The sequence below is a fragment of the Ornithorhynchus anatinus genome, chromosome 14 (assembly GCF_004115215.2).
Source record: "Ornithorhynchus anatinus isolate Pmale09 chromosome 14, mOrnAna1.pri.v4, whole genome shotgun sequence".
Taxonomy (NCBI): Eukaryota; Metazoa; Chordata; class Mammalia; order Monotremata; family Ornithorhynchidae; genus Ornithorhynchus; species Ornithorhynchus anatinus.
Genome location: NC_041741.1, coordinates 43,019,986 through 43,090,594, shown reverse-complemented (window position 1 = coordinate 43,090,594; position 70,609 = coordinate 43,019,986). Strand labels below are relative to the sequence as shown.

Genomic DNA, 70,609 nt, shown 5'->3' with positions numbered 1-70,609 from the left:
GCTTTTCGCAGTCTTTCACAGCTCCCTGCCCACTTCAGATTGGTTTCAATGAGAGAAGCGGCAAGGTCTAGTCGGCCTGAAGAGAGAAGACCTGGGTCCTAATCCTGGCTCCGCCTCATTCTCATCTCTCCGGCCTCCGACCCCTTGCCGGCGCCCTTTCTCCCGGACCAGAAATCCCTGTCCCCCAAACTCCAACTCCTCCAGGAGTCCTTCCCAAATTAATTTTCTCCTTCTTTTAATGGCATTTGTTAAGTGCTTACTATGTGCCAGGCATTAGCACTGGGATAGATAAAAGCTCATCTGGTTGGACACAGTCCCTGTCCCACGTGGGGCTCACAATCTAATCTCCATTTTATAGATGAGGTAACTGACGCACAGAGAAGTGAAGGGACTTGTCCAAAGTCACCCGGCAGGCACATGGTGGAGCCGCATTAGAACCCAGGTCTTTCTGACTCGCAGCCTGTACTCTATCCACTAGGCCATGCTGCTTCTCCTCGGGTTACAGCCTGCCAAGAGTCACCACGGCGTTTCGCATTCCTGGCCATCCAAGGGACTTTGGTCCCCAACGATCTATTTGCTTCACTACTTAAAGGACTTATTTATTTAACAATCCACCATTCTCTTCTTCCTCCTGTAGGTAATCCAATTTGGGTCTCTCTCTCTTTTTAGATTGTAAATTCCTTAAGGGCGGGGATTTTATCTTTTACCTCTACTGGATTCTCCCAAGCACATGTAACAGTGCCCTATGCATTTCAGGCACTCGACAAATCCTAGTGCTTGATCTTGCTTGATAGAGAAGCTTGATAGAGAAGCAGCGTGGCTCAGTGGAAAGAGCGCGGGCTTTGGAATCAGAGGCCATGGGTTCGAATCCGGGATCTGCCACTTGTCAGCTGGGTGACTGTGGGCAAGTCACTTCACTTCTCTGGGCCTCAGTTCCCTCATCTGTAAAATGGGGATTAAGACTGTGAACCCCACGTGGGACAACCTGATTCCCCTGTGTCTACCCCAGCGCTTAGAACAGTGCTCTGCACATAGTAAGCGCTTAACAAATACCAACATTATTATTATTATCTTGAGGGTGGGCTTTGGGATACAGGCAGGAAATGGAGGAGCAGCCACATTAACTGATGCAAACTACCCAGAAGGCAGTGGAAGTGGGGTCAAAGAGCGAGAAACCTGAATAACAATAGTAATAATAATTATTATGCCCTTATTCTGGGCCAAGCACTGTTTTAAGCACTGGGTTAGACATGAGGTTATGAGTTTGGACACAGTCTTTGTCTGACATTGGACTCACAGTCCAGGTAGGACGGAGTAAGATTTAATCTCCATTTTCCAGATGAGGAAACTGAGGCCCAGAGAAATGAAGTGACTTGCCCAGGGTCACACAGCAGACGAGTGGCAGACTCGGGACTAGAACCCAGGCCCTCTGACTCCCAGGCCCACGTTCTCTCCTCTAGGCCCCGCTGCTTGCCCTCAGATGAAGCTAGCCCTGTTGCTAGAGAGCGGGCCACCCCTCGCTTCTAATACTTCCCAATATTCTCGCCCCCTTAACACCACGACCAGGAAGTCTGGCAACCTCCATTTGATGGGAGTAAGAAACCGAGGTACCAGGAGGGAAGCAGAACTTCTCGGTGTCGCAGGGTCACGGTAGCAGTCGATCCTTGGGCCTCTCTGCTGTGAACAGCAGCCCCGAGACCACTGCGCTCCCCTCGCTGAAACCCCCAGCTCCCCTCCCCGGCTTCCCCGGGGAAGCGAGGGCCAGCCCGGGCCCCGGTTACCGAAAAAGGCTCAGTGGGTGTTGTTGGATCAGGCGGGTCTAGATCCCGCTCACCTGCTCCGGGGTTGGCAGGATGGGCGTGTCGTCCTGAGGCACAGGCATCGGTGGCAGAGGGGCAACGGGGAGCAGCTGGGAATCGCCCCTCTGAGGAGCGTCACTCACTGGAGAGTTCTGCCCGGTCTGCGAATCGGAGCTGTAAACAGTCTACAACACAGAGAAGGGGACGTCGGGAGGCAGACGAGACAGAAGTTAAGGATTAAGGTCATCAGCTAATTGTTTGCGGGGCGGGGAGGAGAAATGCGACGGTAGCCACATTGCTTGTGTTGTCTCACTTTACCCTCTCTGCTGCTGCTTTTTTTAAAAATGGTATTTGTTAAGCCCTTACTATGTGCCAAGCACCATATTAAGCACTGCGGAAAAATCAATCGGGTTGGACCCAGTCCCTGTCCCCTATGGGGCTCACACAGTCTACGGAAGAGGGACAACATGAATCCCTATTTTATGGGTGAGGAAACTGAGGCCCACAGAAGTGAAGTGACTTGTAAATCCAGCAGGTAAGAAGCGGAGCTGGGATTAGAGCCCACGTTCTTTGTCTCCCAGGCCTGTGCTCTTTCCACTAGGCCACACTATTTCTCCTTTTTGCCCTCTGAGCAAGGGGTGCGGAGAAGGGGGTTAATGGGAAGGGGCAAAGATGACCTCTCTGGTTCCGCTGGCACAAGGCTGACGTCCCTTACCCTCTGCGGCGTGTGGATGGGGGAGAGCATGTCCAGGTCGGTCATGGGGAACTCCAGGCCTTTCCTCCTAAGGTCTTCGTAGACAGCGACGACTCCCGTCAAGTCTGGGGAGCTGCGAAATGCATCTGCCCAGGACTGAAGCGGGGGAATGAGACAGACCCAACCAATAACCACTGGGCACCCCTCTCCCCTGCGGCCCACCCTAAGCGGGGTTCCTGAGGCTTGGGGGGATCCCACTTATTCCTCCCTCCAATGGTCTTTCGAGCAGCAGAGCACCCGGCCCAGTAAGGAAGGAAAAGCCTCCTGAAGGAGGTAGCCCCTAGAATGGAGAGGGAAGTTGGTAGACGACGAAAGACGGGGCGATCCCAAAGGATGGGATTTCCTTTGCCTTTAAATAATAATAATAATGACGATGGTAAAAATAACATGCATTTTGAATCCCTAGATGAAGGAACTAAGGCACTGAGAAGTTGAGTGACTTTTCTAAGGTCACAAAGCAGATATGCAGCAGACGTGGAATTAGAACCCAGATCCTCTAACTTCCAGGCCCTTGCTCTTAACATTACGCCATGCTGCTTCGCAACTTTAAAGGCCGTGAATCCCGAACCAGCTCGAGAGCTGCTCCAGTGACCCCCTTCTACCGTCTCCCGCCCCTCATTTTTTTTATTATGAGCCCCTTGGGGCCCAGAGGCAGTGTCTACACCTCATACTTGTATTTCTTCCTGGTGAAAACACTAAATATATACCACTACTCTTACAGCGGCCCTTGGCCCAGCCAGGGTTGGGTGCCGGGCCTGAGAACGTGATGCCTGTCCTGCTTCCTTGTCCCCCGACACTTTCTGGAAGGCAATATCCACTGGTCCCGGGACACTTGCGGCCTCTCCAGAAGCTCCTCCCTCACTAACGGCCATCACTCACCTGGATCAGATTCAACACCTTGTCGTGCACTACGGCGGGTGGGTTGTTCTTAGGTAGGATGGTCCTCACCAGGACGCCCTCGACGAAGTCTTGACTGGCCACCAGGACGTGGAAGCGGTGACCACAGTTTTTGACGCACGTCTCCAAGACCTGCAGCCGGGATGGTATCAGTGAAGGCTCGAGGAGGAAGGGGGCCTCTCCCCCACCCCAGTCCCTGCCTGTTTATTTTTATTCCTCTCACTTGGCGGGGGGAAGGGAGGGGAGGGCGACTGCCCAGCTAATTCGGGGCTAATTATCCAAGACCACGCAGCCGGTCAACCCGGTGGACGTCCTCATTTCCACCTCCAGTTATGAGGGAAGACTTCCGGCCCACAGTTAGCTAGGGGGTCTGCCAACTCCCTTTCCTTCCCTCTCACAGATGCCGCAGGCGATCAAAGAGGAAGGTTCTCTGGCCTCCTAAAGGCAGATCCCTCACGTTCTCCGGTGTCAGGAGAAGGCTCCTTGGTGGTTCTGTGGGTCCTGAGAAATGTGGGCCACCTCACCATATGATCTCGTCTGAGCTCCTCGGAAGAAGCCTTCTCCAACCGCCCTCCTCAGTCCCATCAAAACTTGCGTCTCCCATTCCGCTCTTTGTCGTCTATCTCGCCGCCGACCCCTCGCCCACATCCTGCCTCTGCCACGCTCCCTCACCACCCACACTTACACTTCACATCCGACGGACGTTCCTTCTCCCCATCTCCGAAGCCTCATCATCAGGACGTCTCCTCCAAGAGGCCTTCTCCAACTTAGCCCTCATTTCCCTTTCCTCCCACTCCCTTCTGCGTTGCCCTTGTAGGTGGATTTGCATCCTTTATTCACCCCTCCCTCAGCCCCACAGCACTTAAGTACATATCTAGAATTTATTTATATTTATGCCTGTCTCCCCCATATCCATAGTTTATATTAATGTCTGCCTCCCCCTTTAGACTGTAAGCTCACGGTGGGCAGGGAATGTTATATTACATATTATATTAGACTCTCCCATGCCCTCAGAAGAGTGCCCTGCACTAAGTGCTCAATAAATACGATTGATTAATTACTTGAGAAAGGGCCTTCCCGGGTTGAGAAAATCAGTCGTACTGACTGAGCCCTTACTGTGTGCAGAGCACTGTACTAAGCGCTTGAGAGAATACAACAATAAACAGACCCATTCCCTGCCCACAGGGAGCTTACAGTCTAAAGGGGAAGTTACATTCTAGAGAAAAAAGGCCTTTCTCTCTTGTCCCTTTGGCTCCACAGTGACCCAAGGGAAAGGACCCCCCCCACCCCAGTAAGGCCCGCTGCAACGCTCACCGTGAGGGCCAGCATCACTTCGTGGAAATTTTTATTCCCCACGATCCTCTTCTTCACTGCTCGGAAGGCATCTTTGGGACTGCGGAAAAGAAAGAAAAGGACTAAGGAGGCTCCGGGGAAACAGAAAATAAGACATAAGAAAACTTGGTTTCCTCAAATGATTAGTATTGGGGAAAAAAAGAGTTTCATTTATTTGTTTTTGTTTAAAGACCACTGGGGCTACATGCCCTAGCCGAAGGGAATGCCCCCTCGGTTTATCAGCCAACCTGATAACTGATAACAGCCAACCCGGGGATGACTATTTTGTTGGAAGATATCGGAGGTTGCCCGGCAACCAGAACCTTTTATCTGCCGGGTCCTGGCACGAGTCACCTTTCATCAGGCATCTCATCTGGGGACTGCCGGGGGCGGGAGCGACTCGCCTCCCCTCCGAGCTCTTCAGTCTGTGACAGGAAAGATGGGAAAACACCCAACGACCGCAAATCCTTGGAAGGAAACTCCGACACCGAGATGGGGTAGGTTCACATCTTCCCTTAGGGAGGCCTGGTCTCCACGGTGCCTCCCTCAAACGGGGGTCACACAGCGGGTAGATGACGGAATGAGGATTAGAACCCAGATCTTTCGACCCCCGGGCCCAGGCTCTTTCCACTGAGGCCATGCTGCTCCTCGGCCAACCGTCACAGCGGCCAGGCGATCGATAACCTAGGGCTCCCAACCCCGACAGAGAGGCAGGTACCTCCGCCGCCATTTTCAGAGCCAGGAGAGATGGCGGTGCTTTGTCGGTTTCAGTTCCCCTGGCCCTAGGGGAGAGAGTTGAGTGTCCAGGGGCGGTGTCCGGCTCCCCCTTCCGAGTGGGCGAGCGGTTTCGTTGGTGCCGGCCCGTGTGCGGGCAGGCAGGCCGCCCGCCCTTTTCCGGGCGCCGGGCTCCTTACCCTTCCTCCGTCTCGTTGATGATGTCGCAGATCTCCATGTTGAGGGCCCAGTCTTCGGCCTGGAGGGCTCCATCGGTAGCTTTTTCTACCGGAAACAAACGAAAGTTCAAAAATCCCTAAATGAGTCGGCCTGGAGGTAGTTCAACCATGCCATCCTACCACCTCTACTATGACTACTGATAATAATGTTATTTGTTGAGCGCTTACCATATGCCAAGCTCTTTTGATGACGTTGGTATTTGTTAAGCGCTTACTATGTGCCGAGCACTGGGGTAGATACCAGGTCTTCAGGTTGTCCCACGTGAGGCTCACAGTCTTCATCCCCATTTTACAGATGAGGGAACTGAGGGACCGAGAAGTGACTTGCCCAAAGTCACACAGCTGACAAGCGGCGGAGCCGGGATTAGAACCCATGACCGCTGACTCCTAAACCCGTGCTCTTGCCACTGAGCCACGCAGCTCTTTTCTAAGCCCTGGGATAGAAACACGATAATCACGTCCCACATAGAGCTCACAATCTAAATAAGAGATGGAATAGGAATCGAATCCCCATTTTACAGAAGAGAGAACCAAGGCACAGAGAATTTAAGCGACTAAGTAAAGGTCACACAGCAGACAACTGTCAGAGCCCAGGTTAATCAATCATATTTATCGAGCGCTTACTTGTATGCACCGTACTATGCGCTTGGAGGGGTAATAATAATAATAATAATAATGATGGCATTTAAGCGCTTACTATGTGCAAAGCACTGTTCTAAGTGCGGGGGGGGGGCAGTGGATAAAAGGTGATCAGGTTGTCCCACGTGGGGCTCACCGTCTTCATCCCCATTTTACAGATGAGGTCACTGAGGCCCAGAGAAGTGAAGCGACTTGCCCAAGATCACACGGCTGACAAGTGACGGAGCCAGGATTAGAACCCACGACCTCTGACTCCCAAGCCCGGGCTCCTTCCACTGAGCCACGCCGAACAATACAACAGAGTCGGTCGACACGTTCCCTACGCACTGTGAGCCTAAAGTCTACAGGGGAGACGGACGTGAATAGAAATAAATAAATTACAGATGTGGACATAGGTGCTGTGGGGCTGAGGGGGGAGGTGAATAAAGGGAGCAAAAGAGGGTGACCTGACCCGTACTCTTTCTGCTAGGTTACGCCGCTTCACTAACTGGGAAGAGGAAAATGACAGATGACTTTAAGGGGAAGAGGGATGGAGTTGGATGGACGTGAAATTTTTCTCAGGGTCTCACGGGGATTGAGTGTTCCTGGAAAACATGAGCCCCGAGCAGAGGTTGGAGCCCCGAGAGCCGAAGGCCAGCCAGGAACACGAGCCCCGCAAATTAAGCCGTCGCCGGCATGGCAGCGGTTTGCCCGGCCTGCTGGGAATGAGATAGTAATAATAATAATAATGGTGGTGTTTGTTAAGCGCTTACTATGTGCAAAGCACTGTTCTAAGCGCTGGGGAGGGATACAAGGTGATCAGGTTGTCCCACCTGGGGCTCACAGTTTTAATTCCCATTTTACAGATGAGGGAACTGAGGCACAGACAAGTGAAGTGACTTGCCCAAATTCACACAGCTGGCAAGCGGCGGAGCCGGGATTAGAACCCATGACCTCTGACTCCCAAGCCCCAGCTCTTTCCACTGAGCCACGCTGCTTCTCTGATGAGGCAACAGAAGGGCGCCAGGGATTATTATTCCTCACTCAAGTGGCAGGGTGACTTCATCGCAGCCCGGCCTAGTGACTAGAGTATGGGCCCTGGGAGTCAGAAGGGCCTGGGTTCTAATCCCGGTTCTGCCACTTGTCTGCTGGGGAGTCACTTCACTTCTCTGGGCCTCAGTTCCCTCATCTGTAAAATGGGGATGAAGACTGTGAGCCCCACGTGGTGCTACTGATGCCTCTCTACTTGTTTTGTTGTCCGTCTTCCCCCTTCTACACCGTGAGCCCGTTGTGGGCAGGGATCGTCTCTATTTCTTGCTGAATTGGACTTTCCAAGTGCTTGGTACAGTGCTCTGCACACAGTAAGCACTCAAAAAATACGATTGAATGAATGAATGAATGACTGGGACTGTGTCCAACCCTTGTATCTCTCCTAGTGCTTAGTACAGTGCCTGGCACATAGTAAGCATTGACAAAGACCACACATTATTATTATTAGATGGTGAGCTAAGAGCGCTCATCGCTTAGCCCTACTGGGACTCCCTGCTGAAGAAAAGCAAAATTCCCATTCATTCAGTAGTATTTATTGAGTGCTTACTATGTGCAGAGCACTGTACTTCCCATTGTCGGACACATCAATTTGAACAAATTAAGCAATACAGACTGAGGCAAGATGATGGTCCCAGAAAGAAGGGAGAAAGAGAATAATGATAATACTAATTGTGGGATCAGTCAATCAGATTTATTGAGCACTTACTGTGTGAAGAACACTGTATTAAGCACTTGGGAGAGTACTATATAACAATAAACAGACACATTCCCTACCCTTGAGTTTAGAGCCTAGAGGGGGAGACAGACACTAATACAAGTATAAATATATTAATATCAACATAAATACTATAATAATAATATTGGTATTTGTTAAGCACTTAGTATGTGCAGAGCACTGTTCTAAGCGCTGGGGGGGATGCAGGGTAATCAGGTTGTCCCACGTGGGGCTCACAGTCTTAATCCCCACTTTACAGATTTTGAGGCACAGAGAAGCGCCCACAGTCACACAGCTGACAAGTGGCAGATCCGGAATTCGAACCCATGACCCGTGACTCCCAAGCCCGGGCTCTTTCCACTGAGCCACGCTGCTTCTCATGAGACTGAGATATGCACCACAGTTAAGCACCGGGGTAAATACGAAACAATGAGGTCAGACGCAGTTCCTGTCCCCTAAGGGGCTCCCATCCAAAGGGGGAGGAAAAGCAGATATTTAATCCCCATCACTCAATCAATGGTATGTATTGAGCACTTACTGCGCGCAGAGCACTGTACTGAGAGCACAGTACAGCAGATTTGGAAGACACGTTCCCTGCCCTCGAGGAGCTACAGAGGAGGACTCGGGGCCCCAGAGAAGCTGTGACTCGTCCAAGGTCTCAAGGCCGACAAGTGGCAGGACGGGGATTAGAATCCAGGTCTCCTGACTCCCGGTCCTGGGTTCAGTCCTCCAGGCCTCAACTGCTTCTCGAGCGACATAACCTGAGGCAAAATGACGGCGCCCACAGAGGAGACACGTTCACTGTTTACGTAGCCCCTACCAAAATGGTTAAACCACAGAGTAATTGTGTTGCAAATAGGAAAAATGAACAAAACAATCTGGATCTGTTCAACCTGGATCACTCAGAATATTCGGGCATATTACGAGGAGAGCGATTTCCAGCCTAATTATAAGGAGGTGCCCTTTAATTTGGAAATTTCTGACGTCCCCGTGTGGACCGCTCAATATCGGACGATTGCATATTTTGAGGAGAGCAATTTCCGGCCTCGTAACGAGATGCCCTTTAACTTGGAAATCTCCGCCTTTGCTGTGTGGTTTGCTGCTGGTGACTGATTTGAGTAGAGTAGCCTGTCATTAACCTAGGTTTAGCTCTGACTGTGCTCCCCCGTGCTGGGCAGCAGCTGCATGGGAGAGAGGCAAGGGAGGAGACTCGGGTTTATTGCGCGGAAGGCGGCAGTGCGTAAACCATTTCCATGTTTTTAACCAAGGAACGTCTCCGGATCCACGACCAGAACGATTGCAGGCGGAGAGCGGGGCGTCCTGGAAGAGATGCGTCCGTGGCGTCGTGGCTACGGGTCGGCGACGACTCGACAAGACCGGTCTCGCTCCCGCATCGCCACCCGGGGATACTCCCTGTCTGCTGAGAACTTGAAGGGCCTAACGTTTGGAATGAAACCTGCTTCACTCTCTCTAGGGCAGGGATTGGGGAGGTAAAGAGTGAGGGGAGAGAAAAGCAGCAGCCTGGCCTAGTGGATAGAGCACGGGCGGAGGAGTCAGAAGGACCTGAGTTCCAATCCCGGCTCCGCCACTTATCTGCTCTCCGACCTCGGGGGAAATCACTTCTCTGTGCCTCGGTGGCCTCATCGGTAAAATGGGGATTAAGCCGGTGAGCCCCAGGAGGGACAGGGAGTGGGTGCAGTGTTATCAGTGTTGAAGCAGCGTGGCTCAGTGGGAAGAGCACGGGCTTTGGAGTCAGAGGTTATGGGTTCGAAACCCCGCTCTGCCACTTGTCAGCTGTGTGACTTTGGGCAAGTCACTTAACTTCTCTGTGCCTCAGTTACCACATCTGTAAAAAGGGGATTAAGACTGTGAGCCCCACATGGGACAACCTGATTCCCCTGTGTCTACCCCAGCGCTTAGAAGAGTGCTCTGCACATAGTAAGCGCTTTACAAATACCATTATTATTATTATTAATATCAGCTTGTATCAATCCCAGTGCTAAGAAGTAGAGTGCCCGGCACGTAATAAGCACTTCAATTCCATTATTAAAATTAAATAAAAAAAGAATAACACAGCCCAAATACTGAATAGAAATGGTCAATAGACATGTGACCTCCTTTCTGCCAATTTGCTTTGGGATTCTTCCTTTGTTTTTTTAAAATAGTATTTATCGCTGTATTGTCCTCTCCCAAGTGCTCAGTATGGGGCTCTACAACCTGTGAGCGCTCAATAAATACAATTGAACGATTGGGCCTGTTTACTTGTTTTGATGTCTGTCCCCCTACCCCTTCTAGACTGTAAGCCTGGTGTGGGCAGGGACTGTCTTTATTACTGAATTGTACTTTCCAAACGCTTAGTACATTACTCTGCACACAGTAAGCGCACAATAAATACGACTGAATGAACGCTAAGCACTTATTACATGCCAGGCACCATCCTAAGCGCGGGGGTAGATAGATACAAGCTATTCAGGTTGGACACAGCCCATGCCCCACAAAGGGCGCACAGTCTTAATCTCCATTTTCCAGATGAGGTAGCTGAGGTCCACAGACACCAAGTGACTTGCCAAAGGTCACAAGGCGGCCAAGTGGTGGGACTGGCATTAGAACCCAGGTCCTCTGACTCCCGGGTCTGGGCTCTTTCCACTAAACCATACTGCTTCTCTAGGATTTAATCCCCATTTTGCAGAGGAGGAAACTGAGGCTCTAAGCCACCCTTCATTAGCCTACGGGTCATCAAGAAGGTCGCCTTTTCTGAGCCAGTGCTGTTTCTGAACCCTTCAGACTGCAAGCTCGTTGTGGACGGGGAACGTGTCTTTATTGTTATATTGTACTCTCCTAAGCACTTACTACAGTGCTCTGCACACAGTAAGTGTTCAATAAATACGATTGACTGTCTGATCCATTCCCCCTCCCCCTACTCTTCCCATTTTACAGATGAGGTAACTGAGGGTCGAAACCATGCTTTGTTAGCCTAGGGGTCATCAAGAGGCTCCTCTTTTCCGAAACAGTGCTCTTTCAGAACGATCTTTGAGAAGTGAGCTCGTTGCGGGCAGGGAATGCGTCTGTTTATCGGTACCCTCCCAGGCGCTCAGTACAGTGCTCTGCAAGCGTTCAATAAATATAACTGACTGACCGAATGACACGCCTCTCGTCATTGTGGGGGCGGCAAGACAGGCTTCAGGGAGGGGAAGTGAAATGGTTCGAACTTCTGGAGCCACAGTTTACCACTTCTCCAATCCAACTGCCAACTGACAAAGGGGTCAAGCTGAAGGGTTCAAAGGGAAATCAACTTGTTTTCCTAGGAGAGGGGGTCAAACTCCAACCAGTTGTATTTTTTTGACCGCTTACTGCGTGCAGAGCACTGTACTAAGCACTCGAGAGTCTCGATACATTCCCTGGCCACAGGGAGCTTACAGTCGAGAGGGCGAGACAGACACTAATATACGTAAATATGTTACGGATATGTACGTAAAGTGCTGTGGGACTGAGGGTGGGGTGAATATCTTGTGCCCAAAGGGTACAGATCCAATTCCATAGGGGACATGAGAGAGAGAGGGAATTGGGGAAAAAGAGGGCTTCATCGGGGAAGGCTTCTTGGAGAGATTTTTTTTTTTTAAATGGTATTTGTTAAGCACTTATTATGTGCCAGTCACCATACTAAGCACCAGGGAAATTACAAGCTAATCAGGTTGGACACAGTCCATTTCCCACGTGGGACTCACAGCTTTAATCCTCATTTAACAGATGAGATAACTGAGGCACAGAGAAGTCAAATGACTTGCCCGAGGTGAGCTTTGAGTAAGGCTTTGAAGTGTGGTGGTCTGGTGTATGTGGAGGGGGAGGAGGTTCCAGGCCAGAGGGAGGTGGGACAGTGGCTTTGTCCATATCGGCTTATGAATGCAATCATATTTATCGGTGCTTACCGTGTGCAAAGCATTGCACTGAGTGCTTGGGAGAGTACAGTACAACAACCAACACCGACCCTGCCCACGACGAGCTCACAGTCGAGAGGGGGAGGCAGACGTTAATATACGTAAATAAATGAATGTGCAGATATACACATATGTGCTGCGGGGCTGGCAAGGAGGAGGAATGAAGGGAGCAAGTCAGGGAGATGAGGAGAGGAGGGCAGAGTCAGGGAAGGCTGCTCGGAGGAGACGTGCCTTCAATAAGGCTTTGAAGTGTGGGAGAGCAATTATCTGTCTGATATGAGGAGGAAGGGTGTTCCAGGCCAGAGGCAGGATGTGGGCGAGAGAGATGAGACTGAGGTACAGTGAGAAGGTTAGCATTAGAGAAGCCAAATGTGAGGGCTGGGTTGGCGTAGGAGAGGAGCGAGGAGCGAGGAGAGGAAGGAGACGGCAGAGTGATTAGTGCTTTAAAGCCAATGGTGGGGAGGTTTTTTATATTACATTTTATCTACCCCAGCACTTAGGGCGGTGTCTGGCACAGAATAAGCACGTAACAAATACCCCTATTATCTCATTAGCTAACTCTGCCACATTCACGAAATGTGTGACACCACACAGAGGCCTGTGCAGGTTTTTTTTTTTTTTCCCCCAAGACTGGACCCAGCTTTCCAATTTCAAAACGGCACTTTTTAGTGAGGACTAGCCATTTGAAAACTTTCAGTTCTCTTCTGAGTTGCCTCGTGTTCAAAAGGATTATTGAAATGCTTTCCCATCAGAAAGCATTGCTTCCTTTACCTGCCCAGCCTAGCATGGAGTCGGCTGCGGAAAATGTACAGAGCTTAAGCTCCCAGCCTGGGGCCCGAAAAGCTTTCAGCCGGAAAAGGGAAAGTTTTCAAAATCTACGCAATGAGCTAATGAGAGCAGGCGGAGCTATTAAAATGGAAGGCTGCATGTGGAAAGGATGAACTGCTGAGAACATCTCCTCCCTCCTCCTATCCGACAATTACTCCCCTTCCTTTAAAAGTCTTATTGAAGGCACATCTCCTCCAAGAGGCCTTCCCTGACTACATCCTCTTCTCCCTTTATTCGTCTCCCCCCCTTCCCAGCCCCATAGCACTTAGGTACATATTTGCCACTTATTATTTATAAGCCCCTCTAGACTCATCGTGGGCAGCAAATGTGTCTGTTATATTTGCACTCTCTCAAGTGCTTAGAACAGTGCTCTGCACACAGTAGGCACTCAATAAATACCACTGACTGACTGAGTGCCCTCTGTAATTCGACCAAGGGCTGTGTAAAGCTTCTTTATTTGAATGGGCCTCTTCAAGCCTTTAATCCTTCCTGCTCTTGCGTGGTAATGAGCTAAGCATAATCACAAAGGCTTAAGGTCATTCCAAGAGGAGGGAGGAAATCTTGGACTTATCTTCCTTCTCAGGGCCTTAGAGAAAACAAAGCTCATTCACCAAACAAATGAAAGTCGCCCTGCCTCACCCCAGGGAGATTTTAATATCTCTCTGAACATAAAATCTGATCTATATATTGGAGTCTCACAGCAGGCCTGGCCCCTGTAGAGTAAAAGGCAGGTCTGGGCTCCATCCAGCGCCTGGTCATCGGCCTGAATCCTGCTTGACAGTTCATTCGTTCCTTCAATCGCATTTATTAAACGCTTACTATGTGCAGAGCACTGTACTAAGCCCGTGGGAGAGTACGGTAAAGCAACCAACAGTGACAATCCCTGCCCAAAACGAGCTCCAATTAATCAATCACCTATGTGACCCCGGGCAAGTCACTTCGCTTCTCGATGCCTCAGTTACCTCATCTGTAAAATGGGGATTAAGACCGGGAGCTCTATGTGGGACAGCGCTTAGTATGGTGCCCAGCACATAGTAAGCGCTTAACAAATAGCTCAATTATTAGTAGTCATAGTTTTTATTGAGCACTTACTGGGTGCCGAGCATTCTATTAAGAGCTGAACTAAGCCCTCGGGTCGCTCTTCATTTAATACCCCTCATAGAGATATGGCTGAGTGGACCAAGAAAGCAGTAGAGAAGCGGCGTGGCTCAGTGGAAAGAGGCTGGGCTTGGGAGTCAGAAGTCATGGGTTTGAATCCCGGCTGGGCCACTTGTCAGCTGTGTGACTGTGGGCAAGTCACTTCACTTCTCTGGGCCTCAGTTTCCCTATCTGTAAAATGGGGATTAACTGTGAGCCTCATGTGGGACAACCTGATTACCCTGCGTCTACCCCAGTGCTTAGAACAGTGCTCTGAACATCGTAAGCGCTTAATGAAAAACAACATTATTATTATTACTGCCATTGGCCTTGAATTCCCCAAGCCACTCCGACTTCACCCAGGACTATTATTACAAACACTTATCCTACCCTGCCTTGATTACTCTATCAGCCTCCTCGCTGACCTCCCAGCTTCTCCACTCTGCCGCCGGAATCGTTTTCCTTCAAAAACGTTCTGATCACATTTCCCTGCGCCTCAAGAAATTCCACTGGTTGCCCATCCACCTCCGCATCAAACAAAAACTCCCCACCATGGGGAAGCAGCGTGGCACAGTGCAAAGAGCCTGGGCTTCGGAGTCAGAGGTCGTGGGTTCGACTCCCGGCTCTGCCGCTTGTCAGCTGTGTGACTGTGGGCAAGTCACTTCACTTCTCTGCGCCTCAGTGACCTCATCTGTAAAATGGGGATGAAGACCCGTGAGCCTCACGTGGGACAACCTGATTACCCTGTATCTACCCCAGCGCTTAGAACACTGCTCTGCACATAGTAAGCGCTTAACAAATACCAACATTATTATTTAAAACACTCATTCACCTTGCTCTCTCCTACCTCACCTCACTATTCTCCTACTACAACCCAGCCCGCACACTTTATACCTCTAACGTTAACCTTCTCACCGTACCCCGGTCTCGTCTATCTTGCCACCGACCTCTCGCCCACATCCTGCCTCTGGAATGCCCTCCTTCCTCACATCAGACAGATAATTGCTCTCTCCCACTTCAAAGCCTTATTGAAAGCACATCCCCTCCAAGAAGCCTTCCCTGACTAAACCCTCCTCTCCTCTTCCTCCCACTCCCTTCTGCGTCACCCTGACTTGCTCCCTTCATTCATCCTCCCTGCCGGCCCCACAGCACACATGTATATATCTGTCATTTACGTGTATTAACGTCTGTCTTCCCCTCTAGATTGTGAGCTCGTAGAGGGTAGAGAATGTGTCTGTTTCTTGTTGTATTCTCCAAGTGCTCTGCCACAGTAAGTGCTCAATAAATACCATTGGTAATGATGATGATGATGATGATGATAACTCCACGCACGCTGCTGGCTTTTCTACTGTGGCTTCATAATGCTTCTCACTCAAAAATGCCAGGGAGCATTGCAATCACCCTACAGAGAGGCTCGGTGGAAAGAGCCCGGGCTTGGGAGTAAGAGGTTGTGAGGTCGAATCCCGGCTCTGCCGCTTGTCAGCTGTATGACTGTAGGCAAGTCACTTAACTTCTCTGTGCCTCAGTTGCCTCATCTGTAAAATGGGGATTAAGACTGTGAACCTCCCGTGGGACAACCTGACTACCCTGTATCTACCCCAGCGCTTAGAAAGTGCTCGGCACATAGTAAGCGCTTAACAAACACCAACATTATTATTATTATTATTATTACATGCTTCTGGGCTGGGCGACAGCTGGGTGGCGTGGGCTATTTTCCTCGATTTACTGAGGACGATACTTCAAACTCTGGGTAGGCAAGGCAGCCGCCTAGAAGTGAGTCACTAGGCCTGGCTGGGAAGAGATGGCAGATCTTCTGACATCCGGTGCTCTTCCTCCAGACCCAGATGAGGTCTGTATTGTGCTTTATAACTTTTTTGATGGCATTTGTTAAGCACTCACTACGTACCAGGCACTGTACTAAGTGCTGGGGTAGATATAAGCTGATTGGGTTGGACACAGTCCCTGTCCCACATGGGGCTCAGAGTCTTTATCCCCATTCTACAGATGAGATAACTGAGGCCCAGAGAAGTGACCTGATGAGGTCACCAGCAGATAAGACCCGGGATTAGAACCCGGGTCCTTCTGACTCCCTAGTGCGATATCCACTAGGTGAACCTGCTTCTCAGCTTCTCCTCAAGACTCACCTCTACAGAGAATTTCTACGGTGCTCCCATCTGTTACCAATGCTGCTATCCTGTACTCTCCCAAGCGCTTAGTACAGTGCTCTGCACAAAAAAGCGCTCAGTAAATATGATCGATCGACTGATCTGCCTCTGGTGACTCAGGCAAACTCCACAGCATTCACGAACCGCTCGCGGCTGGTAACACTCTTCATTGGTTCCGTGAATAAAAGTGAAAGTTCTGAACAATGTACAGTTTCCCGTAAGAAACAGTCCAAAGGATAGGGAGAAGAGGCATGGTGTAGTAGATGAGAGCCCGGGCCTGAGAATCAGAAGGACCTGGGTTCAAATCCCGGCTCCACCTCCTGCCTGCTGTGTGACCTTGAGCAAATTCATTCATTCATTCAATAGTATTTATTGAGCGCTTACTATGTGCAGAGCACTGTACTAAGCGTTTGGAATGTACAAATCGGCAACAGAGACAGTCCCTGCCCTTTGACGGGCTTACGGTCTAATCGGGGGAGACGGACAGACAAGAACAGTAGCAATAAATAGAATCGAGGGGATGAACATCTCATTAAAACAGTAGCAAATAAATAGAATCAAGGTGATGTACATCTCATTAACAAAATAAGTAGGGTAATGAAAATATATACAGTTGAGCGGACGAGTACGGTGCTGAGGGGAGGGGAAGGGAGAGGGGGAGGAGCAGAGGGAAAGGGGGGGAAAGGACGGCTTTGCTGCAGAGAGGTGAAGGGGGGATAGAGGGAGCAGAGGGAAAAGGGGAGCTCAGTCAAGGAAGGCCTCTTGGAGGAGGTGAGCTTTAAGTAGGGTTTTGAAGAAGGGAAGAGAATGAGTTTGGCGGAGGTGAGGAGGGAGGGCGTTCCGGGACCGCGGGAGGACGCGGCCCGGGGGTCGACGGCGGGACGGGCGAGAACGGGGGACGGCGAGGAGGTGGGCGGCGGAGGAGCGGAGCGTGCGGGGTGGGCGGTGGAAAGAGAGAAGGGAGGAGAGGTAGGAGGGGGCAAGGTGACGGACAGCCTCGAAGCCTAGAGTGAGGAGTTTTCGTTTCGTGCGGAGGTCGATAGGCAGCCACTGGAGGTTTTTAAGAAGGGGAGTGACATGCCCAGAGCGTTTCTGCAGCAAGATATCCGGGCAGCGGAATGAAGAATAGACTGGAGAGGGGAGAGAGAGGAGGAAGGGAGATCAGAGAGCAGACTGACACAGTAATCTAGCAGGGATATTGTGCCTCAGTTACCCATCTGAAAATGGAGATTAAGATCGTGAGCCCCACGTGGGACAGGGATTGGGACTGTTTGCTTGAATCCACCCCAGCGCTTAGGACAGTGTCTGGCACATGGTAAGCGCTTAGTAAATACCACAATTATTCTTTACGCATTCCCAAGATCTCCAAACTAATGAATATATTAAAAAGAGTGAGGGGAAAAAAACAACACAGTGGAGTTACAAGATGAAACAGTGTACTAGAAATGAAAGAGTGTGAATTAGAGGTTTGGGTAATTTTCCAAAAGTATTTCCTTTCACATCCCACTCAGCAAAAAGGGATTTTTGCCCCCAGACTCGAGATGGCATATTCTATGCTAAACAGTTCTTCCATTACCGACGGTAAATTAAAATGGCCGCACACCACCCTATTCCGTTAGGTGAAAATACTTCAAAGAGAAGGGAAGTTCTCGGACCAAGGTCGATTCCTCAGCTATCCAAGCGAGGGAGCGCTAATAATAATAAGAATAACGGTATTTGTTAAGCGCTTACTATGTGCCAAGCACTGTTCTAAGCGCTGGGGTAGATACGAGGTGATCAGGTCGTCCCACGTCTTACCCCCCATTTTACAGATGAGGTAACCGAGGCACAGAGAAGGAAACTGAGGCTTGCCCAAGGTCACCCAGCAGACAAGCGGCGGAGCCGGGATTAGATCCCATGTCCTCTGACTCCCGAGCCCGAGCTCTGTCTATTAAGCCAACGCTGCTGCATTATAATACCAGTCATTAAAATGTTATGGAAGAAAGAGGAATGGAATTGCTCTCTCCAGCTGTAATCAGTTATATATTTGTCTCTCTAATTTCTGCTCATATACGTATTTGTGTTTGTTCCATCTCCTCTATTAGATTGTAAGAGGCCTACAGTCCTCTCCTACTAAGTGTCTCTGGAAGCACACACTGTACTTTCCAAACGAAGAGCACTCGGTGTTACCGGACCGAACGATAAGGCTAAAATGTCCGATAGGCTATTTAAACCGACAGGACCGTCTGGTAACCTTGCTTCAAATGCGCGTGAGGGGAAAAGAGAAATCCTAGAAAATGAGGGTCAAAGAAGAATTAATGCCACTGTCGACGAGAACGTAGAGCCGGCAGTCCTTCACTGGGAGGGTCCGGCTGTCCTTTGGATCGGAGAAAGAAGTTGTCAAGTTAGTACGGGCCTGGGAGTCAGAGGACCTGGCTCTGTCACCGGTCTGTTGTGAGACCTTGGGTAAGTCACTTCATGTCAGTTATCCCATCTCAATGGGGATTAAGACCCCACGTAAGACGGGGGTCTGTGACCAACCCGTTGATCTTCTATCCCAGCATTTAGTGCAGTGCCTGGCACATAGTAAGCGCTTAACAAACGCCACCAAAAAAAAAAGTTATGAAGTACAATTCAGAGCAGCGGGAAGACCACGCCTGTGTTGGGCTCAACACGGAACCCTGGTCTCCAAAAATGCACGACGCCACTAAATCAGCCCAACTAGGCAACGTCTCGGCCGGCCGCGGCCATCCCCGGCTAGCGTTTCCGACTGCCCGAAAGCGGCGTCTGGAATCACGGTAACAGCTCATGCGGCCAAACGTTTTCCGTGCCAATTCTGCTCTGAGTTACTAATAACTTTCAGGTCCAAACAGAGCTCCCTCTGAAGCTGTTGGGAGCCTGGCCCGGAGCGAGAACCCGCTGGCAGAGAGAGAGGGTGGCTAGTCCGTCGTGTAACCTTATCTTTCTGAGCGGAGTCTTCTGCGGTGGAAGGGACCGAAGTTTCTGGGACATCCCTTTGGCCACGTGGTGTGTCCACGGGTTAGGGATGTTTCCTTCGACTTTAAAAACCGGTGGCAGGAAGTTTCGGTGCTGGCACGTGATGAAGGCACTGCTGCGGGCCTGAAGAAAGAGCCCTCCGTGTCAGAAGGTCTGCCATCTCTTCCCTAGTGACTCACTGGGTGGTTTCTAGGCAGCTGCCTTCCCTACTCTGAGTCCGGAATATCTTCCTCGGTAAATCGAGGAAAAAGAGCTCACACCACCCAGCTCTCGCCCAGCCCAGAGGCGTGTAGGGTGTCGGCAAAACTCCCTGCGATCTTCGATTGAGAAACACCGTGAAGCCACAGTAGGGAAACCGACAGAGCGCGCGGAGTTAGTTCCGGGTGAGGCGGACTCGGCCACATCTGCATAAGGGTCGTTAAATGAAGAGAGACCCGAACGCATAGTACAGCGCTTAGTAGACTGCTGGGCACTCAGCAAGCTCCCAGTAAACACCACTGACTGATTGAAGTTGCCTCTCTAGGGAGATCACCTGAGGCAGGGTACTCTGTCCGCAGAGGAATGAGAAGCAGAGGGATCAAGGTTTTCCAAAAAAAAACCACCCAAAACAGCAGTCTCTCTCTCTCTCTCACACACACCTGGGTTCTAATCCCAACTCCACACTTGTCAGCTGTATGACCTTGGGCAAGTCACTTCCCTGGGCCTCATTCACCTCATTTGCAAAATGCGGTTTAAGACAGTGAGCTCCGTGTGGGACATGGACTGTGTCCAACCTGATTAGCTTGTCCCACCTGATTAATAATAATAATGGTGGTATTTGTTAAGCGCTTACTACGTGCTGAGCACCGTTCTAAGCGTTGGGGTAGATACAGGGGAATGAGGTTGTCCCACGTGAGGCTCACAGTCTTCATCCCCATTTTAATAGTAATAATAATAATGTTGGTATTTGTTAAGCGCTGGGGGAGATACAGGGTGATCAGGTTGTCCCACGTGGGGCTTCTCTGTGCCTCAGTTGCCTCACCTGTCAAATGGGGATAAAGGCTGTGAGCTCCACCTGGGACAGGGGAGGGTTCAACCCCATCTGCTTGTATCCACCCCGGCGCTCAGTACAGTGCCTGGCACATAGTAAGCACTTAAATACCATAATCATTATTATTCTAGTAAGTACTCAATAAATACCATTGCGTGATTCTGTTATCTCTGGTAGGGCAGGCGAATTCTGATTGGTGATGAGGAAGAATTTTAATAAATTCAGGTTTCAGGTTGGGGGGTCGTGGCTGACACCGGGATGGGCAGGGGAGCTTCAGCTCCACCAATCCCCATGACCATCCTCTTCAGTGCCATCAATTATTAATAATAATAATAATGATAATGTTTGGAAGTTGCTGATCACTTACTGGGTGCCAGGGACTGTAAGAATAATAATGATGGGATTTGTTAAAACGTTTACTATGTGCCAAGCACTGTTCTAAGCACTGAGGTAGATACAAGGTAATCAGATTGTCCCACGTGAGGCTCACAGTCTTCATCCCCATTTTACAGATGATGTCACAGAGGCCCAAGGAAGGTAAGTGGCTTGCCCCAAATCACACAGCTGACAGGTGACGGAGCCGGGATTAGAACCCATGTACTAAGCGCCGGGGTGGATGGATATAAAGTGGGTTGGACCCGATCCCTGTCCCACATGAGGCTCACAGTCTCATTCCCCATTTTAGAGATCAGCGTGGCTCAGTGGAAAGAGCAGGGGCTTTGGAGTCCGAGGTCATGAGTTCGAATCCCGCTCGGCCACTTGTCAGCTGTGTGACTTCGGGCAAGTCACTTCACTTCTCGGTGCCTCAGTTACCTCATCTGTAAAATGAGGATTAAGACTGTGAGCCCCACGTGGGACAACCTGATTCCCCTGTGTCTATCCCAGCGCTTCGGACAGTGCTCGGCACATAGTACGCGCTTAACAAATACCAACATTATTATTATTATTATTAGAGATGAGGGAACTGAGGCATGGGGGCAAGTGACTTGGCCAAGGTCACACAGCAGCCAGGATAAGGACCAAGGTCCTTCTCGCTCCCAGGCCGGTGCGAACAGCGTGGCTCCGTGGAAAGAGCCCGGGCTTGGGAGTCAGAGATCGTGGGTTCAAATTCCTGCTCTGCCACTTATCAGCTGTGTGACTTTGGGCAAATCACTTCACTTCTCTGGGCCTCAGTTCCCTCCTCTGCAAAATGGGGATGAAAACCGTGCATCTCACGTGGGACAACCTGATGACCTCGTACCTACCCAGCGCTCAGAAGAGTGCTTGGCACATAGGGAGCGCTTAACGAATACCAAATTATTATTATTACTCCTCCTCCTCCAGGCTGCTTGCCATTGAAAGAGCCCGGGCTTGGGAGTCAGAGGTCATGGGTTCGAATCCCCGCTCTGCCACCTGTCAGCTGGGTGACTGTGGGCAAGTCACTTCACTGGGCCTCAGTGACCTCCTCTGTAAAATGGGGATGAAGACTGGGAGCTCACGTGGGACCACCTGATGACCCTGCATCTCCCCCAGCGCTTAGCACAGCGCTCTGCACACAGTAAGCGCTTAACAAATACCAACATTATTATTCTCTGTGCCTCAGTTCCCTCATCTGTAAAATGGGGCTGAAGATTGGGAGCCTCACGTGGGGACCACCTGACCCCGCATCTCCCCCAGCGCTTAGCACAGTGCTCTGCACAGAGTAAGCGCTTAACAAATACCAACATTATTAATATTGTTGCTCGACTGCCCCAGGCGACTGCGGCAGTGCCCCCCGCCTGGCCGTCCCTGGGGTCGGAGAGGGCTCCCTGGAGGCGGCGGCCCCGGGGAGCCGAGGTGGGCAGGGAGGCCGCGGCCCCTTTAAGGGCCCCGACTCCGGGACCCGCCCCCCGACGCCGATTGGTCGGACGGCGGTCAGCTGACCACGGCCGCCGCCCGCGATTGGCCCGGGCCCCGTCACTCAGGGAGGGAGGCGGGGCCCGGCCGGCGGGAGGGCCGGGGGCGGGGGGGAAGAGGAGGAGGAGGAGGAGGAGGACGGAGGACGGAGGACGGAGGACGGAGGAAACCCCGCTCCGGCCCAGCGGCCGCCGGGGCCGCACTCACCGATCCGCTGTCCCACCGGGGAGCTGAACGGATTCCCCAGGAGAAAGTCCATGGCGGCCGCCGCCGCCGCCGCCGACCAGCTGACGCCGCAACGGCCAGGGCCCCGTCACGTGACCCGCCGGCCGAGGTGAAGGGAGGGGGCCGCCGCCCCGCCCCCTGACGCGCGCGCGCGCGCCCCGTGGGGGGGAAAGGGAGGGGCGATGACCTCACACCCGCCGTCGCGGCGTCCTCCGTGACGTCATACGGCAGGAGCCGCCTCCCTATTGGTCCGTTCTCCCCCCTCAGGGGCCGCGCCCTCCCGCCCCCTCCGTCATTCATTCATATTTAGTCATTCATTCATTCATTCCAACGAACGTACTGAGCGCTTCCCGTGTGCAGAGCGCTGGACTGAGCGCCTGGGAAGGCCACGGTTAATCGCCGTCCAGACGGCATGATGGAGGCTTCTGAGGGGAGGGGGCCGCCTCTTTCCAAGCCTCTCCTCCCACCCTACCCCAGTGCTGAGGGAGCGCCTCCGTCATTCAGTCATTCAATCGTATTTATTGAGCGCTTAACGTGTGCAGAGCAGTGTACTGAGCGCTTGGATAGGTCAAAGTTAATCATCATCCAGGCCGCATTAGGGAGGCTGCTGAGGGGGTGGTCACCTTTCAATCTCCCCTCTCCCACCCCAGTACTGAGGGAGCGCCTCACTCACTCATTCATTCATTCATATTTATTGAGCACTTACTATCATCATAATAATAAATAGGATATTTGTTAAGCGCTTACTATGTGCCGAGCACTGTTCTAAGCACTGGGGTAGATACAGGGTCATCAGGTTGTCTCACATGGGGCTCCCAGTCTTCATCCCCATGTTCCAGAGGAGGGAACTGAGGCCCGGAGAAGTGAAGTGGCTTGCCCAAGGTCACACCACAGACAAGTGGCGGAGGTGGGATTCGAACCCACGGCCTGATTCCCACACTAAGCCACGCTGTGCGGCGCCCAGTACTAAGTGCTTGGGACAGCCTATTGCCGCCTTAAGGTCTCTAGAAGCCCAAAACACAGAATTTGCAGTTGGATTTGTTAGATTTGTCCACAATGACTAGAAAGCCCGGCCGGACCACAGACTCAAGATGGTTTCCCACTTTCGGTTCTTCCACTCCTTACGTCAGTTTGTAGTCTGTCACGAAGCAGCAGCCCGGCCTGGTGGAAAGAGCGCCGACCCGGGAGCCAGGGGACCTGGGTTCTAATCCTCCGTCCTCCAATTGCCTGCTGTGTGATTTAACTTCTCGGTCATTCCGTTGCCTCATCTGTACAATGGGGATCAAATACCTGTTCTTCCTCCTACTTGGACCGAGAGCCTCATCAATCAATTGATCCATCACATTTATCGACAGCTTACTATGTGCAGAGCGCTGTGCTGAGTGGGGGAGTACAAAACATCCGAATCAGTGCACACGTTCCTTGCCCATAAGGAGCTTAGGTTGGGACAGGGGCTGTGTTAAACCTCATTATCTTGTATACTTGAAACAGTGCTTAACACATACCATAAAAAAGGACAAAAACCAAATAAATAAGGGCAAATTTTGCCTGAATATCTAATGGGAAGGACTTGACTAGTCATCCAGCTTGTGTGTTCACCTGGCAACCTAATCTTTTTTATGGTTTTCGTTAAGCGCTTACTATGTGCCAGGCACTGTTCTAAGCGCCGGGGTGGACACAAGCCAATCACGGACACGGTCCCATGTGGGGCTCCCAACCTTAATACCCATTTTACAGGCGAGGGAACCGAGGCCCAGAGAAGTGAAGTGATTTGCCCAAGGTGACAAGCGGTGGAGCCGACATTAGAACCCAGGTCCTTCTGACTCCCAGGCCCGGGCTCTAGCCATTAGACCAGGATGCTTTTTAATCTTTGGGATAAATCGTGACATTCTGAAAGCAACACCACACGTTCCAGGTTCGGTGAAGGTTTGCCTGGTTCGGTTAGTTTCTCACCCGCTGCCGGCTCCAAAATCGGAGTCACTCCTTTAGGCCCTGCAATGCCCAGTAGCTCGTACGTCGTGTTTCTAAATCTGCTGCTAGAGATGCATCTTCTTTTCACCGGTATTTTTGTTCCTGGAAAGCCAGCTATTTTTATATTATTTTCTCAGTTATTTTTATGCTAGCCCGCATGTATTTTCTTCCTGTCCTCAGCACTCGTGTTGCTATATATTCTATTAATTCGTGTATTTATCTGTACACCCCGACTTTCATCCAGGTAGTCCTTCAGGACATTTTTGTAGTGCTTCCTTTTTCTCCCTCATGGTGTAATGGGTAGAGCGCAGGCCTGGGAGCGACAAAGTCATGGGTTCTAATTCTGGCTCCGGCACTTCTTGCCCGCTGTGTGACTTCATTCATTCATTCAATAGTATTTATTGAGCGCTTACTATGTGCAGAGCACTGTACTAAGCGCTTGGAATGTACAAATCGAAAACAGATAGAGACAGTCCCCGCCCTTGGACGGGCTTACAGTCTAATCGGGGGAGACGGACAGACAAGAACAATGGCAATAAATAGAATCGAGGGGAAGAACATCTCATTGAAACAATAGCAAATAAATAGAATCAAGGCATGGTACTTCACTTCTCTGGGCCTCAGTCACCCCATCTGTAAAATGGGGATTAAGACTGTGAGCCTTATACAAGACAGGGACTGTGTCCAACCCGATTTGCTTGTATCCACCCCTGGGCTTAGTACAGAGCCTAGGACATAGTAAGCACTTAAATTCTATAATTATTATTACTGCTTTTTTTAAAATGGTATTTGTTAGGGGCTTACGAGACGCCAGGCATTGTACTGAGTGCCGGGGTAGATAAATCAGGTTGGACCGGGTTGGAGGTCCACGATCCACGTGGGCCTCACGGTCGTAATCCCCATTTTAATAATAATAATAATGTTGGTATTTGTTAAGCGCTTACTATGTGCCGAGCACTGTTCTAATTTTACGGATGAGAACGCTGAGGCACAGAGAGGTTAAGTGACTTGACCAAGGTCACACAGCAGACAAGTGTCAGAGCCGGGATTAGTACGCAGGTCCTCTGACTCCAGGTCTGGGCTCATTCCTTTAGGCCACGCTGCTTCTCACCCTCTAGACTCTGAGCTTGTTGTGAGTAGGGAATGGGGCTTGTTGATATAGTGTGGTCTCCCAAGTGCTTAGTGCAGCGCTGTGCACACAGAAAGCGCTCAATAAATACGGTTGACTGACGACCGACTCTCCCCTCCTTCAAAGCACATCTCCTCCACGAGGTCTTCCCCGATGTCCCCCATTTCCTCTTGTCCCACTCCCTTCTGCATCACCCCGACGCGCTCCCTTCATCCATCCGCCGTCCCGGCCCCATAGAACTCACGCCCATATCTGTCATTTATTTATTTCCATTAACGGCCGTCTCCCCCCCTAGACTACAAGCTTTTGTGGGCAGGGAACGTATCTTTTCTATTGTACTCTCCCAAGCGCTTAGTACAGCGCTCTGCACGCAATAAGTGTTCAACAAAATACCAATGATTGATTGGGTAGAGAAGCAGCGTGGCTCAGTGGAAAGAGCCCGGGGTTGGGAGTCAGAGGTTCGAATCCCTGCTCTGCCACTTGTCAGCTGTGTGACTGTGGGCAAGTCGCTTCACTTCTCTGGGCCTCAGTTCCCTCTTCTGTAAAATGGGGATGAAGACTGTGAGCCTCCCGTGGGACAACCTGATGACCCTGTATCTACCCCAGCGTTTTGAACAGTGCTCTGCACATAGTAAGCGCTTAGCAAATGTCAACATTATTTAGCTTCTATTTCGGCTGTACATCACCTGGACCGTTAGAGGATACTCAGTAAGTAGTACCCATTAACGACATTGACGGAATCTTTAAAGACCCAATTTAAGGACGACGAGACCTTCACCTCCTCCAGGAGGCCCTCCTAGACTAAGCCCCCCCCTTCCTCTGCTCCTCCTCCTCCTCCTCCTCTCATCGCCCCGACTCCCTCCCGCTACTCTATCCCCCTCCCCGCCCCACAGCACTTGTGTATATATGTATTTATTATTCTGTTTATTTTATTAATGATGTATATATAATTCTATTTATTTATATCGATGCTACTGATATAAATAGCATCTAGATTCTATTTAGTTGCCATTGTTTTTACGAGATGTTCTTCCCCTTGACTCTATTTATCGCCATCGTTCTCGTCTGTCCGTCTCCCCCGATTAGACCGTGCGCCCGTCAAACGGCAGGGACCGTCTCTCTCTGTTGCCGACTTGTTCATTCCGAGCGCTTAGTACAGTGCTCTGCACATAGTAAGCGCTCAGTGAATACTGTTGAATGAATGAATATTGATGCCTGTTTACCTGTTATGCTGTCTGCCCCCTTCTAAACCGTGAGCCCGTTGTTGGGTAGGGATTGTCTCTGTTGCCGAATTGCACATTCCAAGCGCCCAGTACAGTGCTCTGCACACAGCAAGCGCTCAGTTAAGTGTGATGGAAGGAATGGATGGAAGACCCAGACCCAAGCAGATTATTGGCATGACAAGGTCGGCACCAACTGAGAAGCAGCATGGCTCAGTGGCAAGAGCCCGGGCTTTGGAGTCAGAGGTCATGGGTTCGAATCCCCACTCTGCCACTCGTCAGCTGTGTGACTGTGGGCGAGTCACTTCACTTCTCTGTGCCTCAGTTCCCTCATCTGTAAAATGGGGATGAAGACTGTGAGCCCCACGTGGGACAACCTGATTCCCCTGTGTCTACCCCAGCGCTTAGAACAGTGCTCGGCACATAGTAAGCGCTTAACAAATATCAACATTATTAACTCCGCCTCAGCCAAGCAGACTCGCAATATAGATGCGGGATTTATAGAATCCGGGGGGAGATTTTATCCCGTGTACATCCCATATCGGTAATAACTGTAAAGTTGTTAGGGGCGGGGAATGTGTCTGTCAGTTTTGTTGCATTGTGCCCTCCCAGGTGCTTAATACGGTGCTTTGCACATAGTAAGCGCTTAAATGCCATCATTATTATTAATACCATTGATTGATTAATAACACGTTATATTAGAAGCAGTGTGGCTCAGTGGAAAGAGCCCGAGCTTGGGAGTCAGAGATCACGGGTTCGACTCCCGGCCCTGCCGCTTGTCAGATGGGTGACTGTGGGCGAGTCACTTCACTGGGCCTCAGTTCCCTCATCTGTAAAATGGGGATTAAGACTGTGAGCCTCACGTGGGACAACCTGATGACCCTGTATCCACCCCAGCGCTTAGAACAGTGCTCTGCACATAGTAAGCGCTTAACAAATACCAACATTATTATTACCATATGCCCCTTTACCCGTGCTTAAAAACGAGACTTCTGTCTGAATCCTGAAGATCTCATTCATTCAGTCGTATTTATTGAGCGCTTACTGCGTGCAGAGCGCTGTACTAAGCGCTTGGAAAGTACAGTTCAGCAATAAAGCTCATTGTGGGCACCTAGTAAGCGCTTCACAGATAGCATTAATTATTATTATCCTCCTCATGCTTACGAGGAGCTTACTGCCTACAGGCTTTCTCTGTCGGGGAGTGGGGGGCGGTTCTCTCAACACCACTAGAGCCGGTGGGTTTCGGACCCGGGAAAGGAGAAAATGAGAAAAATGTGCCCGGCCCTGCCCCTCTGCAGGATTTTGAAGGCAACCGAGGCAGAATCCCAGCAGCGGGGAACTGAGAGATGAGACCCACTCCAAATGTTAGAAATGTCGGTTTTTTTCCTTTTTAATATATAAGTACAAAATTTTAGTTCTTTATACAACAGCAATGGAATCCGAACCAAACCACTAGGATTTATTTAAAAAAGAAAACCAAAATAAAAGGATATAAAAACAGTACGTAGGTCTCCGTCCCAAGCTTCCTCTCTAGCGGTACCAAATGCCACACGGTACAGATTATTATACAAACGTGTACAAATTTTAAATACAAATCCATAGGGGTTGGTTTAAAAACAGAACTTCCTCGCCCCAATATTTCACTAGTATAAGGATGGCAAAGTTAGAATTGACCTTTTCCTGTTTCCTAGATCCAGGCTCGAAGCTTCCAGTTCCCTCCGTAATGCGCTCTGAGGAGCCAGAATCGAGGCACATTCACCGTTTCAGAATCGAATCACCCAGAAATCAGGCCACGATTTGTGTTTCTCCTGCCTCGCTTTCCCCCCAACTTTTCCACCTCAGCCCATCTCCAAGAGCACCGCTGTGCACAGGAAGGGGTTCGAAGTAGGATAAAGCTAATCCTTCCCCACGGACGGGGTCCTGTCAGAGAGCAGAGCTGTCCCTCAGACTCAAACCGAACCAGATCTCCGCTGCCTTCTCTCCTCCCGGAAAGGAAATCTCCGGCTGGGGGACGGCGCGAAGGCTTCAACCTCTTTTCGTTTCCGTCTCCCTACGTCGCTCTCGGCCGGGACGTCCTCCGTGAGGCGGCACGACGCCGGCCGCTCTCCAGGCGCTCGGGCCAGTGCTCCGCACGCAGCGAACGCTCAATAAATACGACCGAATGAATGAAAATGACCTGACCTCGGAAGAGCCGACGCCCGGGGTGTGAGAATCCCAGAGCACGCTGGAGGGCGGGGGGGTGACGGCCGGGGAAGAGACGGGAGGGAGAACGGCCGTTCGATTCTTATCTTCCACGCGCTGTTGCTAGTGGAGGTTTTTGCTTTTAAATTATATATACAGAAATTTACAGGATAAATTAAAACCCAACAGATTAAGAGTTAAATACATATATTTAAAAAAAAAAAAAAAAAGAAATCAGACACGCACCCACATAGAAACCCTACATGAAAATCAAGTGCTTTCCTGCAACTCACGTGAGAGGGGAGGGCGGAAGACCACCTGGCGGCAGGAGGCCGGATCAGATGAACCGGAGACAGCTGTCTTCCGCTGCCAATGAGCAGCTCAGCTCGCCACTTGGAGGAATCAGGGGCTACTCTTGTTATTATTATTATTTTTCCCACCCTGCCGATGGAAGGTAAGTCGGCTCGGCCGCCACGTGGGTTTTCGCTGTTCTTCGTTGGTGGAACGCGACAGCGGCAGAATGCGGAGACCTCCGTCCGGACGCGGCGTCAAGTGGGGTCGGAAGAGCCCGTTGGGTGTTGGGGTGTAGTGCCAGACACGGGGCCGGGGGTGGGAAAACCTGAAGGTTTTCCTTGCGGGGGGCTGCAAGAACATCCCCCGCCCCGGGCTACAGGAGAAGGGACGGGCCCAGATTAGTCGGCCTGGAGCCCAAGGCTTCTGCCGACGTGGCATCTCCTCCCGCGAGGGGTGGATCCGCCTGAAGCTGCGGTGGGCAGGGCTCGCCCTCCCCGGGGCACCTGCCTCTAGAAGGGTCCGCCCCCCTCGCCACCCCCGGGCCCGCGAAGCATCGGAATGGGGTCCCTCGACGGACGGGACACAGAAAAGGTTGCCGGGTCCCGCCCGCCCAGTCCCGCGGTGGTGATCTCAAGCTCGACAGCTCGGAATCCCCAGTCCCTCCTCGCTCCCTTCCGGCCCGTTACACTTCGGACTTTATGAAAGATAAGGCAAATGGTCATCGATGAGTCTGGTGGTAAATACCGGTTCAGAAAAGGTTGGGGGGCTTCGGCCGCCCGGAACGACCCTCCCCTCCGTCGCCTCCCCGGCCCCGAACGTGTAGTTACTTCGATTTTTAAGGCAGATTTATCCACCCCAGGAAAAACAACAACCGACAACAACAAAACCCCACCTCCGGGCCTCCGGTCGAGAATTCCGGACGGAAGCGTGGCGATTCTTCATAAAATTATTAAAAGTAAAATAGTTACAATCCTATGTATATATTATATACATTTTGTAAAAATTTTAAAAACCTACATCCGGAGCCCCAGGAGAGCACCCGGAATAGTCCATATGTACACGAGCCGGCCAAGAGGAAGGTGTCTGTCCAGTGGGGGCCTTAGCTGTCAGAGTCCAGGCATGATGTACGCGATATTATCTAGTGTATTTGACTGCAAAACAAGAACAGAGACAATCAATATCCTCTTTCTGCGGCAGAACCTCGCCCCGTGTACTCTGGGGAGAGGGTTGAAGGGAGGGAAAGAGAAGCAAGTCAAGCCAAAGTGGGGCACAGCACAGGCCTGGGAGTCGGACGGACCTGGGTTCTAATCCCAGCTCCGCCACGCGTCTGCGGTGTGACCCTGGGCAAGTCACTTCACTTCTCTGGGCCTCACTTACTCATCTGTTAAGTACGGATTAAGACTGCGAGCCCTACGGGGACTGCGTCCAACCTGATTAGTTTGTATCTACCCCGGTGCTCTGTAAAATGCCCGGCACATAGTAAGCGCTTAACAAATAGGATGAAACCCCCACCCCCAAAAAACCTTTTAAAGCAGGGAGCTGAGACACAGTATTTGGTCTGGTCATTTCCATTATCGGCCAACATACAGAGCAGTATTGCTGCCAAAGAAAACTGCCACGCAGTTGGCATTCTAGGGGAACCGTACACCTTAATCCCCCAAAAGGATAATTATCCCCGAATCGTGGTCAATAGTACCTACTGAGCGCTTACTACGTGGACGGCACTGTACTAGCACGGGGGAGTACGAGCGCTTGGGAGAGTACCACACAACAGAGTTGGCAGACGCTTTCCCTGCCCACGGCGAATAAACTTAAAAAACCCAGAGCTGAAACTTAAGGCAAAAATAAAACTGACACCCAAACTACAACTCCAAGATGATGGGTTCTTGGCTCGGGAAGGGATCTCGGGAGTCGATGTCAACTACATTCTTGGCTTTTAACTGAAGAGTTGATCCAGAACATACGACCTGGGAATCGTGTGGAAGAGGAGAGAAACTCAACAGAACGAAAAGCCTTGCTTTGCCACTATATAAATCTCCGGTTCCTTTGCGTCGGGAATATCGACGCCGGGAACGGCCGTGGCAAGAAGAAAAAGAGAGAGCTGGTAAAGGCTGGCGGTCGTAATGCTGACTGGAGAATAGCCATCAAAATGATTAGGGAGAGGAGACACCTTCTGGTCACGAGCAGATCGAAAAGAGGAGGACCGAAGACGAGACCGCTTTACGAGTGGTATCTGTTAAGCGCTTACTACGTCCCAGGCACCGTGCTAAGCACCGAGGTAGATACGAGACAATCGGGTCGGACGTAACGAAGGGAACGGACCGGTCAAACTCAAATTGTTGCCCTTCAAATCCCACAAGACCTAGGTTGGAGGGCACTTGAACAGTGGCTTCAAGGGCCCTTGGAGTTGCCACTGTTAATAACAACAACAATAATAATTATGGTATTTGTTAAGCGCTTACTTATGTGCCAGATACTATATGAAGCGCTGGGGTGGATACAAACCAATTGAGTGGGACACAGTCCCCGTCCCACGTGGGGCTCACAATCTCAGTCCCCATTTTACGGATGAGGGAACTGAGGAGCAGAGAAGTGGTGTGACTTGCCCTAGGTCACGCAGCAGACGAGCGGCGGAGCCGGGATGAGAACCCATGACCTCCTGACTCGCAGGCCCGTGCTCTATCCACTAGGCCACACCGCTTCCGTCTCTTCTGTTGGTGACAGAAGGCTACGTTCGACGGATCAGAGTTTGATCCCGTCCTACATGGCTGACATTCTCCTAGACTGACGAGGCCGAATGATCCTGAATTATTTCCAGATCCGCCCCGGACCCGTTAGGCACGTTCGACTCACCAGGACTTGCTTGGGGCAACCGTTCAACTCAGGCAGCTGGGTGGTCAGACACGCTAAGGGCCCGAGGGCACAGATAATGGAGTCCAAGAGCACCGACAGACTCCCGGACACAGCCACCATCCCCTGAAAGGAAGGAAAAAAACCCAAACACATTTACAGAAAGATAATAATGATAATAATAATGTCGGTATTTGTTAAGCGCTTACTATGTGCCGAGCACTGTTCTAAGCGCTGGGGTAGACAAAGGGGAATCAGGTTGTCCCACGTGGGGCTCACAGTCTTAATCCTCATTTTACAGATGAGGTAACTGAGGCTCAGAGAAGTGAAGTGACTCGCCCACGGTCGCACAGCCGACAAGTGGCCGAGCCGGGATTCGAACCCATGACCTTTGACTCCAAAGCCCGTGCTCTTTCCACTGAGCCACGAGACTATAAACTCCAGTTGCTTCCAAATTTCTTCTGTCTACAGATTTTCTGACTTGCTTCCACAATTCTTTAAACCCGGTGGGGGGGGGGGGGGGGGGTGTCTCAATCCAACCGTTAATCACTGACAATGGCGGGAGCAGACGTGAATGGTGTAATCAGCGCCATTAATTTGTAGCTCGTATTACGGGACTGGCATGTGCCAGGTCCTCAAAGCCACTTCCAGTAATAATTATAACAACGACGTCAGTATTTGTTAAGCGCTTACTATGTGCCGAGCACCCTTCTAAGTGCTGGGGTAGATAGATGGTAATGAGGTTGCCCCACGTGAGGCTCACCGTCTCCGCCCCCATTTTACAGATGAGGTAACTGAGTCCCCGAGAAGTCAAGCGACTTGCCCTAAGTCACACAGCTGACAGGTGGCGGAGCCGGGGTTAGAACCCGTGACCCCCGACTCCTAAGCCCGGGCTCTTTCCGCTGAGCCACGCTGCTTCTCGCAGCAGCCATGGCGGCATCTGGTGAGCAAGGCGCTTTATTAGCCTCTTACACGCTAACAGGGGAGACCGAAATTAAAATATTTACAACCAGAGCAGGCAGAGTATCCCTACGTGGGGCTGCGTCCGGCCTGCTTTATCCTGTAGCTACTCCGGTGCTTAGCAGGGGGCCCGGCACACGGTAAAGGCTACACAATAATAATAATTTAAAAAAGGGAGGACGGCTGGAAAGATCAGGATGTCGAGGACATATCTCTGGATACACTTAATGGCGCACAAAAAGGCTGCCCTCGGGTTACCGTACTTGCTGTTTATAGTGCCCGGCCCTCTTTCCTCTTTCGCCTCGTCGCCTCTCTGCCCATATGAAGCTTCGGCTTGGAGAGGGCTCCCTCCTTCCTGAGGGCAGAGGACCCTGCGGTTCTCTCCTCGGGAACCGATTCCCGGTTTTCAACCGGGGCGCCCGAGGTTCGGCTCTAGGGTGTCCTTAAAATGCGGCCTCTGCCCTCCTGGCTTTGCCATTTTCAGCTCTCCTGGGAGCCGCCGCCGGCCCTCTCGCCGTACGCCACCCGACACGGCCGCCCTCGGGCGAGCCCGAGCTTCTTAGGCTCGGGAGGCCGCCTCGGTTCTCGAACCTCACCGGCCGTGAGCCCGCCTAGCCGGAAGGGTCCGCCGGGCCCGGCTCCAGTGACGAGTCGGTTCCGACTTCAGAGGAGCGGGCCGCCGTCAGGGCCGTCGGGGAAACCTTCCTTCTCGGGGACGACGGGCTGGCTGAGGCGGCAGATCCCGCTCCGACCCACAGGCCGCCCCCGACCACTCTACCCACCTCGGTTTCCTGGAGGCGGTGGCCGATGAGGCTGAGGGATTCCCCCAGCAGCTGAAGATGTGCCGCTACATCGATCGGCTCCGTCTCGGGGACTTTGGCTGGCGAGGAAGAGAAGACCACGGTGCTGGCCGGGGACTTCTTGTGGGGAGACAATACTCCTACGGGAGAGGCTGAGGTCACACGGAGAGAGAGAGACACGCAACTTGAGAACAACGCGCTGCCGTGGGACCGCTCACCCCGTTACACCCTACTCTCCCAAATGCTTAGTTCAGGGCTCCGCACGCAGTCGGCGCTCAGTGAATACAGCTGAATGAGCCAGCGATTTTCCAAGATCACTCATTTCTATTAACGTGGGTCGCCCCCCTAAATAATAATAATGTTGGTATTTGTTAAGCGCTTACTATGCGCAGAGGACTGCTCTAAGCGCCGGGGGAGATACAGGGTCATCAGGTTGTCCCACGTGAGGCTCACAGTCAATCCCCATTTTACAGATGAGGTCACTGAGGCCCAGAGAAGTGAAGTGACTCGCCCACAGTCACACAGCTGACAGTGGCAGAGCGGGGATTCGAACTCATGACCTCTGACTCCCAAGCCCGTGCTCTTTCCACTGAGCCCCGCTGCTTCTCTATCTCGTTGTGAGAAGGGACCGCGTCGGCCAATTCTGTTACACTGCGCTCTCCCGGGCGCCTAGTCCAGTGTTCTGCACACAGCAGGTGCTCAATAAATACCACCGATCCGTCATCTTTCTAGTCTTTAATCCTCAGGGGGGGTTAGGGGTGAAGTCAGAGCAGCACGGTGTAGTGGGTGGAGCCCGGGCCTGGGAGTCAGAGGGTCATGGGTTCTAATCCCGGCTCCGCCACTTGTCTGCTGAGTAACCTTGGGTAAATCACTTCCCTTCATCTGTAAAACGGGGATTGAGAGCGTGAGCCCCACGTGGGACAGGGACGGTGTCCGACCCGATTTACCTGGATCCACCCCAGCGCTTAATACAGTGCCTGGCACATGGTAAGCGCTTAATGAGTACCACAACTATTTTTCTTCTTACTATTATTATTAGCATTTAAGGACTCAAAGTTCAATGCTCCCAGAAGGCCTGCTTTCCATTTTCTGGTTCAGAGGCAACTCGAGTCTCGGGGAGTCACCAGCCCAAGAAGCGGGCTGGAATCCTTACCTTTCGCTTTCACGGAGCCCTCCGGGCCAGCTGCTTTCCGCTTCACGGTTGTGGCTTCTGCTTTGTTCTGCTTGTGTTGCAGATACTGGGCTTTCTGCTTCCAAACCTATGCAAAAGCCAGGAGAAAGAGAATCGGTACGCCAGAGATGGCGTCAAAGGAGCCAAGGAAATAACGCCGCGGCTTTGGAAGGCCCAAGTCGAGACTGTCCTGCCGGGGTGGGCTGGCGGAAGGCAAAGCCTTGAGGGTCCCTGCCTGGGGAACCTGCCCCTCCCCCACTGCCCCTCGGGGCTCCAGGGGCACCTACGATCCTCAAACCTCCATTCTGCATGGCATGCAGATTCTCTGAGCCACGGGCCAGCACACTGTCAGCGGTCAAAGAACATGGCCTAAAAAATATTTTTTGTCAACTCTCAACTTTGTAACTGTACTTTAGAAATCGCCTAGATCGTGAGCCCGGGGGTGGGGCAGGAATTGCGTCCGATCTGTAAACTCATCATGGGCAGAAATCGTGTCTGCTCATTCCGCTGTACTCTCTCAAGCGCTCAGTATGACAATAGAGGATAGAGCCCGGGCCCGAGAGTTGGAAGGTCGTGGGTTCTAATCCCGGCTCCGCCACTTGGCTCCTGTGTGACCACGGGCAAGTCACTTCACTTCCCTTTGCCTCAGCTCCCTCGTCTGTAAAATACGATTAAGATCGTGAGCTCCGTATTGGGTCCAACCTGCTTAGCTTCTATCTATCCATTCTCGGTACACAGTCGGTGCTTAAAAGATACCCCAATTATTATTAGTAGTAGTAGCAGTAAGCGCTCAGTAAATACCATTGATCTGGTTATCTTATTTGGCTACCTGTTACGCCGTTAACGCACTGTGGGCCGGCAATGTGTCTGACCAACTCTGCTGAACTGTACTCTCCCAAGTGCTCAGTTCAGAGCGCTGTACAAATTAAGTGCTCAATGAATACGACTGATTGATCTACCCAAGGTTTAGTACAGTGCGCGACAGCTGCTCAAGGCTTAATAAATTCCACTTTAGTACCAGTATTACCTAGCCTAGTGATGGACACCCTTATACTATGTTTGCTGATAATGATAATAATGATGATGGCCTTTGTTAAGCGCTATGTGCCAAGCACCGTTCTGAGCACTGGGGTAGATATAAGGTAATCAGGTTGTCCCAGGTGGGGCTCACAGAGAGGCACAGTGAAGTGGCTTGCCTAAGGTCACCCAACAAAGTGTCGGAGTCGGGATTAGAATCCACGTCCTCTGACTCCCAAGCCCGGGCTCTTTCCACTGAGCCACGCTGCCGCTCTCGAATGGTCACGATCAGCAGTCTCGCTACTGAAGAAATGGCTTCTAATTTGCACTTCACCCCTGCGGTTGAGTTCAGCCGGCCAAGCTGATCTAGTAACTTCACCTTGTTCTTGACTTTATCTGTTCCCCTCATTCAGTGCTATTCCTCTGACTCGAACTCTCCCCGGCACCCCAAATTCTGACGACACATCCCAACCCTCCCCGTATTCAGAGCCTTCCGGATAGCCCACTTCCTCCACCATTCCATCCCCAATTAATTCCCACCATCTTAAGATCCGTAACCCCTCGGCCACCTCTAGCGGTTCTAGTCTTATACCCGCTCTCGGTACTTATGCTTATACGTCGATCAGTTGTACGCTCAATTATAAATTCTGATTATTCTGTTTGTAAATACTTTTATGCCTGCCATGTCTCTCTTATTATATATGAGCTCCTTGTGGGCCAGGAATGTATCACTTGCTTGTTCATCAGAGCAATAACAACTGTGGTATTTGTTAGGCACTTACTATATACCCAAGCACTACACTGCCTGCTGAAGTGGACGCAAGTTAATCAGGTCGGATGGCGTCCCTATCCTACACGGGTCTCAGGTAGTTGATCCCCAATTTACAGAGGAGGTCAAGGAGGCACAGAAGTGATTTGCCCAAGGTCACACTGCTAGGCCAGTGGCAGAACAAGGATTAGAACCCAGGTCCTCTGACTCCCAGGCCTGTGCTTTTTTCACTAGATCACTTTGTACCTTCCAAGAGTTTAGTGCAGTGTACTGCACCCAACGGGTGCTCAATAAATGCTATTATTACTATTCCTTCTAATATCACCGCTTCCGCCCGCTCACTTCAGACTCTGGACCGGGGGACTATTCTCAATCTTTTCCCAGGGCCCAGGTTGGGTTTTGCAGGTGAAACATCACCAAGTTATTTAGCTTGGAGGGATGTACTTACCAGTTTGTCCTTCTCTGGTAGCTGCTTCCACACTTCAGCCAATTTTTTGCTAAGTTCCCCAAAATCTAGCAAGGCAAAACAACCAAATAATAGTAATGATCACACACCCCCCCCCGCCCTTCCATCCACCAGAGTTTGGTTAAATATTCCTGAAGGTGGAGGCCAAATACAAGTTTTGTCCACAGAACTGGAATTGGTTTTGAGGGTTCCTAACATCACGAGCTCCTCTTGGCTTTCAGAGGGTGGAGGAGGCAGAAACTGGAAAAGGGCCTGTCTGATTCCTGGATAAGGTCAGGTGTCCCTCTTCCTCCCTCCCTCCTTTAAATATCTGCTTCTAAAAGCGGTGGATTCCGAAGCAAACCCACGCCGGTGGGAAACAACAAGCCACGAGCCGCCGGCGGGGCACGGGACCGTGCCGGTTCCAGCAGATAGCGTCCTTTGAGCAAATTTAGGTCTTCTCTCTTCCCTGACTCAAAAGCGTCACCGCAAGTACACGGAGACGGTGGCACCGTGCGTACGGCTGTAGAAAGATACTGAAAAACATCTCGCCCCGGTCAAAGAGCGGACCTTGACTCGGGCTGCCTGTTTACACGTCGGTAGAAGCGTGGCGGGTGTGATGCGAGCCATCGCCATTATAACTCCGGCACCACTGGAAATCGTAAACAAGCTACACCAAAGGGCTGATGATGACAGACGACCCAATTTAGGGAGCAGATGAGCCGTCTACGGCGACGCACACACCCTCATAAAAGTTTCTATGCCGGATTTCTACGGCTGCATCTCTACTTAATGCTTTCCCCTCAAGAAATTCAGATGTACAAATATTAACCTAGAGAATTACAGGGAGTTAATGGATGCCGAGCGTTTTCTTCTGGTGACAATTTAGACAGGGGAAATGAGGCAGGAAAGTGAAGCGGCGGGAGCCACTGAAGCGGAGGGAGCTGGAAATAGAATCTTATGAGTGTTCTCCTAATGAGATCGTCCTTTCTTTCATCCACTAGCTAGCTTCATTTTAGAGGAGAAAAGACAAGGAGAAAGTGGCTCAAGACTTGGTTTCACTGCACGGCTCAATGGCTAAGACGAGAAGGAGGAGACGAGGCATTTTCTCACCTATTCCTGGATGCTCGGCAACAATTGTGACCCGGTACTCTTTACAGAACACCTGGTAGGCCGACATGTTCTTCTTTTTCGGCTACTCTCCCGGGAAAAGAAAAAGAGGATGGGATTTAGTAATTCCACCGAGGATCCGGTCGCAGGAGACACAGACGGAAGGACGCCTGTATCGCTCTCCAAGGGGAAAGATATTGAAAAGGAGCTTCCGCTCAACATTCTTGAGGCGGATAACCCATCCACCGAAGATGCCCGACTGCCAAAAACTGTGGCCGGAAACCAGGCGTTATACTTTTGCATTATGGCAGTTGGCCCACTTGATCCTCATCCTCAAATTATATAGCAAGGTGCCCCCTCCCCTCCCTCAATTGTAAAATCCCCACCCCCAACCATTAATGGTTTATGTCACAGTACGGAACCACGATCCCTCATAAAAAATGGTATCTCTGTTGATGGCTTTGCCCCTTGAGAAACGTACACCCCAAAAGCTGTGAATACCTACAGAAATTCACGTGAATGGTTCCGGGAAAAACAAACAAACTGTAAAGTACGGAGTTACGTTGTGTTCATCATTAATTGAAGGGCAAGAGAGAGACAACTATAAACAGTTTCTGCTTCGAAAAGTTATCCTGTACATGGGTGAAATAGGAACTCAACGATAGACACCAAGTGTCTGAATCGTGTGATTTTTTTTTCTCCAGGTGGCTGTTTTTGCCCATAAAGCATTACTTTGGAACTCGGCACCCGGCCGGCCCATTGGAATGCCTACGGATACGGACTTGGGAGCTCGCGATTAACCAGGGCGGTATTTACAAGCTTCCGTTTCAAGGCGGCGGATGTTCCGACCCACCGGCCCCCAGCTCACACCCCTCGCTCCTCCCCATCCCTCAACCCAGTGTAGTCTGCCCCCCCGGCCTCCACCTCTAGCTCGCACCGTTCGTTCCCTCACCCGACGGTCCCCTACACTGGAAGCTCACTGTGGGTCGGGAACATCTATACCAACCCGGTTGTACCGTACTCTCCCTAGTGCTTAATTCAGTGCTCTGCACATAGTAAGCGCTCACAAATATCATTAATGATGACAACTCCCCATCTGCTGGTCCCGGCTCTTCCCCTCTTCAAAGCTTTCCTAAAATCTCTCTCCCTCCACCAAGTCTTCCCTGAGGTATTCCCCGAACCTCATGTCTTATCAACCCACCAGCTGTTCCCTAGCACGTATGAATCATTTACACACAGCCTCCACACACTTGTGTCAGTATTCCATTATTTATCTCATCCTCACGTATTCCTTCTACTCCCTAGATCGATCAACTGTATTGACGGAGCACTTACTGTGAGCAAAGCACTGTACTAAGCGCCTGGGACAGTACAACACAACAGAGTTGGCAGACCCGTTCCCTGCCCACAACGAGCTTAATCTAGAAGATGCTCCTTTTTCTTTATACCGTCAATCGTATTTCTCAGCGCTTACTGGGTGCAGAGCACCGTGCTACGTGCTTGGGAGCGTACGATATAATAAACAGATACATTCCTCCTCCCGCCTGAAAAGATTCTGCACGCCTGTCGCCTCCGTAAGCTTCTCGGGGTTAGGAAAGGTGTCTTTTGCTTCCCTTGGACTTTCACAGGTGCACCGAGGCCCACAGATACCATTATTTTCGCTATTACAACTCCCCTCCGCCAAACTCCCCATTGCCCCCACGCGTTCACACACTCGTGGAGGTAACGGGTGTTTCTCCCACCGAGACGGCACAGTGTACGCTTCCCCTCCCGAACCACAGTGACCCCACAGCGTTTGCAGCACCGACAGTTTTTGTCATACGCGGGTAGCACTTGAGATGTGCTACTAGCAATAATCAGGTAGAAAACAGGAGGAGGAAAATAAAGCCGTCGGAGACAAGGGGCAAGACAACATGAGAAGCGGCGTGGCTCAGTGGAAAGAGAGCCCGGGCCTGGGAGTACAGAGCTCACGGGTTCGAATCCCGGCTCTGCCACTTGTCAGCTGGGTGACTGTGGGCAAGTCACTTCACATCTCGGTGCCTCAGTTCCCTCATCTGTCAAATGGGGATTAACTGTGAGCCTCAGGTGGGACAACCTGATTACCCTGTATCTGCCCCAGCGCTTAGAACAGTGCTCTGCACATAGTAAGCACTTTACAAATACCAACATTATTATTATTCCCAGGGTCTCAGTTCCCTCATCTGCAAAATGGGGATTCCGTACCTGTTCTCCCTCCTCCTTAGACTCTGAGCCCCATGTGGGGCCTAATGCAGCAGAGAAGCAGTGTGGCTCAGCGGAAAGAGCCCAGACTTGGGAGTCAGAGGTCATGGGTTCTAATCCCAGCTCCGCCGCTTGCCAGCTGTGTGACTTTGGGCAAGTCACTTCACTTCTCTGGGCCTCAGTTCCCTCATCTGTAAAATGGGGAATAAAAATGTGATCCCCACGTGGGACGACCTGATCACCATGTATCCCCCCAGCGCTTAGAACAGTGCTTTGCACATAGTAAGCGCTTAACAAATACCACCATTATTATTATTATGATTGATGGTTTTGTATCTACCCCAGCGCTTAGTGAAGTGCTTGGCATATAGAAAGCGCTTAATAAATACCACACTTATTCAGATGAAAAAAAAAATGTCTCCTTTGGGTTGAAGCTGCTCCCCGTTTAGATATATTACTGACACGTGCTACAGCAACCTCGGCTCTGCGGAGGTGACTTCGCCAGGGACCCCAAGCCCTTCCTCTTCTTATTTGCCCCCTTCTCCTCCTCCTTCTCCCTTGTTTTTTCCCCTTCTACACACTTAAATCTGGAACTGTGGCATGTTCTCATGGCCAAAATTCGCTTTCGAAAGTGGTCCGTACTTGGAGATCTTTTTAAACTTCAGGGAGAGGTTTTTTGTTTATTTCACCTCCACGTGTAAGGCGCTCTGCTTTGCTTTCTCCTGCACTAACGCCTGGGTTCAGACCCAAGAGGGTTAAGGCGCACCACAACGTAAACCGGTTCGCACCATAGGCAAGCGAAAACAGCTACTGGGCTTTTCAATGTTAATCTTCAACAACCTTCCTGGATTCCAACCTCTGCCTGCAAGAGCCCATTTTCAACAGGTTGCGGATGAAAGGTATTACGAGAGCAAACCACATCCAACAGGTAAGGGGGGCCGAGTAGTTCGATTTCCTCGGAAATGGAAGCGAACCGGCGCCCATTCTCTTAGGGATGAGACAATGATCCTATCCTCTCCAGAATAAGATGGTCGGATAACCGGACCGTCAAGGGGATGAAGAGGAGCTGAAAGACACAAAATCAGACTTTACGTGCACCTTGTCCCCCGGGCAGGCCATCTCAGAATGCTTTTCTTGGCAGCGAGAGAAAGCGCAGACAGCCGATCCCACATGAGTAGCTATGACCACGAAGGAAGCACGAGAACACTTCCAGGAAAAGCCAGGAACTGTGAGACAGGGCACTTCCTTGCCCTGAAGACTGAGTGGGATTCCCCAGAGCCCTGAACGGGACCTCGTGTTAACACCGTCACCGCTGTTTCCTTAGGACACTGCCGCGCTCCGGAGACCGTTTCACCAGATGCAAAATGGGTGCAAACCGCTATTTACCTCCCAGACCTGCACGGGATAATGGAAATTCTACACATAAATTCGAGAGGTGGCTCCCCAAATGAGATTAGAATAGGGCAAATGCTCAATCAGCTTAGAGCAGTGCTTGGCACATATTAAGTGCTTAACGAGTACCGTTTTCTCAGATATCACCGCTACCTGTAAATTACAGGTGTTTAAAAAAAAAAAAAAAAGGATCAAAGGGTATTTTGGGAAAGTGTCCTGTTGGACTACGGCTACCTCAGTAGCCGCAGGACTCGGACCACCGGCCGGCCGGGCTCCTCCCGACGGGAGGGCGGCAGGTCCGGGCTGGGCGACGGCGAGAGGAGTCCGGGAACGAGCACGGCTCCCTCCCTCCGCGCGGCTTCTCCGTCTCCCGCCCCTCTTCCGCCTCAGCCGTCGCTGGGGCCAGCGGGAGGAGGGGAAGGCAGAGCAGAGGTTTCTACGGATCGTCATTCGGTCAAGTCCAAACGAAATACGAAACAAAAACCCACCAAACACACATTTCGGCAGCAGCCCTGGTTTTTGTTTTGATCTTTTTTTTCCCAATGAAATTCTAAAGTACTGCAAGATTTCCCCAAGTGTCACTGCACTCCCTCTTCGCCGCTCAAGATAGGCAAAAACCGACAAACCGTCCAACCGACAGGCAGAATGATGGCTAAGCATAACTTCTCCACCTGTATTTGACAAACCCTATGCGGAAAACTGATATCCTCACCTCTTAATTCAGGAATGAAGTTTTTGGGTCGTGTTTTTGAGTTGTTGCTTTGTGGTATTCTGAATTATAGTTTGTTTTTTTTTTTTAAAAAAAGGGTCACTTTACTGGGGATAACCACTGAAGCTCCCTAGTCCCTCCACCTCCATTCTCCCCCGACCGCCCGCCGGCTTTGCGAGCCACCCAGACGTGAGGCCTGGGACGACGCAGTCAGGACAGACCCTGAGCCAGTATTTCATTTTCTGAAAAAACCAAAGGCCAAATATTTTTACTCCGATTTGTAAAGGCAGGAAAGAAGGGACCGGAAAAGCCCCATTGCCAGCTGAGGATATCAGGTCCTTCAGTAGAAAATGCTGATGGGAGCGTCTCGGTGAAGATACCGTTCCCTTCCCGGACGGTGGGGACCCCCATTTACTTATTCCGATCTTTCCCAGATGAACACCCAACCTTCTCTCCGCGGACCTCATACAAACAACCTGCCAGAGGGCAGAGGACAGTGGATTTTACTCCCTTGGGAGAGTCCGGTCAATCGGTCGTATTTACCGAGCCCTTACTGCGTGCGGAGCACTGTACTGAGCGCTCGGGAGAGTACGATAGACTATAACAGACCCATTCCCTGCCCACAACGAGCTTACACTCCCAGTGACTCTCTTGGAGCAAAAGCTTCAGGAGGAACGAGAGCCAAAGAGGGGAGAGAGAACACCGCCCCGCTAACGATAAACACCACATTACAGCTGCGCCTGTGGACCGCACGGCGGACCTCTGGGCCCCCGCATTGGCCTTTCCGGACATTTGCGTGCCCGCTTCACCTACGGTGGCACCTTCTTTGCGGCGCTTAGAACAGTGCTCGGCACACAGTAAGCGCTTAACGAATACCGTCATCATTATATACAGGACATCTGTAGGTAGCCAGCCCCCCATAGCCTCTGCCGCTCGATGGGTAACACTATCATTATTGTTATTATTATTATTTAGGCATTTGCCGGGTGCTCACTGTGGGTCGGGGACTATAGCCCGGCACAGCGGCTACAGCCCGGGCCTGGGAGTCAAAAGGTCATGGGTTCTATTCCCGGCTCTGCCACTTCTCCGCTGCGTGGCCCCGGCCAAGTCACTTCCCTTCCCTGGGCCTCAGTTACCTCATCTGTAAAATGGGGATTAAGACTGTGAGCCTTATACAGGACAAGGGACTGTGTCCAACGCGATTTGCTTGTACCCACCCCAGGGCTTAGCACAGTGCCTGGCGCATAGTAAGCATTTAAATACTATTATCGTCACTAAACCCCGGAGTAAATAGCTCTCTGAGAGTGTCCACTTTATATAGGAAGGCCTTAGTGGGGTAGTTCCCATTCTGCATTCAATCTGCCGAGTCTTTTCCTTGAAATTTCCAGCAACTCAACCGAAGGGGACAACCCTGCTCGATTCCGCTCTTTACCTTTTCGATTTTTTCGGTCTTCTCTTTCTCCCGCTCTTCTTTCTTCTTCTTCTTCTCACTCTGTCCGTCTGGATGGAAGACCGGCGGCGGGGGGGGAGGAGGAGGAGGAGGGGGAGGGGGAGGGGAAGAAGGAGGAGGAGGTGCGGCGAGGGGGTAGGAGGGGGTGCTGGGGGGGGGCCTGGGGGCCACGGTGACTTCGTCGCCCGCCGATCCCCCGGAGGAGACCCCTGCACTTCTTTTGGACTTGGAGTGCCTCCTCTCCTTGTGCTTCTCCTTGTCCTTCTTCTTCTTGCTCTTCTTGGACTTCTTCTTCTTCTTGATCTCGCGGTACGAGTCGTCAATGACTAGCTCCCCGGCCTCGAGCTCCCCGCCCGAGGAGGAGGCCGACTCCGGGCCCGGTTCCAGGCCGGAGAGCTCGTAGTCGGCCCCGTGCCGTTCCGAGAAGAGGGAGGCGTCCGCCCTGAAGTCTTCGGGGGCGGGATGGGGAGGCGGGTGTGGGTCCGAGACCGACCTGTGCTTCTTCCGGGTGGTCTTCAGAAAGCTCTGCAGTTCGTGGCCCAGGAGGAAAGCGCCTTGCTCGTCCCGCGCCGACTTCTTGGAGGATTTTTTGGCGGCGCCTTGGGCGGGAGGGTAGGGAAAGGCCTCGTCGTCGGCTGCGCCGCCTCCCTTCTCCTTGGGCGACAGGATGAGCTTCATCTTCAAGCCGTCCGGCTCCCGCAAGGTCAGCGTCTCCGTGTTCACGTACAGCGGCTTCATTTTTTTGGACTTGTGGTAGCCGCCGCCGTCGTCTAGGGAGAGCTCTCCGCTGCTTCCGCTGCCTTTCTTCCTGTGGTGCTCCTTCTTGCTTTCCGAGTAGCTCGAGGAACTGAAGGAGGAGAAGGAGGATTTCTCTCCGGTCTTGCGGGAGGGCTTGGAGCCCGTGGCCAGCGGCGAAGTGATGGCCTTCAGCAGGTCCATGGCCGTGTCGGTGGACGGCGGGCTGGAGACCGCCTTTTTCTTTTTCTTCTGTGACGGCTCCAGAGGCGAAAGGTCTGAAAAAAAGTCCAAGAGGAAGGCCGCGGTGAAACGGCGGCGGGAAACTTCCACCACGTTCCCCGTCTCGCCGAAGTCTCCCGACCGGCGAGAGGCAGAGGCCGATGGGGAGGGATGGGAGGGAGGGAAGTCTTCCAGAATGGTCCCAGCATTGAGAGAGAGAGAGAGAGAGAGGGAGGGAAAGAGGGAGGAGGACAGGGGGGAGAGAGAGAGAGCACTGCCGAGGCATTCCCGGCTCAGTAGCACCGCTGCTCCCGAAACCGGGAGCCAGCCTGCCACTGGAGTCGCTTCCACTGATTCTTCACACGGCCACGTAAGGGACCGCACCCAGACGGAGGGCAACGGCTGTGGGGAGTAAGGTGAGTTACGGTTTGGAATTCCGAGTACCGCTTGTCTTTGCGCCCAGGCCACAACCCATTTTGGAGTGAGCGCTCTGACGTACGAATGAATGAAGGAGAAGGGTTAGGCCCTTCAGCCACGTTGGCACCTCAGCGAAGAAAAACCGGCCTCACCCGCGAGACGACGAGCGAGGGACACGTTCCCCTAGGGAGACGAGACCAGGTGCGGGCCGGGGGCTCCAAGGCCTCACACGGCGGAAGGGACCGCCAGACGATCGAGACTGGGCAAAAGAGGAGTGAGTGGTTTGGGGCTGGGGGGAGAGGAGAGGGGAGAAGGAACCTGGTACCTGGTGTTTCAAAATGAAGACCGTTCTTCTATGCTGAATCCTCCAAAAATACCAGCCCTCCACCTCTCTCCTCCTCCACACCGGTTTATCGGCACTCAGAACAAGAACCACTGTCCTGTTAAATAGGCCACCGAGTCAGCAACATCTAGAGCCCTTTCCCCTAACCCGACTCCGACAACCGGGAGGGGAGTCCGCCCCTCCGCTCCGTCGCTCCCCCACCCCTCACCTCCATAGTAGAAGTCATCCGAAGAGTGCTTCCTCTTCTTCTTGTGAGTGTCCGTCCCCAGGAAGAAGAGGTCACTATCCTGCAATCAGAGGAGAGGACAAGCCAATGATAACAGAGCGAGGCGGAACCGCAGACAGGAACCAATCGACTCCGCGTGAACTTCTTCCCCACCGAGAACAAGCTTCGGTTCCCGGTCCTCCGAGGGTCGGAAAACAGAGCAGGCTGGATCCTAACGAGAATAAAAACACTGCCGGAAAAAAACCACAAACTATCACAGAAAGACAAAAACCGAAACCGGGGGCCAAAATGGAAGAACCCCTCCGGCGGCCCGCCGTAACATTTGGAACGGTCTGGTGAAAAGCCCGTCCCCTCTGGCGTTACCCCCAAACTCCGGCACTTCTCACCTTCAACCTCTTCTTGGAGGACGTCCTGACCTGAGCCGCAATCTCCTCTTCTTCCCTCAACAGATCCTTGTAAGAACGCTTCTTCTCGCGTTGGCTTCTGCCTGCTGCCAGACCTGTGTCCTCGAAGCTCCGGTCACCATCAAAACAATCTAGCAGCCGCCGCACATCAAAGAGGAAGAGACAGAGGCGGGGGGGGGGGGGGGGGGGGGGGGGGGGGGAGAAAAAAAAAAAGTCGGGTGAGGAGAAACGTAACCACATCACCACACAAGCACAAAACGCAGCAGGCCTTCCGCCTCAAAACGACAGTTCGTTAGACCAACCGGAACACAGGGATCGGATCCACGGACCCAAGAGTCCAGGCTTCTCAAAGTCTTGGTTGTAGGCAACGGCTCTGCTGGAGGGATTAATGCTTTCCACTGCCACGCTACATCCACTCTGAGGCCAGGTCTCTGCTGGATTTGGCAACGGCCAGGTGAACCGCAGAGGGCGGGCCCAGAAGGAGAGGGGTGAGGAGGCGGTGCTGTCGTTCGGGAGGCCAAGGGCCGACTCCCACACCCAGGCTCTTGCTCGCCGGAGCCGGCGAGGACCAGGAGCGATGCGGGGGCCGAGACGGAGGCCCCCGGTCCCGGGGCCCAGCGAGAGCTGACGGTGGCGTCGAGGCCGGGCCCGGCGGCCTCCGGGCTGGGCTCTGACTATTCCGGAAAAGAGCAGGATATCGTCCCCAGTCCCGGTCTCTCGTAACTCCGTGAGGCTGCGGAGAGTACCCGCTTCGGGAGGCTTCTCCGACTAAGGGGTCATACCTTCTTTCTTCCCGGAGTCATCAAAAGCCATGGCGGTCCCGCAGAGCCTGCGATCGGGTCGGCGTGTCCGCGTTCCTTCCCGTCTGCAGGACCAGGTCTGAGAAACAGAGAATGAAAACCCTCCTGTGAGGTGAGATCACTACGGAGGAGAAGAGACCTTCCGGATGAAAGAGCGTGGCAAGCCGCTGAACCAAAGGAAAGAGGAAAGGGGAGTCTTGCCGTGGCTTCGGGTTTCCCGCCGATCCGGCCTTCAAAGTCTAGGAGGCGCAAAAGGTCCGATCGATCCGGCTTTGAGTTGCAAGTTAAACAGATGGTTCTTGGGCTTCGGAGCCTATATGGGTTTTTTTTGGGGGGGGGGGGGGGCGGGGGAAGGGTGGGAAGAGGTTTCCACAGTAAGAATGTCTGACATACCACAGGGCCGATGGGACTGAGACACGTGAGACACGGTGAAAAGACAAGTCGGCGGGCTCCGAGCGATCGCGGCCGCAACACGACACACCTTGAACGGGTCGACGGGCTACGCGGTTCACACGAGAGCCCCAAGACCTCTTCCGAGATTCTACCGGTGACAGATGGAAGCTACTTTGCTGCCAATTCCAAGCAAAGAGAGGCCGGTACCACGGTAGCGGGAGCCTTTGGGTCGGCATCTCAAAGGATACATCACTGTGGGCCGAGAGGCTAAAAGAATCTGCCCAATCGGCAGAACCGTTTAAGTGGGCGATTTCATTTCCGCGCCGACTGGCTCAACTTCCAACACTGTGGAGCTGTTGGGGATTTATTTTAAGGGCTAAGGAAGGAGGATGTGACTCTAATCTAAGCAGGGCTAAGGAAGGACGATGTGGCTCCATTCTAGCTACAAAGATGAATTTAAATAATATTTGGGACTGGGAAAATTTTCATCCACTAGCAGAATAGGGAAGTTTATCTGATGGATAACAAAAGAAAAGGAGAAAGTATTTTTGCTTGCTAGACAAGAGCAGGCATTTCTTTCACCTTGGAGATCGCTAATAGGAAATCAATACTTGGAGGTGAAGAGATGGGATATGGTGGAAACAGATTTGAGCCTTAACAGATTCGTGGATAGTCCACGAACGGCATATAATTTCACCGAAATCAAAAGGCTGGGTCTTAAATCCTCAGACGCTCTTTGCATCTGACTTGGAGCTTATTAAATTTTGGCATTTATTGAAAAGGGAATTAGTTCACCTTCGCATTTTATACGCAAGATTTAGAAATGCGAGATTCCTTCTCTGAGCAACACTGCTATTTCAAGGGACATTACGGCCAAAGGAGATTTCCAAGAGAATAAGTACGAATCTGGTTAAACAGAAGACTGACATCCAAATGGAGAAGCACAACACGGGATGGAGTTTGAAAAAGCACGGTGGTCCTGCCCGGACAATCGAGACTGAGATGCAAAGTGAAAGTGAAAGGGAAAAGGAATATGTCAGGTCATAATGTAAATTAAAAAAAAAATTATCCACCAGGTGAGAAGAAGAAAATTGATAATGGAGAGTGGTTGGAGGTACATGTGAGGAAAGGGTAAAATGGCAAAGAAATGACTAACAACTACTTTTGTGGGAGACGAAGGGGTTTAGGGGATGGGAAAGAGGAACGTCTAGATTAGCTCTAACAGATACCCCAGGAAATAGTCAAGACACAATTTACCCGAGATTCCCTGCATTCTTGCATCAAGTACTGAACTCTTCAGGCCCAAATCAAATCCCAACGGCCTCTCTTTTCCCTCCACCACATAATGGTTCCACTAGAGGAGTGAAAGGAACGTTTCCTTCCTATATCTCTTTATACATTTTTATTAGAAGAGACGAGCACATTAAATAGCGGCCCCTTTAAAAAGCCCGAGATCTCCAAGGAGAATGCGAATTTGAAAAACTCATGCATCTCTAAGAGAATTCCTCGAAAAGTTCTGCAGGCAGAATGATAAGTTTCGACGCATGCATTGCCAGAAGGAACAGTCTCTGCTCTAAAACAAGGGCCAGCAGAGATTCTGGGAATTATATTCCAGTCTTCACCCTGGTTCCAAGGAATCTAATGTAAAGCCCGGTGAGGTCCAGAGTCAGGCCGCCCCATATGGGCGATGCAAAATATTCCAAAACGGGAAGGAGGAGAATTTCCCAAACCGGCTTCTAAGGTCCTTCCCACAGAACTATGAAAAATGAAACAGAAGACAGGTTGGCCAAAACTCGCCGTGGATTACAAAACCGGTCAGGGGATAGGAACCAACTAATAAGGGCTTGCTCCTCCGAATGAAGGGCAAATATCGGAAACCCGACATGGGTTTGGGGCGAATAGGGAAGAGTGGAAGTACGGAACTCGAAATATTTTAGAAAAACAAGAGGGCAGAAAAAGGGAGGAGGTGGATCTCGAAGAACTGCCGCGTAACCTCTCAGATCCAGTGACGGTTGGAAAGTTTCTGAGATCAGTAAGGCCCAAATATTGGGACAAAGGGTCCGGCTCTGGTTGCCGCCTCAGAGAAAAGAAAGGGAGCCCCAGAAAAAAACTGTATAAAGAATGGTACCGAAGATGGGAACCATGTCAAACCAACGAAGATTACCCTAGGATAAAGGCAAGGGATTTCCCAGAACATTTAGGGAGAAAGGCTTTTCACGTCATCCGTATGAGAAAACGGGGGTCCCTTGATTTATTTAATCTTGATAAATCTGATCGATTAAGGGCTTTTTCCTGATCTTCTAAATTGGCGTATGCGGGTTCCAGTTAGTCTGCTGATTTCCTTGACTGAGGTAAATATCGTAGTTACGTTTAAAGGATGGAATCGTTTTGGAGCGTACTCGTGTCTCTGCGCGTACAAGGTTCAAAATGAGCTCAACATCCAAGTGAGAAATAAAGCAAATCAGCGGCAAAACTGCACGTTTCTTAAGATCTTTCCCCATTTTTCCTGTAGCAGCAGGACCACTTAGTGGAGAGTGTTCCAGTCTCCGTGTTTATTATCTGGAGAACCCAGGCGTCACATCTTAAAAGTTGTTTTCCAAATTCACTTCAAAACCGTTCAGGACTCAGACCATCGATGTCAAGAGCCTCCTCCTCGCCAGGCCCGAACCGGCTGGTCCTAAAAAGCGAGGTTTACGACTCTCGAGCCGGAGTCCGATTTAGGGTTGGGGAATCGAAGCCTCAGAGTCTTCCCAGGTGCCACCGCTTCTTCCTCACACCTTCTTTCCATGAGTTCAGAACGTCAGTCGGGGGACTCGCTTCTTTTCAGCCCCCACCGGCTCAGGAAATGCCGATCTCCGGGGAGCCGATACGTCGGGTGGCGCCTTCTCGTTGCCTCCGTGTTTCTCGGGACCCCGGGGCCGGTGACCGCAAACTCCAGTCGGATCCGCTTCCTTTTCCCGAGAGCCACGCAGCCCCCTGGACCCCCGGCAGCTGTTACGTTTCGCAGCGCCAACGGGATGGGGATGAAATCTTCGGGGGGGGGGGGGGAACGTCTCGGAGAAGCCAAGGGCCGCCTCCTGAAAGCGGTTTCCCAAATTCATTTCGAAATCGTTCACGACTCGGACGACGACGTTAAGAGCCTCCTCCTTGCCAGGCCTGAACCGGGAACCTTTCCTCACGCTACCTCCACGCGGGCGGATCCGGAGACGGGGATTTTTACGGTAACAACGGACACGGAAACCACCTGGGCGGATTCCGATACGCCGTGCCAGATAAAGGGACCGGGTCTTCCATCCCGTTTCGACTCCTCGTGCTCCCAGGGCGGCCGACTCGGCCGCGGGACGGCAGAAACCGGCCCGCCGTCTCGACTCTCGGATCAGATCGACCGCTGAATGAACCCGCACCGACCGGCGAGGGCGACGGAAACCTGACTCTACCACTCTGTGGGATGAAAAACGAAAACAGAACCAAAAAAAAAAAAAAAAAAACCCCAGAGGAAACAATCGACTCCGGGGTGGTAAGTGAAAAGCTCCCGCCTGCGACCGGCACCTCAAGCGTCGTCTTCATCCGGAGGCCACCATCCATCCACCCATCGTGTTTACTGAGCTCTTACTGTGCGCAGAGCACTGTACTAAGCGCTTGGAAAGTACAATTCAGCAATAGAGAGAGACAGTCGCTCCCCGCAGCGGGCTTACAGTCTGGCGGGCAGGGAGCGGGTGAGACAGACATCAAAACGTGCAAACAGGCCCATTCATTCAACTGTATTTCTTGAGCGCTTACTGTGCGCAGGGCACTGTACTAAGCGCTTGGAATGTACAATTCAGCAACAGAGAGAGGCGATCCCCACCCACAGCGGGTTTACAGTCTAGAAGGGGCGGGGGGACAGTCAGCAAAACAAGGAAACAGGCCCATTCATTCAATCATACTTTACTGAGCGCTTACTGCGTGCAGAACACTGTACTAAGCGCTTGGAAAGCACACTTCAGCAATAAAGAGAGACCATCCCTGCCCACAGCAGGCTTACGTTCTAGAAGGGGCGGGGCGACAGACATCAAAACAAGGATATGCGTCCATTCATTCAATCATATTTGCCTGAGTGCTCACTGTGTGCAGAGCACTGTACTAAGCGCTTGGAAAGTACGATGCCGTGTGACTTTGGGCAAGTCACTTCACTTCCCGGTGCCTCGGTTACCTCATCTGTAAAATGGGGATGAAGACTGGGAGCCTCATGTGGGACAACCTGATGACCTCATATCTACCCCAGCGCTTAGAACAATGCTCGGCACATAGTAAGCGCTTAACAAATACCAACATTATTATTATTATTACAATTCAGCGGTAAAGAGAGACCATCCCCGCCCACAGCGGGCTTACAGTCTAGAAGAGGCGGGGCAGACATCAAAACGAGTCAACGGGCCCATTCATTCAATCCTACTTAACCGAGCGCTTCCTGCATGCACAGCACTGTACTAAGCGCTCGGAAAGCACAATTCAGCAACAAATAGAGATAACCCCTGCCCGCACCGGGCTTATAGTCTAGAAAGGGCGGGGGGTGCCGGCAGACAACAGAAGGAGTCAAGGGGCCCATTCATTCAACGGTATCTATTGGGCGCTTACAGGGGCGCAGGGCACTATACCGAGCGCCAGGGAGAGGCCAGTCCAGCACCGACTGGGGTGGGGGGGGGAACGGAACAAGCCTTGCTGAGGAGTTTCCAGGCTCCTGGGGTCCCAGCTGCCCAAAATGAGAAGCAGCGTGGCTCAGTGGAAAGGGCCCGGGCTTGGGAGTCAGAGGTCATGGGTTCGAATCCCGGCTCTGCCACGTGTCGGCTGTGTGACTGTGGGCGAGTCGCTTCCCTTCTCTGGGCCTCAGTGACCTCATCTGTCAAATGGGGATGGGACAACCTGCTGACCCTGCATCGACCCCTGCGCTTAGAACAGTGCTGGGCACATAGCGAGCGCTTAACAATCACCTACATTATTATCATTCTCAGTGTCTCAGTTCCCTCATCTGTCAAATGGAGATGAAAACTGTGAACCCCACGTCGGCCCAGCTGATGACCCTGGAGCTCCCCCAGCGCTTAGCACAGTGCTCTGCACAGGGTAAGCGCTTAACAAATACCAACGTTATTGTTACAAACACCGAATTGTCCATTCTGAGCGCTTAGCACAGTGCTCTGCACAGAGGAAGCGCTTAACAAATACCAACGTCATTATTATTCTCAGTGCCTCAGTTCCCTCATCTGTCAAATGGGGATGAAGACCGTGAGCCTCCCGTGGGGACCACCTGATGACCCTGTATCTCCCCCAGCGCTTAGCACAGCGCTCTGCACATAGGAAGCGCTTACCAAATACCAACATTATTACTGTAAACACCGAATCGTCCATTCTGAGCGCTCAGCACACTGCTCCGCACATAGGAAGCGCTTAACAAACACCGACATTATTATTAGTATTACCAACACGGAATTGACCATTCTGAGCGCTTAGCCCAGTGCTCCGCACACAGGAAGTGTTCAATAAATCCGACTGCAAGACAGACACACACACACACAGAGGCGCGCGGGCGCCCCCTGGCGGCCACCTGGTGGACCCCGCGCGCGGGCGCCCCCTGGCGGCCTCGCCGCTCCGGCCTCTTGGTCGACCCCGCACGAGCGCCCCCTGGCGGCCTCGCCGCTCCGGACCCCCTGGTCGAGCCCACGCGCGGGCGCCCCCTGGCGGCCTCCGGGTCGACCCCACGCGCGGGCGCCCCCTAGCGGCCTCCGGCTCGACCCCGCGCACGGGCGCCCCCTGGCGGCCTCGCCTCTCCGGCCTCTTGGTCGGCCCCGCCTCTCCGTCGGCCCCGCCTCTCCGGCCCCCTGGTTGGACCCCGCGCGCGCGGGCGCCCCCTGGCGGCCTCGCCGACCCGGCCTCCTGGTCGACCCCGCGACCGCGCGGGGCGCCCCCTGGCGGCCTCCCGGTCGACCCCGCGAGCGCGCACGGACGCCCCCTGGCGGCCCCGCCCTCTCCTCCTCCTCCTCCTCCTCCCTTTCTCCCTTTCCCGCCTCGGCCCCTGGAAGGCCTCCAGGGCCCCTCCACCCCCGCCGCGCCCCCTCCCGGCTCCGGCCGCCGCCGTCACGCCAGCCCCCGGCTCGGGCCCGGGCCTAGGCCCCGCCGGCCGCGAGGGCTTCCCGCGGGCCGGGCCGGGGGTCGGGGGGTCGGGGGCGGGCCGGGGGGGGGTTGTCCCGGGGCGCGAGGGGAGGCGGGAGGCTCCGCGGGGCGCTACCTTCAGGGGGCCCGTCCGGGGACCAACGCCGCTCCGCCGCCCGCGCCCGCCATCGGCCAGGGGGGGACGGACACGGGACGCCCGACGCCGCCAGGGGGCCGCAGACGAGCGCCGAACGCATCCACCCGCCGCGCCGCGCCGCCCCGCACGGGGGGGGGAGGGGCAGGCGGGCCGGCCGAGCGCCGAGCTCATCGACCCGCTCGGGCCTCCCCTCCTATCGCCTCACCCCCTCCTCTTACATAGTCATCATCATCATCATCATCATCATCATCATCATCATCATGTCGGTAGTTCTGAAGCCCTTACTATGTGCAGAGCGCTGTGCTCAGCGCTGGGGGAGATCCAGGGCCATCAGGTCGACGCATGAGGCTCCCAGTCTTCATCCCCATTTGACAGAGGACGGAACTGAGACACTGAGAATAATAATAATAATAATAATAATGATGATGATGATGATGATCATAATAATGTTGGTATTGTTAAGCGCTTACTACGTGCAGAGCGCTGTGCTCAGCGCTGGGGGAGACACAGGGGAATCAGGTTGACACATGAAGCTCCCAGTCTTCATCCCCATTTGACAGAGGAGGGAACTGAGACACTGAGAATAATAATAATAATAATAATAATGATGATGATCATAATAATGTTGGTATTGCTAAGTGCTTATTATGTGCAGAGCACTGAGCTAAGCGCTGGGGGAGATACGGGGCCATCAGGTTGACACATGAGTCTCCCAGTCTTCATCCCCATTTGACAGAAGAGGGAACTGAGACACTGAGAAAAATAATGATAATAATAATAATAATAATGATGATGATAATAATGTTAGTATTGCTAAGTGCTTATTATGTGCAGAGCACTGAGCTAAGCGCTGGGGGAGATACGGGGCCATCAGGTTGACACATGAGTCTCCCAGTCTTCATCCCCATTTGACAGAAGAGGGAACTGAGACACTGAGAAAAATAACAACAATAATAATGATGATGATGATGATGATAATCATAATAATGTTGGTATTGTTAAGCACTTATGTGCAGAGCACTGTGCTAAGCGCTGGGGGAGATCCAGAGTCATCAGGTTGACACATGAGGCTCCCAGTCTTCATCCCCAATTGACAGAGAAGGGAACGGAGACACTGGGAATAATAATAATGATAATAATAATAATGATAATAATGTTGGTATTTGTTAAGTGCTTATTATGTGCAGAGCACTGTGCTCAGCGCTGGGGGAGATACAGGGTCATCAGGTTGTCCCACGTGAGGCTCACAGTCTTAATCCCCATTTTTACAGATGAGGTCACTGAGGCATAGAGAAGTGAAGTGACTCGCCCACAGTCACACAGCTGACAAGTGGCAGAGCCGGGAGTCGAACCCATGACCTCTGACTCCAAAGCCCAGGCTCCTTGTTAAGCACCTACTGTGTGCCAAGCACCGTCCTAAGCACTGGGGAGATACAAGGTCATCAGGTTGTCCCCCGTGGGGCTCACAGTCTTCATCCCCATTTTCCAGATGAGGTCACTGAGGCCCAGAGAAGTGAAGTGACTTGCCCACAGTCACACAGCTGACAAGTGGCGGAGCCGGGATTAGAACCCACGACCCCTGACTCCCAAGCCCGGGCTCTTTTTACTGAGCCACGCTGCTATGTGCCGAGCACTGTACTAAGCACTTGAAATGAACAATTCAACAACAGATGAGCCAATCCCTGCCCAATGACAGGCTCACAGTCTAAACAGGGGCCTATTGGCGCAATCATATTTACTAATAAAAATAACGTTGGTGCTTGTTAGGCGCTTACTATGTGCCAAGCACTGTTCTAAGCACTGGGGTTGATACAAGGTGATCAGGTTGTCCCCCGGGGGGCTCACAGTCTTCATCCCCATTTTCCAGAGGGGGGAACTGAGGCACAGAGATATTAAGTGACTTGCCCAAGCACTTCTTGTGTGCAGAGCACTGGACTAAGTGTTTGGAAAGTACGATTCATTCCATCGTATTTATTGAGCGCTTACTGTGTGCAGAGCACTGGACTAAGCGTTTGGAAGGTACCATCAGGCAACGGAGAGAGACGATCCCTGCCTAAAATGGGGGAGACAGACAACAAAGCAAAACAGAACAAAACAAAAGAAGTAGTCTGGCGCAGACGCCATCAAGATAAATAGAATCAGAGATATATACACAGCATTAACAGAGAAGCGGCGTGGCTCAGTGGAAGGAGCCTGGACTTGGGAGCCAGAGGTCATGGGTTCGAATCCCGGCTCTGCCGCTTGTCAGCTGGGTGACTGTGGGCGAGTCACTTCACTTCTCTGTGCCTCTGTGACCTCATCTGTCAAATGGGGATTAACTGTGAGCCTCCCGTGGGACAACCAGATGACCCTGTACCTCCCCCAGCGCTTAGAACAGTGCTCTGAACATAGTAGGCACTTATCAAATACCAACATTATTATTATTATTGTTACTTTGCCCAAGTCCTCCCTCTGGCCTGAAATTCCAGACCTACCACATTCTCTCCCCCTTGAAAAAATCTTATTAAAACCATGAGAAGCTCATGAGAAGCAGCATGGCGTCGTGGATAGAGCCCGGGCCCGGGAGGCAGGAGGTCATGGGTTCTAATCCCGGCTCCGCCACTTGTCTGCCGCGTGACCTTGGGCAAGTCACTTCACTTCTCGGAGCCGCAGTCACCTCAGCTGTAAAACGAGGATCGAGACTGTGAGCCCCGTGGGGGACAGGGACTGTGTCCAACCTGATTTGCGTGTATCCACCCCAGCGCTTAGTACTGTGCCTGGCACGTAGCGCTTAGCAAATGCCATAATTATTGTTATTATTATTAATAAAACCACATCTCCTCCAAGAGGACTTCCCCACCAAGGCCTTATTTCCCTTACTCCCTTCCTTAGTTCCCTTACCCCTTCCCAGTTCCATCACCTATATACTTGGATCTGTACTCTTTAGACATTATATATTCCCCCCTCAGCACTGACGAACATATCGGTGATTTATGGAAATGTCTGTCCTCCCCCCCCTCAATCAATCCATCAGCATTCAGTGAATGCTTACTCTCTGCAAAGCAGCATGGCTCAGTGGAGAGAGCCCGGGCTTGGGAGTCCGAGGTCATGGGTTCCAATCCCGGCTCTGCCACTCGTCAGCTTTGTGACTGTGGGCGAGTCACTTCACTTCTCTGGGCCTCAGTTCCCTCATCTGGAAAATGGCGATGAAGACTGGGAGCCTCACGTGGGACAACCTGATGACCCTGTATCTACCCCAGCGCTTAGAACGGTGCTCTGCACGTAGTAAGCGCTTAGCAATTACCAACATTATTAGTAAATTCTTGGGAGAGTAGTAGGCAAGATCACAATGAATGACTGTGGTATCTGTTAAGCACTTAAGATGAGTCAGGCACTGTTCTAAGCACCGGGATGGATCCAAGCAAATCAGGTTGGACACAGTCCCTGTCCCTCATGGGCTCCACAAACTTAATCCCCATTTTATAGAAAAGGTAACTGAGGCACAGAGAAGTCGTGTCTCTTTTTTAACGGTATTTCATTCATTCAATCGTATTTATTGAGCTCCTGCTGGGTGCAGAGCACTGTACTAAGCTCTTGGAATGGACAATGCGGCAACAGATCGAGACGATCCCTGCCCAACAACGGGCTCACCGTCTACAAGGGGGAGACAGCGAAACAAGTGCTTATTCCTTAAGTGCTTACTATGTGCCAGGCGCTGAACTGAGCGCTGGTGGAGATACAGGTTCGGTTGGACGTATCTCATTTTGCAGATGAGGTAACTGAGGCCCGGGAGAGTTAAGCGACTTACCTGACGTCACGCAGCAGACGCGTGGCAGAGCCGGGATTAGAACTCAGGTCCTTCTGACTCCCGGGCCCGTGCTCTCTTTCTGGGTCACGCTGTTTCTCTCAGGCCCGCTCTTTCCATTAGGCCGCACTGCTCCTCCTTCAGTGTCTCCCAACTCTCGCTGATGGAAAAAAGTTCTTTTTTTGACAAGGAATCCAATCTTTCCTGCAGCAATTCAGTCCCTATCTATTCAGCATCCATAGGATGCTTGGGGCGGGATTAAGCCTACTTTTCCTTGATCCAGTGCCCTAAACCTATTTCCTTTTGTTGTTTCCTCTGAGGACGGGGTGAAGGCGCAGTAATCGCCAATGAATAGAATCGTGGTAGTTGTGACAATTAAATAGGCTTATTTACAGCTGAAATGCTTTATTAAATACAATGTTTTCCCTCCCGCCCCACAGCGTAGACAGTACTCAAGAGCGTGCTTATTATTCCTGGAGATCTAATTCTTTTCATGTTTTCTAAGGAGAAGAGACCGAGGTTTGACTCCGGGAATATTCGAGTCGTGTTTCAGAATCGTCAGTAAGGTACAACAAAGACGGATTTTATTTTATTTCGGTATAATGGAGATTTTAGTGATCGAACGGGACACGAGATCATGTTGTGCAAATTATCGGTCTTTATTGTATGAATAATTGGGTGTCTCTTAAAATGCCGAGATTTCAGGGGGAAAGCAGCGATTCATTCATCTATTCGCTCGTTCTTTGTTGCGCTTAGAAGACTGTACCAGAAGGTGGGGGATTAAAAAAAAAAAAAACAAAAGAACTCCTTGGGGAGTTTACAATCTAATTGAGGTATTAGGATGATGACCAAAACACAAAGAAGTAGAAATAAAGTACAAAGGATAGAAAAATGGGAAGTACAACCTGGAATGATAATAATGTTGGTATTTGTTAAGTGCTTACTACGTGCAGAGCACTGTTCTAAGCGCTGGGGGAGATACGGGGGAATCAGGTTGTCCCACGTGAGGCTCACAGTTAATCCCCATTTTACAGATGAGATAACTGAGGCACAGAGAAGCTAAGTGACTTGCCCACAGCCCACAATGATTCTTCTCCCTCTTTCCCTGTCCCTTCTCCTCCTTCTCGTCCTCCTCTTCCTCCTTCCTCTCCTCCTCTTCCTCCCCCTCGGATAATGCCAGGATTAGGGGTCTTTGTGATCGGGACAATAGTGGTGCTGTCTACAGTGACAGGAAATAATAATGTTGGTATTTGTTAAGCGCTTACTATGTGCAGAGCACTGTTCTAAGCGCTGGAGTAGATACAGGGGAATCAGGTTGTCCCACGTGAGGCTCACAGTCTTCACCCCCATTTTCCAGATGAGGTAACTGAGGCACAGAGAAGTTAAGTGACTTGCCCACAGTCAGCTGACAAGCGGCAGAGCCGGGATTCGAACCCATGACCTGCGACTCCCAAGCCCGGGCTCTGGATGGTGTTTGGGTGGGAAGATGAGGGTTTCAGTTTGGGACACGTTAAGCTTGAGGTTTCGGTGGGACGTCCACGTAGAGACGGCAGGAGGAAATGCAAGACTGCAGAGAAGGAGGGAGATCAGAGCTGGAGCTGGAGATTTGGGAATCATCTGCTTAGAGAGGGAAGTTGAAGGCATGGGAGGGAATGAATTCTCCAAGGGAGTGAGTGTAGCTGGAGAATAGAAGGGGACCCCCACAGATATGAGTCTTGGGGACCCCCAAAGTTAGTGGGTGGGAGACAGAGGAGCCTAAAAAAGAGATGGGGACAGAGTGGTCAGAGAGATAATAATAATGTTGGTATTTGTTAAGCGCTTACTATGTGCCGAGCACTGTTCCAAGTGCTGGGGTAGATACAGGGTCATCAGGTTGCCCCTCATGGGGCTCACAGTCTTCATCCCCATTTTACAGATGAGGTAACTGAGGCACAGAGAAATGTAGTGACTTGCCCACAGTCACCCAGCTGACAAGTGGCAGAGCTGGGATTCGAACCCATGACCTCTGACTCCCAAGCCCGGTCACTAAGCCACGCTGCGTCTCTAGGAAGAGAACGAGGAGGTGACAGTTACTTGGTCCCTCTCCCTGTCCCTCGGGGAGCTCACAAGAATCTTCCCACTGTTTCTACAGCAGCGTGGCTTAGTGGAAAGAGCCCGGGCTTGGGAGTCAGAGGTTGTGGGTTCTAATCCTGGCTCTGCCACTTGTCTGCTGTGTGACCTTGGGCAAGTCACTTCACTTCCCTGAGCCTCAGTTCCCTCCTCTGGAAAAATGGGGATTAAAAAGTGTGAGCCCCACGTGGGACAATCTGATGACCCTGTATCTACCCCAGTGCTTATTCTACACGTAGTAAGCGCTTAAAAAATGCCAACATTATTATTATTATTACAGGGGACTCAAATTGTACTTTCCACGAGCTTAGTCCAGTGCTCTGCACCCAGTAAGCGCTCAATAAATACGATTGCATGAATGAAAGAATGACTCCCCCGCACCCGACTCCCTCCAAAACCACTGCGTGTCCTTCCCGTGTCCCTCTGACACAATGCCTTGGCCAAACACAGTTGCTCCCGAGGAAGGAAGTCGGTTACTGAAACAAAGAAATGAAAAAAAGCCATGACCAAATGGCTTCTAGGACCTGGGTTCTAATCCCAGCTCTGTCACTTGTCTGCTGGCTAAGCTCGGGCAAGTCACTTCACTTCTCCGTGCCTCTGTTACCTCATCTGTTAACTGGGGAGGAAGACTGTGATCCCCACGTAGGACGTGAACTGCGTCCAACCCGGTTAGCTCGTGTCGCCCCTGGGGTTCAGGACAGTGTCTGACGCCCAGTACGCGCTTAACAAACCCCATAGCAAGATAAAGAGTTAGAGGACTCGCCTTCTAAACCCAGCTTCACCCACTTGCCGGCTGTGAGGCCTCGGGCAATTCAAGTGACTTCTCTGTGCCTCATTTTCCTCATCTGCAAAATGGGGATTCAATATCTGTTCTCCCTCCTCCTTAGAACGCGAGCCCCACGTGGGACCTGATTATCTCGTATCTAGTACGGTGCCCGGCATCTAGTAGGCGCTTACCGAACACGACGATTATTACTGTTACCCCGACGCCTGGCACAGTGCTTGGCCCATAGTAAGCGCTTAACGAATGCCATTATCATCGTTGTTGTTATTATTCGAACTCCACGCGGCGCAGGTGCTTGGACTGGATCTGAAAAGGGCCGAATCTCCGTGTTTGGGCTTGGAAACTGCGCGTTCTTTTGTCGCCATCACCGTCAAGCGCTTAGTAGAGCGAGAGTGAGAAGCGTAGAGTGAGTGGTAGAGTGAGAAGCAGCGTGGCTCAGTGGAAAGAGCCCGGGCTTGGGAGTCAGAGGTCACGGGTTCGAATCCCGGCTCCGCCGCCTGTCAGCTGGGTGCCGGTGGGCAAGTCACTTAACTTCTCTGTGCCTCGGTTCCCTCCTTTGTAAAATGGGGATTAAGACTGTGGGCCTCACGTGGGACAACCTGATTACCCTGTATCTCCCCCAGCGCTTAGAACGGGCTCTGCACATAGTAAGCGTTTAACAAATACCGACATTATTATTATTAGAGTGCTCTGCACACAGTTAGCGCTCAATAAATACCGTTGACTGACTGAATGAATGTAGAAGTTCATACTCCAATCGTGTTCCGGCTGGGAATCCATGAGGGTGGGTGGATCTTAGCATCTATTTTCGAGGCGCAAGAATGGGCTCGCGTTCCAAAATCACTCCCTAGCTCTTCGAGGACTTGGCAATATATCCACTAGAGGGGACTCTCTATCTACTTTTTATCTAGAGGAGAGAATTCCTTCTGTTTTTTTACTTTTGTTTCGTTGTTATGATCGTCCTTAATGATCATGATAAGCGCTTGCTATGCGCCAGACACCGTACTAAGCGCTGGGAGAAATAGAAGCCAATCGGGTTGGACACGGTCCCTGTCCCACGTGGGGCTCCCAATCTTAATCCCCATTTTACGGACGAGGGAACTGAGGCCCGGAGGAGTGAGGTCATTTGCGCAAGGTCACATAGCAGGTGAGTGGCGGAGCCGGGATTAGAATCCAGGTCCTTCCGACTCCCAGGCCCGGGCTCGTATCCACTATCCATTAGGCCCCGCCGTTTCTAGACTGTAAGCTCGTTGTGGCCAGGGATCGTGGCTACCAACTCTGTGGTCTTGGCAGCCCTCTAAGGTTAGCAGCGTGGCTCAGTGGAAAGAGCCCGGGCTTGGGAGTCAGAGGTCCTGGGTTCGAATCCCGGCTCGGCCACTTGTCAGCTGTGTGACTGTGTGCAAGTCACAACTTCTCGGTGCCTCAGTTACCTCATCTGTAAAATGGGGATTAAGACTGTGAGCCCCACGGGGGACAACCTGATTCCCCTGCGTCTACCCCAGCGCTTAGAACAGTGCTCTGCACATAGTAAGCCCTTAACAAATACCAACATTATTATTAGTGCTCTGCATCCAGTAAGCGCTCAGTAAATACCACGGTTCGATCGCTTTCTCGTGCTCTTCTCTTCGTGCCTAAGCAGGGGGTGCAGTGTTGGTTGAAAGATAATAGTTCTGGCACAGACTGTGTCCCCCTTCCCTTTATTCATTCATCCAATTGTATTTATTGAGCGCTTAATGTGTGCAAAACTTGGGAGAGTACAATATAACGATAGACAAATTCCCTGCCCTCAACGAGCTTACAGCCCAGAGGGGGAGACGGACATTAATATAAATAAATAAATTACAGATAGGACCGTGAGTGCTGTGGGGCTGGGTCATTCATTCATTCATTCCCTAGTCTTTATTGAGCGCTTACTATGTGCAGAGCACGGTACTAAGCGCTTGGAATGGACAAATCGGTAACAGATAGAGACGGTCCCTGCCCTTTGACGGGCTTCCGGTCTAATCGGGGGAGACGGACAGACGAGAACAACGGCAATCAGTAGAATCGAGGGGAAGAACATCTCATTAAAACAGTAGCAAATAAATAGAATCAGGGTGATGTACATCTCACTCACAAAATAAATAGGGTAATGAAGATATACACAGGTGACCACAGTTTAGACCGTGAGCCCGTCTTTGGGCGGGGATTGTTTCTCTCCGTTGCCGAATTGTCCATTCCAAGCGCTTAGTCCGGTGCTCTGCACATAGTAAGCGCTCAATAAATACTACTGAATGAATAAAGCCGGTCTGTGACTTGCATTTGTTATCGAAGAGGCTGGTTCCTCCTCTTTGGAGCCAAATCTTCCCAGTGGTTCTGCATAAACAGAGCATTTCTCTCCCAGCCTAAGCCACGCCGGGCTGCCCCGTCTGTCTCTCGCCTCCGAACAATCTACTATGAAATCCCAGTAACTGTGGTATCGGTGAAGCATTAGCTGTGGGCCGAGCGCTGTGCTAGACACCGAGGGGAGATACAAATCAAGCAGATCAGACGCGGCTCCCTCTCCTCTAAGGGGGTTCACGGTCTGAAGGGGGAGGGAGAACACGTATCGTGTCTCTATTTTAGAGATGAGGAAACCGAGACACGTGGGAAGTGAGAAGCAGCGTGGCTCAGTGGAAAGAGCCTGGGCTTGGGAGTCAGAGATCATGGGTTCGAATCCTCGCTCTGCCACTTGGCAGCTGTGTGACCGTGGGCGAGTCACTTCACTTCTCTGTGCCTCATTTACCTCAGCTGTAAGATGGGGATTAAGACTGTGAGCCTCACGTGGGACAACCTGATTACTCTGTATCTTCCCCTAGAACAATGCTCTGCACACAGTAAGCGCTTAACAAATACCGACATGATTAATTGCTCAAGGTCACACAGCAGGCGGGTGGCATGGCTCGCACTCGAACCCACGCCCTCCGGCTTCCAGAACAGCGCTTTTCCACGTTGCCTCCCAAATCTGGGACCTACAAATAGAACCCAGGGAGAGATCACCAGAAGCGGCGCGGCCTATTGGAAAGGAAAGGGCCGGGGAGTCCCGGCTCCGCCTCTTGCCCGCCGTGGGACCCTGGGGAAGTCACTTAACTTCTCTCTACCTCAGTTTATCCACCGGTAAAATGTGGATTTAATAATAACAATCGTGGTGTTGGTTAAGCGCTTAGAGAAGCAGCGTGGCTCAGTGGAAAGAGCCCCGGGCTTGGGAGTCAGAGGTCACAGGATCGAATCCCGGCTCTGCCACTTGTCTGCTGTGTGGCTGTGGGCAAGTCACTTCACTTCTCTGGGCCTCAGTTACCTCTATTGTAAAATGGGGATTAACTGTGAACCTCACGTGGGACAACCTGATGACCCTGTATCTACCCCAGCGCTTAGAACAGTGCTCGGCACATAGTAAGCACTTAAATGCCAACATTAGTATTATTATTATTGTTATTACGTGACAGGCACAGTACTAAGCGCTGGGGTAGATGCACGCCAATGGGGTTGGACCCAGTCCCCGTCCCACATGGGGCTCACGGTCTTCATCCCCATTTTACAGATGAGGTAACGGAGGCCCAGAGAACCTGTTCTCTCTCCAACTAAGACTGTGAGCCCCACGTGGGACAGGGACCGTATCCAGCTCGACGCGTAGTAAGTGCTTAACGGATACCCCCATAATGAAAATGACGATGATGAACCCGACCTGCCTGTCACGGAGGACCAGAAGCCCAGCTTTTCTGCGGTGAAGAAGGAAGAAGCCCAATCCTTCCCCCTCCCCCTGGTCCTCCGGGGACGCTCTTCAAACTGCACTCGGAGGAGGCTGTATTAGTTATGCATCCAACCAAGTAAACTTCGCACACAAAACACTCTCGGTAAGCGAGTAAAGGCTCCGGAGGAAAGACCGAAGAGAGAACCTTGAGACGGCAGCGCCGGGGCTGCCGGGCTCGACGTGAAGACTGGACCGAAGTCCCGGCTCAACCCATTCATTCAATCCTATGTATTGAGCGCTCACTGCGTGCGGAACACTCGACCGAGCGCTTGGAAAGTACGATTCGGCAACAGAGGGAGACCATCCCTGCCCAGCGACGGGCTCGCAGTCTTCTCTTAACGAGATTTGAGACTGAATAGCGTCGATGTTATAGGGGAAACAGCCTGGCTAGAGCACAGGCCTGGGAGTCAGAAGGACCTGGGTTCATTCATTCATTCAATAGTATTTATTGAGCGCTTACTATGTGCAGAGCACTGTACTAAGCGCTTGGGATGAACAAGTCGGCAACAGATAGAGACGGTCCCTGCCGTTTGACGGGCTTACGGTCTAATCGGGGGAGACGGACAGACGAGAACGATGGCACTAAACAGCGTCAAGGGGAAGAACATCTCGTAAAAACAATGGCAACTAAATACCTGGGTTCTAATGCCGCCTCCCCCGCTTGTCTGCTGTGTGACCTTGGGCAGGTCACTTCACTTCTTTGGGTCTCATCTGGAAAATGGGGATTAATAATAATAATAATGGTATTTTTTACACACTTACTATGTGCCAGGCACCGTACTAAGCCCTGAGCCCCATATGTGACAGGGACTTTGTCCAAACTGATTTGTCTGCGTCCATCCCAACACTTAGTACGGTGTCTGGCACAGAGTGAGCACTTAACAAATGCCATTATCGTTATAATAATAATAATAATAATAATGGCATTTGTTAAGTGCTTACTACGTGCCGAGCACTGTTCTAAGCACTAGGGTAGATACAGGGTCGTCAGGTTGTCCCACGTGAGGCTCACAGTCTTCATCCCCATTTTACAATTGAGGTAACTGAGGCACCGAGAAGTCAAGTGACTCGCCCACAGTCACGCAGCTGACGGGTGGCGGAGCCGGGATTAGAACCCATGACCTCTGACTCCTAAGCCCGGGCTCTTTCCACTGAGCCATGCATTGTTCTCTTGATTTTCTTAATGAGGTGTACATCCCCTTGATCTATTTATTGCGATTAAGTTGTCTTGTTTTTGTCCTTCTGTCTCCCCTCATTAGACTGTAAGCCCGTCGATTGGCAGGGACGGTCTCTATCTGTTGCCGAATTGTCCACTCCAAGCGCTTAGTACAGTGCTCTGCATATAGTAAGTGCTCAATAAATACTATTGAATGAATGAATAATATCTACCCCGGTGCCTAGCCCAGCCATACCTATTAAGTGGTCAATAAATGCAGCCATTATCATTATTAAACTAGGAGTAGTTTTCCAAACTGGGACGGGAGAGCTCCTGACCAAAACCTTCCGGCCCTCCCGGGGGATCGGCCACTTTCTCTGGCAACTTCCCAGTTGATTTTCCCTAATCCATTTACGGTCTTGTTGAACTGTGCTGCTCGGGGCTGGCTGAGTAATCATCGGGAAAGGTCAATCTCCTTGGCAACCAGAATCCTCTTGACGGCGGATCCAGTCCTGACCTCAGGGCCTCTCAGGAGCAAAGGCAGAGAGGGTTCTGGAGAACGGACACTGCCTGGGGTTTTTTTTTTAGGTCACCAGGCGGTCAGTCTTCAGGATCAGGGAACGTTTCTGCCAACTCTGCTGTACTGTAGTCTCCTAAGTGACTAGGAAAGTGCTCCGCACATGGTTGGCGCTCAGTAGGTACCATCGATGACGGTGAGGAGACCTCAGGGTGCTAGAGAGGCGGCGTGGCTCGGCGGAAAGAGCCCGGGCTTGGGAGTCAGAGCTCATGGGTTCGAAACCCGGCTCTGCCACTCGTCAGCTGGGTGACTGTGGGCAAGTCACCTCTCTTCTCTGGGCCTCGGTGACCTCATCTGTAAAATGGGGGTTAACTGTGAGCCTCACGTGGGACAACCGTATTACCCTGTATTACCCAGCATTTAGAGCAGTGCTCTGCACATAGTAAGCGCTTAACAAATACCGACATCATTATTATTATTCAGCAAGATTATAACGTGGGATTACCATTAGAGTGGAAAGAGCACGAGCCTAGGAGTCAGAGGACATGGGTTGCAATCCTGGCTCCACCACTTGCCCGTTGTGTGACCTTGGGCAAGTCACTTCACTTCTCCGGGCCTCAGTTCCCTCATCTGGAAAATGGGGATTAAGACCGTGAGCCCCACGTGGGACGGGGACTGCGTCCATCCTGATTATCTTGTATCTACCCCAGCGTTTAGAACACTGCTTGTCACATAATAACCGCTTACCAAATACCTCTGTTATCTCACTGAAGCTGAAACGTCTCACTGAGGAAAGGACGAAGACCCTTTCATTTTACGGCTTAAGAAATGACACATCCACCAGTGGAGGGAAGCCGGGGGAGAAAGTGGGCAGGAAAGAGCGTGGGCCTGGGAATCAGAAGACCTGGGTTCTAATCCTGGTTCCACCATTTAATAATAATAATAATAATAATAATGTTGGTATTTGTTAAGCGTTTACTATGTGTAGAGCACTGTTCTAAGCGCTGGGGTAGACACAGGGGAATCAGGTTGTCCCATGTGGGGCTCACAGTCTTCATCCCCATTTACAGATGAGATAACTGAGGCACAGAGAAGTTAAGTGACTTGCCGACAGTCACCCAGCAAAAGAGCACGGGCTTTGGAGTCAGGGCTCATGAGTTCGAATCCCAGCTCTGCCACTTGTTGGCTGTGTGACTGTGGGCAAGTCACTTAACTTCTCTGTGCCTCAGTTCCCTCCTCTGTAAAATGGGGATGAAGACTGTGAGCCCCACGTGGGACAACCTGATTCCTCTATGTCTACCCCAGCGCTTAGAACAGTGCTTGGCACATAGTAAGCGCTTAACAAATACCAACATTATTATTATTAAGTGGCCGAGCCGGGATTCGAACCCATGATCTCTGACTCCAAAGCCCGTGCTCTTTCCACTCAGCCACGCTGCTTCTCTATTTGCTTCTCCATTTGCTTGCAGGGTGACCTGGGGCAGGTCACTTCGCCCATCTGGGTCCCAGTTTCCTCATCTGCAAAAAGAGGATTCAAATTTAATGGGGCTTGACTGTGAAGCCCATGTGGGATAGGAACTGTTTCCTATGGAATATCCTGTACAGCGCTTGGCATATAGTAAACTCTTGACAGATACCACTATTATTATTATTATTATTAGTCATTCACCAGGGCCTCAAAGTATCTCCGTCCACAGCTACTGAGGGGAGAAAGACTCTAAGCACCTTCCTGAAGGCCAGAGCCCGAGGCCCCTAGACCTTAAGCTCTCTGTGGACCGCGAGCGTGTCTACCAACTCCGTCATATTGTGCTCGCCCAAGCGTTTCGGACAGTGGTCCGCGTACAGTAACCGCTCAATAAATGCCGTCGATGGATTGACTGATTGATCAGCTGAGAGTTGGTGAAGGTTTAATGTTGAGCTTCGGGATCAACCCCACAAAGGGGAGAGCCTCTTAGGGTCTCCCATCCGTCAGGTTCAAGGGATACAGGCCACGCACTACGTCCTTCTCTTCTTCGTCTCCCCCACGCCTTAACTTGTAGTTTGGGAAATCCAATGGGTTTCTGCTTCCTTAAAAAGAGCGGCCATCCACGTTGACTCATTCGAAGAATTTACTCCACCCGCTTGTCCCGATCTTGTCGGCGAATGTATTCGGTTGCTGGAGTTCTCTCCCGGATAGTGCGACTGTAAAAACTTAAGACATCTTCCTCAGCAGGACTACCACCGCCGGTCTTTCTAAAAATGGCCTCGGAAGCTTGTAGAGCCGCACCGAGATCCGCCGAGAAGAACGGCACGAGGCAAATTTCTTTCCGTTCCAAGCGGCCGTCCTCTTCCCCGCCCTTCCTCCCCCCTGAATGTCAGTGGAAAGCCCGTCAGCATCTGACTTAACTCAGACACCGACAATGTGTATTTTCATAATGCTGTCAGCTGCCAGTATAGCGTCGGGGATCTATTACCCCAGTTTCTATCGCCCGTAACTTAATTTATAGCAATTTGTTCTACAAAAGCAGACGGTGATTCAGCCGGTCGGAAGGAGGGGAAATTCCCGCTACCCCTTTGCGGCAGTGTAAATAAAAATGGTAATGCATGTGATAGATTTCTGCCAGGATCGCGAACGGCCAGGGGACGTGTCGGCCGAGTTAGATGGCTTTCAAGTAAATTTCAGGGTGAGTCACCTATTCTCTCTGACGCGTGAGCGTAGATCTGCGGAGAGAGCGCGAGATCCCTACCCGCCTCAGACCTCTTGCTCTCTTGAGGCCACGCGAGCCGCCATTTTCTCTTGGGTCTAGAGGGTGGCTGTCTTTCACAGCTCAGTTGAAGAAACCCCAGGCCATTTTTTTTTTATGGTATTCATTAAGCACTTACTATGTGCCAGGCACTGTACTAAGAGCTGGGGTGGATACAAGCTAAACAGCTTGGATGTAGTCCCTTTCCCTCGCGGATCTCACAGTCTCAATCCCCATTTTCCAGATGAGGTAACTAAAGTCATGCTGCAGACAAGGGGCAGAGCCGGGAGCTGTACTCTCCCAAGCGCTTAGTACAGTGCTCTGTACAGGGTAAACTCTCAATAAATATGATTGACTGACAGTGGCGCAGCCAGGCTTACACTTCTGTGAGAAGCGGCGTGTCCTAATGGATAGAGCACGGGATCTGGAAGTCAGAAGGACCTGGGTTCTAATCCCAGCTCCACCACTCGTCTGCTGTATGACCTTGGGCACGTCACTTCATTTCTCTGTGCCTCAGTTTCCCCATCTGTAAAACGGGGGGTGAGACCGTGAGCCTCACGTGGGAGGACGACCGTGCCCCACCCAATTCTCTTTTATTTATCCCAGTGTTAAGAAAAGTGCCTGGCCCGTAGTAAGCACTTAACAAATACCACGGTCATCGTTAGTATCATCACCGTCCCAAGCACGTGGGAGAGTACAGTCCAACAGAGTTGAGGAATGAATTCTTCTGCCATTTCTGAGTCAACAAGGTTTTTCATCACTCCAGTGACCACTCTAAATCATGACCAGAGCCCAGAGGAACTGGGGAAATAATTTCCTCTCTCGTTCACTGGCCATTTTGTCTCCCAAGAGTCTGTCTTGCACTGGGGACCCAGCAATTCTGGTTCCCCCCCAGACCTCTCTCCCCGTTAGCTCAGGCCACGGCAGCCTGATTCCCAAGAACAGCGTTCGGTCACCTCGAGCCAGTGACATCGAGCTGAAGGTCTCGGCTATCCATTAATAATAATAACAATTGTGGTATTTGTTAAGTGCTTACTACGTACCAGCCACCGTACTAAGTGCCGGGTTGGATACAAGCAAAACGGGTTGGACATAGTCCCTGTCCCATATGGAGCTCGCAGTCTCCATCCCCATTTTCCAGATGAGGTAAGTGAAGCCCAGAGAAGTGAAGTGACTTGGCCAAGGTCACCCAGCGGACAAGCGGTGGAGCCGGGATTAGAAGCCAGGTCCTTCCGACTCCAAGACCTGTAGACCACGCTGCCGTTAATAACAGTGGCTCCCGGTGAATGTATGAGCTGTTGATAGGAAGGAGCCGTATAAATAGGAGGATTATTACTCTTAACCGACCCTCGTTCCCCAGAGACCTGTGGGACCAATGACACTGGATGATTTCAGTCTCCTGAGAGATTGCGAGAAGAATGTAATTCGGAAGTAATCTCTCCCCCCTCAAATCTTTGCCCGAGCCCTGCCTCAGGGAAGCAGGGGAAGATGGAGGGGAGGAGGTGGGGAGATGGAGAGAGAGAAAAAAACAGAGAGAGGGAGGGGAAGTGCCCTCAGGAATTCTCCCCAGAAAAGCAAGAGAGAGGAACAGCCGACCGGCCAAGGAAACATGAGCGAATCATCACAGGGGTAGTTTTTCTTGTGACATTTTGTTAAAATGGTTATTATTTCAAATGTCTTGGGAGTATAATCAACAACCATCTCCCCTTGCTTTCTCCCCCAAATTCCCAAACGTGCTGAGTGAAACGTCTCCGGTGCTGGTGAAAATCCACTTATTGCCTTTGAAAGTGAAATTACTGCCGAAAAGAACTCTCAGTCCAAGCGAGAGGAAATCGATGCTGACCGCGGAGAACAAACAGTGCGGGTAGATTTCGCTCTCGTGACCCCAGAGCTCCTCTATGCCCCCGTTTTATCCCATCTTGTCAAATAAAGGCCTCTTCCTTGGCTGTTACTGTCATGTGTACGGG

The 70,609-nt window shown here is 51.6% G+C and overlaps 2 protein-coding genes across 10 annotated transcripts in view; both read right to left on the bottom strand.

The window, feature by feature from the left end:
• The window catches only part of TOM1 (target of myb1 membrane trafficking protein), a 39,396-nt gene extending 17,038 nt beyond the window's left edge, over window positions 1-22,358 (bottom strand). For all 5 annotated transcript variants that reach the window (XM_029079116.2, XM_029079114.2, XM_029079115.2 and 2 more), the window contains exons 1-6: window positions 22,272-22,358; window positions 5,697-5,781; window positions 4,765-4,843; window positions 3,433-3,582; window positions 2,515-2,649; window positions 1,835-1,984 (exon numbers count right to left, since the gene is read on the bottom strand). In XM_029079116.2, the coding sequence (XP_028934949.1) occupies window positions 1,835-1,984; window positions 2,515-2,649; window positions 3,433-3,582; window positions 4,765-4,843; window positions 5,697-5,781; window positions 22,272-22,323 (651 nt within the window). In that variant the 5' untranslated portion in view covers window positions 22,324-22,358. The remainder of the gene's footprint in view (window positions 1-1,834; window positions 1,985-2,514; window positions 2,650-3,432; window positions 3,583-4,764; window positions 4,844-5,696; window positions 5,782-22,271) is intronic.
• A 5,616-nt stretch (window positions 22,359-27,974) lies between these two features.
• HMGXB4 (HMG-box containing 4) lies at window positions 27,975-53,868 on the bottom strand. 5 transcript variants are annotated; one of them, XM_029079109.2, is made up of 11 exons: window positions 53,780-53,868; window positions 47,107-47,203; window positions 46,307-46,455; window positions 45,903-45,981; window positions 43,960-44,990; window positions 38,210-38,291; window positions 37,100-37,164; window positions 34,848-34,953; window positions 33,677-33,846; window positions 31,938-32,060; window positions 27,975-30,235 (listed from the first exon to the last, which is right to left on the bottom strand). In XM_029079109.2, the coding sequence occupies exons 2-11, from the start codon at window positions 47,135-47,137 to the stop codon at window positions 30,191-30,193; spliced, it is 1,881 nt and encodes a 626-aa protein (XP_028934942.1). In that variant the 5' UTR covers window positions 47,138-47,203; window positions 53,780-53,868; the 3' UTR covers window positions 27,975-30,190. The 5 variants fall into 5 exon arrangements, with proteins under 5 accessions (XP_028934942.1, XP_028934943.1, XP_028934946.1 ...); XM_029079110.2 differs by having other exon boundaries at window positions 33,677-33,834; XM_029079113.2 differs by lacking the exon at window positions 47,107-47,203.
• Window positions 53,869-70,609: the final 16,741 nt, after the last annotated feature.

What these genes read in the sequence shown, in the direction of transcription:
- HMGXB4 (XM_029079109.2), bottom strand. Translation starts at nt 47,137, where the DNA reads ATGGCTTTTGATGACTCCGGGAAGAAAGAAG. An exon ending in GGATGACTTCTACTATGGAG is followed by an intron (nt 44,991 to 45,902) that starts GTGAGGGGTGGG and finishes ACTTTTTTTCAG; the next exon opens with ACCTTTCGCCTCTGGAGCCG. An exon ending in TACCAGAGAAGGACAAACTG is followed by an intron (nt 34,954 to 37,099) that starts GTAAGTACATCC and finishes GCTTTTGCATAG; the next exon opens with GTTTGGAAGCAGAAAGCCCA.